Source organism: Salmo trutta, unplaced genomic scaffold (assembly GCF_901001165.1).
Source record: "Salmo trutta unplaced genomic scaffold, fSalTru1.1, whole genome shotgun sequence".
NCBI lineage: Eukaryota > Metazoa > Chordata > Actinopteri > Salmoniformes > Salmonidae > Salmo > Salmo trutta.
In genome coordinates, this window is record NW_021822911.1 from 19219803 (window position 1) to 19291891 (window position 72089).

At 41.0% G+C, this 72089-nt stretch overlaps 3 long non-coding RNA genes across 3 annotated transcripts; all 3 read right to left on the reverse strand.

Moving 5' to 3' along the window:
- Positions 1 to 967: 967 nt before the first annotated feature.
- LOC115186757 (uncharacterized) lies at positions 968 to 1541 on the reverse strand. Its single transcript, XR_003875880.1, has 2 exons — positions 1504 to 1541; positions 968 to 1053 (listed from the first exon to the last, which is right to left on the reverse strand). It is a non-coding gene; the product is annotated as an uncharacterized LOC115186757 (long non-coding RNA).
- Positions 1542 to 18881: 17340 nt separating this feature from the next.
- LOC115186755 (uncharacterized) lies at positions 18882 to 27941 on the reverse strand. Its single transcript, XR_003875878.1, has 2 exons — positions 27665 to 27941; positions 18882 to 19039 (listed from the first exon to the last, which is right to left on the reverse strand). It is a non-coding gene; the product is annotated as an uncharacterized LOC115186755 (long non-coding RNA).
- Positions 27942 to 30123: 2182 nt separating this feature from the next.
- On the reverse strand, positions 30124 to 48867 carry LOC115186753 (uncharacterized). Its single transcript, XR_003875875.1, has 3 exons — positions 48759 to 48867; positions 30393 to 30534; positions 30124 to 30172 (listed from the first exon to the last, which is right to left on the reverse strand). It is a non-coding gene; the product is annotated as an uncharacterized LOC115186753 (long non-coding RNA).
- Between the last annotated feature and the right edge of the window lie 23222 nt (positions 48868 to 72089).

Genomic DNA, 72089 nt, shown 5'->3' on the forward strand with positions numbered 1-72089 from the left:
CCCATCTCATCAACTCACCTCCGCTTCGTTTCCTGGATCACTCAAATTACACATCAAGACTACCAATAAATACTCACCTTCATTTTACTCACCTTGTCCTGGTCTGCTTCTGGGTTCTGTCTTAGAGAAACGTGACAGCAGGCATGGAATATGGGACAACATGCTAAACTTATGACTACTTTAATACACTATAAGTAATATGTCCGAATAATTACGACTTTTTCAAATGGGAGAACTACATGCATAAAGTACTTTCATATCTGATAATACTGTCCTCATCACTGAATCTCTTCCTGAAGTACTCCTCCTTCTGTGGGTCATTGAACCCTCGTACCTCTGTCACCTGGTCAACACACCCTGAAGGGATCTTATTGGCTGCTGCAGGTCGGGTAGTTATCCAGAGGAGAGCAGAGGGAAGCAGATTTCCCTTGATGAGATTTGTCAGCAGAACATCCACTGAGGTTGACTTTGTGACGTCACAACAGATCTTGTTCTTCTGGAAGTCTAGGGGCAGCCGGCACTCATCCAGACCATCAAAGATGAACACAACTTTGTACTTGTGGTAGTTGGAGATTCTTGATTGTTTGGTTTCCATTGAGAAGTGATTAAGAAGTTCAATGAAAGTGTGTTTGTCTCCTTTCATCAAATTCAGCTCCCGGAAAGGGAATGAAAATACAAATTGGACATCCTGATTTGCTTTTCCTTCAGCCCAGTCCAGAATGAACTTCTGCACAGAGACTGTTTTTCCAATGCCAGCAACTCCCTTTGTCAGCACAGTTCTGATAAGTTTGTCTTGTCCAGTTAAGGGTTTGAAGATGTCGTTACATTTGACTGCAGTCTCTGGTCTTGCTTGTTTCCTGGTTGTGGTCTCAATCTGTCTCAGCTCATGTTCATTATTGACCTGTCCTGTTCCACCCTCTGTGATGTAGAGCTCTGTGTAGATCTTATTGAGAAGTGTTGGGTTTCCTTGTTTAGCGATCCCCTCAAAAACACATTGAAACTTCTTCTTTAGACTAGATTTAAGTTCACGTTGGAAAATCACAGCAAGCTCATCTGAATCAAGAAATAACACAGAGGATATTAATATTACGTCTGTTTTAATGCCTCCAGTATTGAAGGACTGTTATAAAGTTTTAAATTATAATAATTTCTTCTCTTCACTGACTGTATAAATGTGTAAATGTTTTCATAATGCATTACAGACTGGTGTGACTGATTATATTATTATTGGTATTATTGATGGTATTATTAATGTTGTCTGTCTCTGTCTCCGTCTCCGTCTCCGTCTCCGTCTCCGTCTCCGTCTCCGTCTCCGTCTCTGTCTGTCTCTCTCTCTCTAAATTAATCAACACAACACATCCCTTCTGCTACTTGATGAGGTCACTAGGTGTTGTGTTAAGGCTGCTACAATATCATTGAGTTACACAGCTACTTTATCTGTACTTTAGCTACAGCTTTTAAATGTTATAAAACAGCATTCAACATGAGGCAGACAGGTCTTACATTTCTCCAGTGTGTCAGCAAGCTCCTTTTGGTTCATTTTCCTCAGGACGTGCATTGTGATCTTCAGAGCCCTCTCTCTGGCACTGCTCTCCTGCTTCTCATCTTCAGCATCCACCACTTCCTCATCCTGCTTCTGACTCTCAAAGCCTTCTGGGAGTTCAGGACTAAGAATCCTCTTGAACATCTTCAGTTCATTCTTCACAAATGTCATAATTTTCTCTTCAAGCAACTGAATTAAATAAAGTAAATAAGTTTAGCAAGAGAAGAAATTCCTTTTCATTAACAAATTAATTAATGATTGACAGATCGACAGATTTACTTGAGGTAAACAAAAACAAATGTACATAACAGGACCACATACACTGAATATAGAGTCCAGGTCTGTTTGATGACTCTGGGAAGACTGACCACTGAGAATTTCTGACTCTGATCTCTCCTGTTGGTTTCTGTGGATAAAACATGAGATTACATCTCCTCATCCAGGGAGTACACACACACACACACACACACACACACACACACACACACACACACACACACACACACACACACACACACACACACACACACACACACACAGGGAGGGAATGTTTTGTTTTAGGACTATGACAATTGACATAAGGATTAGTTTATGGATTATGAAAACAACCAAAAGAAATGTGAAAATGGGAGAGGAGAAATGACTAGAGACAGTGTTGTTTAACTCACTGACCATAATCCACGAGTTCTTCTTACCTTTGTTCTGTGGAAAGGTCTCCCTCTCTAAACAGTATAGGTAGACCCATAGACTTGTCACTCTTCATGGACACACAGCTGGGAACAGGGGAGGCTGGTCTCTCCTGCTTGATTGGGCTTCAACAGAACAGAGACAAACATAACATCTCTCATCTACTCTGAGCTCAGATGGGGAAACATAAGAGTTTCATTCCAAAACGCTAAATATCACTTTTCAGAAATGTTGGTAAATTATCTCATTGTTTAAAGAAATGATTAAACCACTACAAGGCTTTATAAAGACTTTTAAAGTGGGTAATTTCCACATAAAATGCACATTTGCTGTTATTTTCCCGACGTGAGAAACTGGGTCCAATTAACATGGCATCTGTAACTGAATTCATCTTTAGATATCTAGGTGTGACAACCACATATCACAGTCAAATATACAGGATACAAACATTCCATTCCGGCTAAACATTGGATATATAGATATCTAGGTGGATATATAGATATCTAGGTGGATATATAGATATCTAGGTGGATATATAGATATCTAGGTGGACATATAGATATCTAGGTGGTTATATAGATATCTAGGTGGATATATAGATATCTAGGTGATATTGCATTTTGCAAAAAAACACATTGTCATACAGATCTAAAATCTAGAACAGTTATATAGAATGTACCCATAAGCAATCATTTCTGAATAAAAAGCATTTTAGAATATACATTCTGAAACAATATTGTCAGCTCACCTCTTAGTTTTGGTGTCATGTCCCCCAGAGATGCTCATTTTAGAGGCAGGGCCCCCCTCCTCTCTCTCCCCAGAGAGACTCATTTTAGAGGCAGGGCCCCCTTCCTCTCTCTCCCCAGAGAGACTCATTTTAGAGCACTGAGCCCTAAACAGAGAAACAGAGATCCAACATGTTGCTTGTGGTTAACACAGTGACAACTAAACAGAGATCCAGCATGTTGGTTGTGGTTAACACAGTGACAACTAAACAGAGATCCAGCATGTTGGTTGTGGTCAACACAGTGACAACTAAACAGAGATCCAGCATGTTGGTTGTGGTTAACACAGTAACAACTAAACAGAGATCCAGCATGTTGGTTGTGGTTAACACAGTGACAACTAAACAGAGATCCAGCATGTTGGTTGTGGTTAACACAGTAACAACTAAACAGAGATCCAGCATGTTGGTTGTGGTTAACATAGTAACAACTAAACAGAGATCCAGCATGTTGGTTGTGGTTAACACAGTAACAACTAAACAGAGATCCAGCATGTTGGTTGTGGTTAACACAGTGACAACTAAACAGAGATCCAGCATGTTGGTTGTGGTCAACACAGTGACAACTAAACAGAGATCCAGCATGTTGGTTGTGGTTAACACAGTGACGTCCTAAACAGAGATCCAGCATGTTGGTTGTGGTTAACACAGTGACAACTAAACAGAGATCCAGCATGTTGGTTGTGGTTAACACAGTGACAACTAAACAGAGATCCAGCATGTTGGTTGTGGTTAACACAGTGACAACTAAACAGAGATCCAGCATGTTGCTTGTGGTTAACACAGTAACAACAAATTATTTTATTCATTATCTCTTAGAAATAAAACCGTTTACTAACAGACACATCCAAACAGTCAGGTTATTTAATGTAATAACTTTTTCTAGTCCAATGACAACTCAAAACCCTCCCACAAGGCCTGAACACTAACTAATAGCCCCTGATTGGCCTACATCTTATTTTGGGGCGGCAGGTAGCCGGACGCGCGCACACGCACACGCACACACACACACACACACACGGAGGGAATGTTGTGTTTGTTTAATATTGTTTTAGGACTGTGAAAATGGACAAAAGGATTAGCCTATGGATTATGAAAACAACCAAAAGAAATGTGAAAATGGGAGAGGAGAAATGACTAGAGACAGTGTTGTTTAACTCACGTACCATGACCCATGAGTTCTTCTTACCTTTGTTCAGTAGAAAAGTCTCCCTCTCTAAACAGTATAGGTAGACCCATAGACTGGTCACTCTTCATGGACACACAGCTGGGTACAGGGGAGGCTGGTCTCTCCTGCTTGATTGGGCTTCAACAGAACAGAGACAAACATAACATCTCTCATCTACTCTGAGCTCAGATGGGGAAACATAAGAGTTTCATTACAAAACACTAAATATCACTTTTCAGAAATGTTGGTAAATTATCTCATTGTTTAAAGAAATGATTAAACCACTACAAGGCTTTATAAAGACTTTTAAAGTGGGTAATTTCCACAAAAAATGCACATTTGCTGTTATTATCCCGATGTGAGAAACTGGGTCAAATTAACATGGCATCTGTAAGTGAATTCATCTTTAGATATCTAGGTGGGACAACCACATATCACAGTCAGATATACAGGATACAAATATTCCATTCCGGCTAAACATTGGATATATAGATATCTAGGTGGATATATAGATATCTAGGTGGATATATAGATATCTAGGTGGACATATAGATATCTAGGTGGTTATATAGATATCTAGGTGGATTTATAGATATCTAGGTGGATATATAGATGTCTAGGTGGATATATAGATATCTAGGTGGATATATAGATATCTAGGTGGATGTATAGATATCTAGGTGGATATATAGATGTCTAGGTGGATATATAGATATCTAGGTGGATATATAGATGTCTAGGTGGATATATAGATGTCTAGGTGGATATATAGATATCTAGGTGGATGTATAGATATCTAGGTGGATATATAGATGTCTAGGTGAATATATAGATATCTAGGTGGATATATAGATATCTAGGTGGATATATAGATATCTAGGTGGATATATAGATATCTAGGTGGATATACAGATGTCTAGGTGGATATACAGATATCTAGGTGGATATATAGATGTCTAGGTGGATATATAGATGTCTAGGTGGATATATAGATGTCTAGGTGGATATATAGATATCTAGGTGGATATATAGATATCTAGGTGGATGTATAGATGTCTAGGTGGATATATAGATATCTAGGTGGATATATAGATATCTAGGTGGATATATAGATATCTAGGTGGATATATAGATGTCTAGGTGGATATATAGATATCTAGGTGGGTATATAGATGTCTAGGTGGATATATAGATATCTAGGTGGATATATAGATATCTAGGTGGATATATAGATATCTAGGTGGATGTATAGATATCTAGGTGGATATATAGATGTCTAGGTGGATATATAGATATCTAGGTGGATATATAGATATCTAGGTGGATATATAGATATCTAGGTGGATATATAGATGTCTAGGTGGATATATATATATCTAGGTGGATATATAGATATCTAGGTGGATGTATAGATATCTAGGTGGATGTATAGATATCTAGGTGGATATATAGATGTCTAGGTGGATATATAGATGTCTAGGTGGATATATAGATATCTAGGTGGATATATAGATGTCTAGGTGGATATATAGATATCTAGGTGGATATATAGATATCTAGGTGGATATATAGATATCTAGGTGGATATATAGATATATAGGAGGATATATAGATGTCTAGGTGAATATATAGATATCTAGGTGGATGTATAGATATCTAGGTGGATATATAGATATCTAGGTGGATATATAGATATCTAGGTGGATATATAGATATCTAGGTGAATATATAGATATCTAGGTGGATATATAGATATCTAGGTGGATATATAGATATCTAGGTGGATATATAGATATATAGGAGGATATATAGATGTCTAGGTGAATATATAGATATCTAGGTGGATATATAGATATCTAGGTGGATATATAGATATCTAGGTGGATATATATATGTCTAGGTGGATATATAGATATCTAGGTGGATATATAGATGTCTAGGTGGATATATAGATATCTAGGTGGATATACAGATATCTAGGTGGATATATAGATGTCTAGGTGGATATATAGATGTCTAGGTGGATATATAGATATCTAGGTGGATATATAGATGTCTAGGTGGATATATAGATTTCTAGGTGGATATATAGATGTCTAGGTGGATATATAGATGTCTAGGTGGATATATAGATGTCTAGGTTGATATATAGATGTCTAGGTGGATATATAGTTATCTAGGTGGATATATAGATGTCCAGGTGGATATATAGATGTCTAGGTGGATATATAGATGTCTAGGTGGATATATAGATGTCTAGGTGGATATATAGATGTCTAGGTGGATATATAGATGTCTAGGTGGATATATAGATGTCTAGGTGTATATATAGATATCTAGGTGGATATATAGATGTCTAGGTGGATATATAGATATCTAGGTGGATATATAGATGTCTAGGTGGATATATAGATGTCTAGGTGGATATATAGATATCTAGGTGGATATATAGATGTCTAGGTGGATATATAGATATCTAGGTGGATATATAGATATCTAGGTGGATGTATAGATATCTAGGTGGATATATAGATATCTAGGTGGATATATAGATATCTAGGTGGATATATAGATATCTAGGTGGATATATAGATGTCTAGGTGGATATATAGATATCTAGGTGGATATATAGATATCTAGGTGGAAATATAGATGTCTAGGTGGATATATAGATATCTAGGTGGATATATAGATATCTAGGTGGATATATAGATATGTAGGTGGATATATAGATGTCTAGGTGGATATATAGATGTCTAGGTGGATATGTAGATATCTAGGTGGATGTATAGATATCTAGGTGGATGTATAGATATCTAGGTGGATATATAGATATCTAGGTGGATATATAGATGTCTAGGTGGATATATAGATATCTAGGTGGATTTATAGATATCTAGGTGGATATATAGATGTCTATGTGGATATATAGATGTCTAGGTGGATATATAGATGTCTAGGTGGATATATAGATGTCTAGGTGGATATATAGATGTCTAGGTGGATATATAGATATCTAGGTGGATATATAGATATCTAGGTGGATATATAGATATCTAGGTGGATATATAGATATCTAGGTGGATATATAGATATCTAGGTGGATATATAGATGTCTAGGTGGATATATAGATGTCTAGGTGGATGTATAGATATCTAGGTGGATGTATAGATATCTAGGTGGATGTATAGATATCTAGGTGGATATATAGATATCTAGGTGGATATATAGATGTCTAGGTGGATATATAGATGTCTAGGTGGATATATAGGTATCTAGGTGGATATATAGATATCTAGGTGGATATATAGATGTCTAGGTGGATATATAGATGTCTAGGTGGATATATAGATGTCTAGGTGGATATATAGATGTCTAGGTGGATATATAGATGTCTAGGTGGATATATAGATATCTAGGTGGATATATAGATATCTAGGTGGATATATAGATATCTAGGTGGATATATAGATATCTAGGTGGAAATATAGATATCTAGGTGGATATATAGATATCTAGGTGGATAAATAGATATCTAGGTGGATATTTAGATGTCTAGGTGAATATATAGATATCTAGGTGGATATATAGATGTCTAGGTGGATATATAGATGTCTAGGTGGATATATAGATGTCTAGGTGGATATATAGATATCTAGGTGGATATATAGATATCTAGGTGGATATATAGATGTCTAGGTGGATATATAGATATCTAGGTGGATATATAGATATCTAGGTGCATATATAGATATCTAGGTGGATGTATAGATATCTAGGTGGATATATAGATATCTAGGTCGATATATAGATATCTAGGTGGATATATAGATATCTAATTGGATGTATAGATATCTAGGTGTATATATAGATATCTAGGTGGATATATAGCGTTTTGCAAAGAAACACAGTTTCATACACATCTAAAATCTAGAACAGTTATATAGAATGTACCCATAAGCAATCATTTCTGAATAAAAAGCATTTTAGAATATACATTCTTAAACAATATTGTCAGCTCACCTCTTAGTTTTGGTGTCATGTCCCCCAGAGATGCTCATTTTAGAGGCAGGACCCCCCTCCTCTCTCTCCCCAGAGAGACTCATTTTAGAGGCAGGGCCCCCCTCCTCTCTCTCACTAGAGAGACTAATTTTAGAGGCAGGGCCCCCCTCCTCTCTCTCCCCAGAGAGACTCATTTTGGAGCACTGAGCCCTAAACAGAGATCCAGCATGTTGGTTGTGATTAACATAGTAACAACTAAACAGAGATCCAACATGTTGGTTGTGTTTAACACAGTGACAACTAAACAGAGATCCAGCATGTTGGTTGTGGTCAACACAGTGACAACTAAACAGAGATCCAGCATGTTGGTTGTGGTTAACACAGTGACAACTAATAATTGTATTCATTATCTCTTAGAAATAAAACAGTTTACTAAAAGACACATCCAAACAGTCAGGTGATTTAATGTAATTACTTTTTCTAGCCCAATGACCACTCAAAACCCTCCCACAAGGCCTGAACACTAACTAATAGCCCCTGATAGGCCTACATCTTATTTTGGGGCGGCAGGTAGTCTAGTGGTTAGAGCATTGGAGCGGCAGGTAGCCTAGTGGTTAGAGCGTTGGGGCGGCAGGTAGCCTAGTGGTTAGAGCGTTGGGGCGGCAGGTAGCCTAGTGGTTAGAGCGTTGGGGTGGCAGGTAGCCTAGTGGTTAGAGCGTTGGGGCGGCAGGTAGCCTAGTGGTTAGAGCGTTGGGGCGGCAGGTAGCCTAGTGGTTAGAGCGTTGGGGTGGCAGGTAGCCTAGTGGTTAGAGCGTTAGGTAGCCTAGTGGTTAGAGCGTTAGGTAGCCTAGTGGTTAGAGCGTTAGGTAGCCTAGTGGTTAGAGCGTTGGGCGGTAGGTAGCCTAGTGGTTAGAGCGTTGGGGCGGCAGGTAGCCTAGTGGTTAGAGCGTTAGGAAGCCTAGTGGTTAGAGCGATAGGTAGCGGTTAGAGCGTTAGGTAGCCTAGTGGTTAGAGCGTTAGGTAGCCTAGTGGTTAGAGCGTTAGGTAGCCTAGTGGTTAGAGCGTTAGGTAGCCTAGTGGTTAGAGCGTTAGGTAGCCCAGTGGTTAGAGTGTAGGGGCGGCAGGTAGCCTAGTGTTTAGAGCGTTGGGGTGGCAGGTAGCCTAGTGGTTAGAGCGTTGGGGTGGCAGGTAGCCTAGTGGTTAGAGCGTTGGGGTGGCAGGTAGCCTAGTGGTTAGAGCGTTGGGGCAGTAACCGTTAGGTTGCAGGGTTGAATCCCAGAGCTGACAAGGTAAAGATCTGTCGTTCTGCCCCTGAACAAGGCAGTTAACCCACTGTGTTCCCCGGTAGGCCATCATTGTAAATAAGAATTTGTTATCAACTGACTTGCCAAGTTAAATAAAGGTTTAAAAAAAAGAATGTGTTAACCTTCAGTATGTCACGTCCTGGCCAGTATAAGGGTTAATTGTTATTGTAGTTTGGTCAGGACGTGGCAGAGGGTATTTGTTTTATGTGGTTCAGGGTGGTGTGTTAGTTAGGAGGGTGTTTGATTTATTATTTCCGGGTTTTGAGTTATGGTCTATGTTTATGTATTTCTATGTGTAGTCTAGTGGGTGTGTTTCTATGTTGAGTTAATTGGGGTGGACTTCCAATTGAAGGCAGCTGTTTGGTGTTGCCTTTGATTAGTTGGGTGTGTTTGTCTTGTATTTGTGGGAGATTGTTTTTGCATTGCGTGTTTTTGTGAGCCTGCAAACCTGTCATTGGTCGTGCTTATTGTTTTCTTGTTTTTATCTATATTAGTTGGGTGTGTTTGTCTTGTATTTGTGGGAGATTGTTTTTGCATTGCGTGTTTTTGTGAGCCTGCAAACCTGTCATTGGTCGAGCTTATTGTTTTCTTGTTTTTCGTGTTCAACGTTCTTTAATAAATTAAGAAAATGAACACCAACTCTGCTGCATATTGGTCCACCTTTTCAGACGACGATTTCGCTATATCGTCCTCCGACGAAGAAAGCCGTGACAGAATCTCCCACCAACAATGGACCAAGCAGCAGAGAAAGGACCGCGAGAGATGGGCTCGCGAGGTGAAGGAGTTCTGGACCTGGGAGGAGATCAAGTCGGGGAAAGGACCCTGGTGGAAGGATTCCCAGGTCGAGGAGGTAAAGCCAGCCGGTGGACGGAGTCGCAGGCGGCGGTCAAGGAGGCCCAGAAGACACCCCCAAGAAACATTTTTGCGGGGGCTAATGGGGTGGTCCGGAAGGGCAGAGGAAGAGCCCAGACCACTGCTCTCGTGGGGGATGACGGCGGAGGAGGAGACGAAGATGAGACAGTTGATTGAGGACCTGCAGAGGGAAAAGCTGGAGGAGGAGCCATGGTATGCGGAGTTGCGCGCTGTGTCGCCAGTGCACCCGCACAGCCCGGTTCGTCCGGTGGACATGCCCAGCACATGCCGTGCTAGGATGGGCATCCAGCCAGGACGAGTGGCTAAACCGGCTCCACGCTTCAGGTCACCAGTAGGTGTTCACAGTCCTGTCTGGCCCGTTCCTGCTCCCCGCACCAGGTTAGTGGTGCGTGTCCCCAGTCCGGCCCGGCCCGTTCCTACTCCCCGCACCAAGCCAGTGGTGCGTGAGCCCAGTCCGACTCGTCCTGTTCCCGCTCCCCGCACTAGCCTGGAGGTGCGTGTTCCCAATCTGGTACGCCCAGTACCAGCACCACGCACCAGGCTTCAAGTGCGTAAACCCAGCCTCGCCAGTCAACAGTCACCAGAGCTGCCCGTCAGTCAACAGTCACCAGAGCTGCCCGTCAGTCAACAGTCACCAGAGCTGCCCGCCAGTCAACAGTCACCAGAGCTGCCCGCCAGTCAACAGTCACCAGAGCTGCCCGCCAGTCAACAGTCGCCAGAGCTGCCCCCCAGTCAACAGTCGCCAGAGCTGCCCGCCAGTCAACAGTCGCCAGAGCTGCCCGCCAGTCAACAGTCGCCAGAGCCGCCCGCCAGTCAACAGTCGCCAGAGCCGCCCGCCAGTCAACAGTCGTCAGAGCCGCCCGCCAGTCAACAGTCACCAGAGCTGCCCGTCAGTCAACAGTCACCAGAGCTGCCCGCCAGTCAACAGTCACCAGAGCTGCCCGTCAGTCAACAGTCACCAGAGCTGCCCGCCAGTCAACAGTCACCAGAGCTGCCCGCCAGTCAACAGTCGCCAGAGCTGCCCGCCAGTCAACAGTCGCCAGAGCTGCCCGCCAGTCAACAGTCGCCAGAGCTGCCCGCCAGTCAACAGTCGCCAGAGCTGCCCGCCAGTCAACAGTCGCCAGAGCCACCCGCCAGTGAGGAATCGCCAGAGCCGCCCGTCAGTGAAGAGTCGCCAGAGCCATCCACTAGTCAGGAGCTGCCAGAGTGGCCAGACTGCCCCGAGCTGCCGGAGTGGCCAGACTGCCCCGAGCTGCCGGAGTGGCCAGACTGCCCCGAGCTGCCGGAGTGGCCAGACTGCCCCGAACTGCCGGAGTGGCCAGACTGCCCCGAGCTGCCGGAGTGGCCAGACTGCCCCGAGCTGCCGGAGTGGCCAGACTGCCCCGAACTGCCAGAGTGGCCAGACTGCCCTGAGCCGCCAGAGTGGCCAGACTGCCCAGACTGTCCCGAGCTGCCAGACTGCCCAGACTGTCCCGAGCTGCCAGACTGCCCAGACTGTCCCGAGCTGCCAGACTGCCCAGACTGTCCCGAGCTGCCAGACTGCCCAGACTGTCCCGAGCTGCCAGACTGCCCAGACTGCCCCGAGCTGCCAGACTGGCCAGACTGCCCCGAACTGCCAGAGTGGCCCGTCTGCCTGGAACGGCCAGAACCGGAGCCACCTCCTGATATAGGTGGGTTGGGGAGGGGGGGGTGTAGCACAGTGCCGTCGTTGACGGCAGCCACCCTCCCTTCCCTCCCTTTTAGTAGAGGGGAAATTTGTTTTGTTGTTTGGGGTTGTGGTTTTTTGTTTTTTTTTGTTTTTTAAGGTGCTTCCGGGGTTAGCACCTTTAAGGGGGGGCGGGTACTGTCACGTCCTGGCCAGTATAAGGGTTAATTGTTATTGTAGTTTGGTCAGGACGTGGCAGAGTGTATTTGTTTTCTGTGGTTCAGGGTGATGTGTTAGTTAGGAGGGTGTTTGATTTATTATTTCTGGGTTTTGAGTTATGGTCTATGTTTATGTATTTCTATGTGTAGTCTAGTGAGTGTGTTTCTATGTTGAGTTAATTGGGGTGGACTTCCAATTGAAGGCAGCTGTTTGGTGTTGCCTTTGATTAGTTGGGTGTGTTTGTCTTGTATTTGTGGGAGATTGTTTTTGCATTGCGTGTTTTTGTGAGCCTGCAAACCTGTCATTGGTCGAGCTTATTGTTTTCTTGTTTTTCATGTTCAACGTTCTTTAATAAATTAAGAAAATGAACACCAACTCTGCTGCATATTGGTCCACCTTTTCAGACGACGATTTCGCTATATCGTCCTCCGACGAAGAAAGCCGTGACACAGTAGCTGTAGTATAATACTATGGTAATGAACTGAACAGGTCTATCTAATATTAATACTATGGTAATGAACTGAACAGGTCGATGAATCTAATATTAATAATATGGTAATGAACTGAACAGGTCTATGAATCTAATATTAATACTATGGTAATGAACTGAACAGGTCTATGAATCTAATATTAATACTATGGTAATGAACTGAACAGGTCTATGAATCTAATATTAATACTATGGTAATGAACTGAACAGGTCGATGAATCTAATATTAATACTATGGTAATGAACTGAACAGGTCTATGAATCTAATATTAATAATATGGTAATGAACTGAACAGGTCTATGAAGCTAATATTAATACTATGGTAATGATCTGAACAGGTCTATGAATCTAATATTAATACTATGGTAATGAACTGAACAGGTCGATGAATCTAATATTAATACTATGGTAATGAACTGAACAGGTCTATCTAATATTAATACTATGGTAATGAACTGAACAGGTCTATGAATCTAATATTAATACTATGGTAATGAACTGAACAGGTCTTTGAAGCTAATATTAATACTATGGTAATGAACTGAACAGGTCGATGAATCTAATATTAATACTATGGTAATGAACTGAACAGGTCTATCTAATATTAATACTATGGTAATGAACTGAACAGGTCTATGAATCTAATATTAATACTATGTTAATGAACTGAACAGGTCTATGCTGCTAATATTAATACTATGGTAATGAACTGAACAGGTCTATGAAGCTAATATTAATACTATGGTAATGAACTGAACAGGTCTATGAATCTAATATTAATACTATGGTAATGAACTGAACAGGTTTATGATGTGAATATTAATACTATGGTTATAAACTGAACAGGTCTATGAAGCTAATATTAATACTATGTTAATGAACTGAACAGGTCTATCTAATATTAATACTATGGTAATGAACTGAACAGGTCTATCTAATATTAATACTATGGTAATGAACTGAACAGGTCTATGAATCTAATATTAATACTATGGTAATGAACTGAACAGGTCTATGACGTGAATATTAATACTATGGTTATAAACTGAACAGGTCTAGCTAATATTAATACTATGGTAATGAACTGAACAGGTCTATGAATCTAATATTAATACTATAGTAATGAACTGAACAGGTCTATGAAGCTAATATTTATACTATGGTAATTAATTTATTTATGTATTTATTTCACCTTTATTTAACCAGGTAGGCAAGTTGAGAACAAGTTCTCATTTACAATTGCGACCTGGCCAAGATAAAGCAAAGCAGTTCAACAACATACAACAACACAGAGTTACACATGGAGTAAAACAAACATACAGTCAATAATACAGTAGAAAAATAAGTCTATATACATTGTGAGAAAATGAGGTGAGATAAGGGAGGTAAAGGCAAAAAAGGCCATGGTGGCAAAGTAAATACAATATAGCAAGTAAAACACTGGAATGGTAGATTTGTAGTAGAAGAAAGTGCAAAGTAGAAATAGAAATAATGGGGTGCAAAGGAACAAAATAAATAAAATAAATAAATACAGTAGGGGAAGAGGTAGTTGTTTGGGCTAAATTATAGATGGGCTATGTACAGGTGCAGTGATCTGTGAGCTGCTCTGACAGCTGGTGCTTAAAGCTAGTGAGGGAGATAAGTGTTTCCAGTTTCAGAGATTTTTGTAGTTCGTTCCAGTCATTGGCAGCAGAGAACTGGAAGGAGAGACGGCCAAAGGAGGAATTGGCTTTGGGGGTGACCAGAGAGATATACCTGCTGGAGCGCGTGCTACAGGTGGTTGCTGCTATGATGACCAGTGTGCGGAGATAAGGGGGGACTTTACCTAGCAGAGTCTTGTAGATGACCTGGAGCCAGTGGGTTTGGCGACGATTATGAAGCGAAGGCCAGCCAACGAGAGCGTACAGGTTGCAGTGGTGGGTAGTATATGGGGCTTTGGTGACAAAACGGATGGCACTGCGATAGGCTGCATCCAGTTTGTTGAGTAGGGTATTGGAGGCTATTTTGTAAATGACATCGCCGAAGTTGAGGATCGGTAGGATGGTCAGTTTTACGAGGGTATGTTTGGCAGCATGAGTGAAGGATGCTTTGTTGCAAAATAGGAAGCCAATTCTAGATTTAACTTTGGATTGGAGATGTTTGATGTGAGTCTGGAAGGAGAGTTTACAGTCTAACCAGACACCTAGGTATTTGTAGTTGTCCACATATTCTAAGTCAGAACCATCCAGAGTAGTGATGCTGGACAGGCGGGCAGGTGCAGGCAGCGATCAGTTGAAGAGTATGCATTTAGTTTTACTTGTATTTAGGAGCAGTTGGAGGCCACGGAAGGAGAGTTGTATGGCATTGAAGCTCGTCTGGAGGGTTGTTAACACAGTGTCCAAAGAAGGGCCAGAAGTATACAGAATGGTGTCGTCTGCGTAGAGGTGGATCAGAGACTCACCAGCAGCAAGAGCGACATCATTGATGTATACAGAGAAAAGAGTTGGCCCAAGAATTGAACCCTGTGGCACCCCCATAGAGACTGCCAGAGGTCCGGACAACAGGCACTCCGATTTGACACACTGAACTCTATCTGAGAAGTAGTTGGTGAACCAGGCGATGCAATCATTTGAGAAACCAAGGCTATTGAGTCTGCCGATGAAGATGTGGTGAAGCTTTGGCCAGGTCAATGAATACGGCAGCACAGTATTGTTTCTTATCGATGGCGGTTACGAATCGTTTAGGACCTTGAGCGTGGCTGAGGTGCACCCATGACCAGCTCTGAAACCAGATTGCATAGCGGAGAAGGTGCGGTGGGATTCAAAATGGTCGGTAATCTGTTTGTTAACTTGGCTTTCGAAGACCTTAGAAAGGCAGGGTAGGATGGCTATAGGTCTGTAGCAATTTGGGTCAAGACTGTCCCCTCCTTTGAAGAGGGGGATGACAGCAGCTGCTTTCCAATCTATGGGAATCTCAGACGACACGAAAGAGAGGTTGAACAGGCTAGTAATAGGGGTTGCAATAATTTCGGCAGATAATTTTAGAAAGAGAGGGTCCAGATTATCTAGCCCGGCTGATTTGTAGGGGTCCAGATTTTGCAGCACTTTCAGAACATCAACTGAATGGATTTGGGAGAAGGAGAAATGGGGAAGGCTTGGGTGAGTAGCTGTGGGGGGTGCAGTGCTTTTGACTGCGGTAGGGGTAGCCAGGTGGAAAGCATGGCCAGCCGTAGAAAAAGGCTTATTGAAATTCTTAATTATAGTGGGTTTATCGGTGGTGACAGAGTTTCCTATCCTCAGTGCAGTGGGCAGTTGGGAGGAGGTGTTCTTATTCTCCATGGACTTTACAATGTCCCAGAACGTTTTTGAGTTTGTGTTGCAGGAAGGAAATTTCTGTTTGAAAAAGCTAGCCTTGGCTTTTCTAACTGCCTGTGTATATTGGTTTCTAACTTCCCTGAAAAGTTGCATATCACGGGGGCTGTACGATGCTAATGCAGAACGCCACAGGATGTTTTTGTGTTGGTTAAGGGAAGTCAGATCTGGGGAGAACCAAGGGCTATATCTGTAATGAACTGAACAGGTCTATGAATCTAATATTAATACTATGGTAATGAACTGAACAGGTCTATGAATCTAATATTAATACTATGGTTATAAACTGAACAGGTCGATGAATCCAATATTAATACTATGGTAATGAACTGAACAGGTCGATGCTTGTCAACAACAGCCAGTGTTTTATTACCTGTAACCTGATCTGACTGTTACCTTCAATCTAATGCATTTTAACATCTGATCAGCCATTGAGACAGAACTGTTACCTTCAATCTAATGCATTCTAACATCTGATCAGCCATTGAGATAGAACTGTTACCTTCAATCTAATGCATTCTAACATCTGATCAGCCATTGAGATAGAACTGTTACCTTCAATCTAATGCATTCTAACATCTGATCAGCCATTGAGATAGAACTGTCACCATGGTCACACTTGATAACTTCCAATTGAATTAACTCAACATGGACATTAATAGTTGCATAATAACACAAGGCTACAACAACAATAAACTTAAGTTATAGGCTATTTATTAAATCTATTTGCCAGCTCCAGGTAGGCTACACAAGTGACACAAAATTATTTGCAATGACTCCAGTCATTTCAATATATTTATAGTATAAATGGTAGGCTACAGTAGCCTAGATAGGCATAAAGATTAATAGGCTACATTAGCCTAGATAGGCATAAAGATTAATAGGCTACATTAGCCTAGATAGGCATAAAGATTAATAGGCTACATTAGCCTAGATAGGCGTAAAGATTAATAGGCTACAGTAGCCTAGATAGGCATAAAGATTAATAGGCTACAGTAGCCTAGATAGGCATAAAGATTAATAGGCTACAGTAGCCTAGATAGGCATAAAGATTAATAGGCTACAGTAGCCTAGATAGGCATAAAGATTAATAGGCTACTTGATGTTCAACAGATGTTTCATTCTCCACATTTAATGTCAGTTTTATTGTGGAGTTTTTCTCATAACAGAAGCACTTGATGGAGTTCCAGAACTTTCATTTCACATTTCCACTCCAGAGACCCAAGAACTGAGCATGCGTAGAAACCTTAGTTGATAGGTAATCGACTAGCTGGGCTGTTCCCCGGACTCCGTGTGTAGGGACTTGTACAATGCTTGAACAAGGCTCTTGAACTTGACATTTGTGTCTGTCTGTATTCTTGGTATCTTTCACTAGATGGCAGTAAACACCTGCTGTAACTAGACTTTACAACAACAGTGACCACGTTAACATGCACACCAATATCCCGTTATTATTCGAGGTACTCTGAAGTATTGTGCTTTTAAATTGATGCATGTACACATCTTATCCAATTTACTGTTGTTTCTGCTGTCTCCTCAGGCTGTTTCACATATTATGTTTTCATCTGATTGTCAAAAAAAATCGAACTAAAAAAATAGGCTACCTGTGCAGTTTGATACTCTGTACTGGACTGTATAGCCTACTGGCTACAATTTAGACACATTTCTGCCTATAATTTTCAACATTTGGTAGGCCATTTGTTTGTCAAATATAGTTTGATACATGCAGCTTCTCTTCTGTCATAAATTGTTGCCCCAGAAGACTAAATAAAGTAGTTCTCTCCAGAATAATAATTTACATTGATAGAATGAATGCATTAGTAATCCACTAATTAACACCGGTAAAGTTGACCTTTAGTTTAGGGACCGGGGAGAAAACGCAATAACTCCAGAACAGTGGAAAGATTGGTCCTGTGCAAAATGTCCAAATGTCATCAGTCTGAAGGGTTTAGTTTAGGGACCGGGGAGAAAACTCAATAACTCCAGAACAGTGGAAAGATTGGTTCTGTGCAAAATGTCCAAATGTCATCAGTCTGAACGGTTTTAAGGAAACGAAAAGCTGAGAAAAAGATGACACACGATAAGGTTCTGATAAGGTTGAAAATACTGTCTGCTTGCATCATATTGTAAAAGATAACACCTCACACTCTCATTCACATTATCTCAAGAGATACTGAAATAAATCATATTTCTCCACTCCTGTTCCCCAGACTAAATTAACATTTGTTGTTTCATTTAAATACAAGAAATGCATAATTCTTCAGGAGTTAATATTATATTAGATTATGGGCCTACAGTCAGTGTCCATATTTCAGTTAATATTATATTAGATTATAGGCCTACAGTCAGTGTCCATATTTTAGTTAATAGTATATTAGATTATAGGCCTACAGTCAGTGTCCATATTTCAGTTAATATTATATTAGATTATAGGCCTACAGTCAGTGTCCATATTTTCGTTAATAGTATATTAGATTATAGGCCTACAGTCAGTGTCCATATTTCAGTTAATATTATATTAGATTATAGGCCTACAGTCAGTGTCCATATTTCAGTTAATATTATATTAGATTATGGGCCTACAGTCAGTGTCCAGATTTCAGTTAACGTTACTATTTAATTTAACCCATATGAATTGAAATGAGGAATATTCTGTTTATTTATGTCTACAGGGATACTCGTGAACGGGATATCAGAGAACACCGCAGTTCCGGGAGAGTAGTGGGGGAAACCATTCAGCTCAGAAAGAGGGGTGATATGAATAACGTTTCCTTTCATTATGTGTGTCGAATTCATAAATAATATTTGCTGCCATTGTAGTAAGGTTGTTAAAACGAGAGGTCTTCAGACTTACCATTTTTTGTATTATTTTCCTTGAATGAACAAGTAGAGGATTTTGAGTGCTTCTCCCCTATTTGGAAAGTTGTTCTGCCTGCTGTTCAGTCTGAGATATTCTGAGAGGACGTCTCCTTCTGCTGGACATAAAAACTGTAAAACACTATAGTGTATCTGGAACACTGGTTCATATATCACAAAGTCAATAGTGAATGTGACTATGTATATATTTATTGTGTATTTAAAGCATATTTCTGCAAGTTTATCAAGTGTCTGCTAGCTTAGCTAGCCATGTTAATGACGAGTTAACCAGCACCGTCAGTCAGTGCACTGTAATGTCACGCTAGTTGTTGCTAGCAGGGGATTTATTGACTTCTTTATTGAAATATTAAGTGAATGTTTATTTTCTTACTACCTTAAAAGTTTATATAAAAGGGGTTGTACTTGTGCTCTGTATTTATGGTTTAATGTCACTTCACATTGAGGGCATGTATCATTACTGTTGTTCCTATCTAACAGTTATCTTGTGTCCTACCTAACCATGTATCATTACTGTTGTTCCTATCTAACAGTTATCTTGTGTCCTACCTTACCATGTATCATTACTGTTGTTCCTATCTAACAGTTATCTTGTGTCCTACCAAACCATGTATCATTACTGTTGTTCCTATCTAACAGTTATCTTGTGTCCTACCTAACCATGTATCATTACTGTTGTTCCTCTCTAACAGTTATCTTGTGTCCTACCTAACCATGTATCATTACTGTTGTTCCTATCTAACAGTTATCTTGTGTCCTACCTCACCATGTATCATTACTGTTGTTCCTATCTAACAGTTATCTTGTGTTCTACCTAACCATGTATCATTACTGTTGTTCCTATCTAACAGTTATCTTGTGTCCTACCTCACCATGTATCATTACTGTTGTTCCTATCTAACAGTTATCTTGTGTCCTACCTAACCATGTATCATTACTGTTGTTCCTATCTAACAGTTATCTTGTGTCCTACCTCACCATGTATCATTACTGTTGTTCCTATCTAACAGTTATCTTGTGTTCTACCTAACCATGTATCATTACTGTTGTTCCTATCTAACAGTTATCTTGTGTCCTACCTAACCATGTATCATTACTGTTGTTCCTATCTAACAGTTATCTTGTGTCCTACCTAACCATGTATCATTACTGTTCCTATCTAACAGTTATATTGTGTCCTACCTAACCATGTATCATTACTGTTGTTCCTATCTAACAGTTATCTTGTGTCCTACCTAACCATGTATCATTACTGTTGTTCCTATCTAACAGTTATCTTGTGTCCTACCTAACCATGTATCATTACTGTTGTTCCTATCTAACAGTTATCTTGTGTCCTACCTAACCATGTATCATTACTGTTGTTCCTATCTAACAGTTATCTTGTGTCCTACCTAACCATGTATCATTACTGTTGTTCCTATCTAACAGTTATCTTGTGTCCTACCTAACCATGTATTATTACTGTTGTTCCTATCTAACAGTTATCTTGTGTCCTACCTAACCATGTATCATTACTGTTGTTCCTATCTAACAGTTATCTTGTGTCCTACCTCACCATGTATCATTACTGTTGTTCCTATCTAACAGTTATCTTGTGTCCTACCTAACCATGTATCATTACTGTTGTTCCTATCTAACAGTTATCTTGTGTCCTACCTAACCATGTATCATTACTGTTGTTCCTATCTAACAGTTATCTTGTGTCCTACCTAACCATGTATCATTACTGTTGTTCCTATCTAACAGTTATCTTGAGTCCTACCTAACCATGTATCATTACTGTTGTTCCTATCTAACAGTTATCTTGTGTCCTACCTAACCATGTATCATTACTGTTGTTCCTATCTAACAGTTATCTTGTGTCCTACCTAACCATGTATCATTACTGTTGTTCCTATCTAACAGTTATCTTGTGTCCTACTTTGTCTACCTACCATGTATCATTACTGTTGTTCCTATCTAACAGTTATCTTGTGTCCTACCTAACCATGTATCATTACTGTTGTTCCTATCTAACAGTTATCTTGTGTCCTACCTAACCATGTATCATTACTGTTGTTCCTATCTAACAGTTATCTTGTGTCCTACCTAACCATGTATCATTACTGTTGTTCCTATCTAACAGTTATCTTGTGTCCTACCTCACCATGTATCATTACTGTTGTTCCTATCTAACAGTTATCTTGTGTCCTACCTAACCATGTATCATTACTGTTGTTCCTATCTAACAGTTATCTTGTGTCCTACCTAACCATGTATCATTACTGTTGTTCCTATCTAACAGTTATCTTGTGTCCTACCTAACCATGTATCATTACTGTTGTTCCTATCTAACAGTTATCTTGTGTCCTACCTAACCATGTATCATTACTGTTGTTCCTATCTAACAGTTATCTTGTGTCCTACCTAACCATGTATCATTACTGTTGTTCCTATCTAACAGTTATCTTGTGTCCTACCTAACCATGTATCATTACTGTTGTTCCTATCTAACAGTTATCTTGTGTCCTACCTAACCATGTATCATTACTGTTGTTCCTATCTAACAGTTATCTTGTGTCCTACCTAACCATGTATCATTACTGTTGTTCCTATCTAACAGTTATCTTGTGTCCTACCTCACCATGTATCATTACTGTTGTTCCTATCTAACAGTTATCTTGTGTCCTACCTAACCATGTATCATGACTGTTGTTCCTATCTAACAGTTATCTTGTGTCCTACCTAGCCATGTATCATTACTGTTGTTCCTATCTAACAGTTATCTTGTGTCCTACCTAATCATGTATCATTACTGTTGTTCCTATCTAACAGTTATCTTGTGTCCTACCTAACCATGTATCATTACTGTTGTTCCTATCTAACAGTTATCTTGTGTCCTACCTAACCATGTATCATTACTGTTGTTCCTATCTAACAGTTATCTTGTATCCTACCTCACCATGTATCATTACTGTTGTTCCTATCTAACAGTTATCTTGTGTCCTACCTAACCATGTATCATTACTGTTGTTCCTATCTAACAGTTATCTTGTGTCCTACCTAACCATGTATCATTACTGTTGTTCCAATCTAACAGTTATCTTGTGTCCTACCTAACCATGTATCATTACTGTTGTTCCTATCTAACAGTTATCTTGTGTCCTACCTAACCATGTATCATTACTGTTGTTCCTATCTAACAGTTATCTTGTGTCCTACCTAACCAGTGAACGTGTGGCTGTGAACGTCCTGTCAATGCCTGTCCTGGTGACTCATTTTACATTTTAGTCATTGAGCAGACGCTCTTATCCAGAGCAATTTAAAGTTGGTCCTGGTGACTCCTGGGCCCTTATTCATAAAGGCAGTGTCTCAGAGCTGATCTAGGATCATGTCCACCCTCTCCATGTAATCTGATTCATTATGATCTAGGATCAGGTCCTCCTCTCCATGTAATCTGATTCATTATGATCTAGGATCAGGTCCCTCCTCTCCATGTAATCTGATTTATTATGATCTAGGATCAGGTCCCTCCTCTCCATGTAATCTGATTCATTATGATCTAGGATCAGGTTCCTCCTCTCCATGTAATCTGATTCATTATGATCTAGGATCAGGTCCCCCCTCTCCATGTAATCTGATTCATTATGATCTAGGATCAGGTCCCCCTCTCTCCATGTAATCTGATTCATTATGATATAGGATCACGTCCCTCGCTCCATGTAATCTGATTCATTATGATATAGGATCAGGTCCCCCCTCTCCATGTAATCTGATTCATTATGATCTAAGATCAAGTCCCCCCTCTCCATGTAATCTGATTCATTATGATCTAAGATCAGGTCCCCCCTCTCCATGTAATCTGATTCATTATGATCTAGGATCAGGTACCCCCTCTCCATGTAATCTGATTCATTATGATCTAGGATCAGGTCCCCCCTCTCCATGTAATCTGATTCATTATGATCTAGGATCAGGTCCTCCTCTCCATGTAATCTGATTCATTATGATCTAGGATCAGGTCCCCCCTCTCCATGTAATCTGATTCATTATTATCTAGTTGTCAGAGCTAGAGTGGTGTTTGTCAGACCATGAGACATCCTGAAAATCTGTCTTCTCACAAAATCGTATGTAGAGTCTGAACGGTTTGGCCAACAAACTATTATGATACCTCTTTTGTAAGCTGAGACTCGTACGAACACGCTGGTGTTCTCTGTTTTGCTCTAGGAATTACAACAAACTAACAGGGTGTAAAGTGATATTAGGGGACACAGAAAAACTTAAATTAAATAATATGAATGAAAAATGAATGAATGAATGAAATTTTATTTTTGTGTCAAATTGCCAACTGGCAACCCATCCCTTATGGGGTTAACTGCCACATAAACAAACATTACAATAATTCACTGTGGTAATTAAATAATAATTCCTCTTCAGTGCTCTTTGCATTGAGCATCACATGAAGAATGAAAACAACGTAAGGTAAAAATCAATACATAATAGTAAATAAGGTGATGAAAACAATAATTATATCCCTAGAGCAGAACAATAATATACACACATACATACACACTGTATATATACACATCACATACATACACACTGTATATATACACATACATACATACATACATACATACATACATACATACATACACACTGTATATATACACATACATACACACTGTATATATACACATACATACATACATACATACACACTGTATATATACACATACATACATACATACATACATACATACATACATACATACATACATACATACATACTGTATATATACACATACATACACACTGTATATATACACATACATACACACTGTATATACATACATACATACATACATACATACATACATACATACATACATACATACATACATACTGTATATATACACATACATACACACTGTATATATACATCACATACATACATACACATACATACATACATACATACATACATACATACATACATACATACATACATACATACATACATACATACATACATACATACATACACACTGTATATATACACATACATACATACACACTGTATACATATACATACATACATGCACACTGTATATATACACATACATACATACACACTGTATATATACACATACATACATACACACTGTATATATACACATACATACATACACACTGTATATATACACATACATACATACACACTGTATATATACACATACATACATACACACAGTATATATACACATACATACATACAAACTGTATATATACACATACATACATACACACTGTATATATACACATACATACATACACACTGTATATATACACATACATACATACACACTGTATATATACACATACATACATACACACTGTATATATACACATACATACATACACACTGTATATATACACATACATACATACACACTGTATATATACACATACATAACATATACACTGTATATATACACATACATACATACACACTGTATATATACACATACATACATACACACTGTATATATACACATACATACATACACACTGTATATATACACATACATACATACACACTGTATATATACACATCACATACATACACACTGTATATATACACATACATACATACACACTGTATATATACACATACATACATACACACTGTATATATACACATACATACATACACACTGTATATATACACATACATACATACACACTGTATATATACACATACATACATACACACTGTATATATACACATACATACATACACACTGTATATATACACATACATACATACACACTGTATATATACACATACATACATACACACTGTATATATACACATACATACATACACACTGTATATATACACATACATACATACACACTGTATATATACACATACATACATACACACTGTATATATACACATACATACATACACACTGTATATATACACATACATACATACACACTGTATATATACACATACATACATACTACACACTGTATATATACACATACATACATACACACTGTATATATACACATACATACATACACACTGTATATATACACATACATACATACACACTGTATATATACACATACATACATACACACTGTATATATACACATACATACATACACACTGTATATATACACATACATACATACACACTGTATATATACACATACATACATACACACTGTATATATACACAATACATACATACACACTGTATATATACACATACATACATACACCACTGTATCTATACACATACATACATACACACTGTATATATACACATACATACATACACACTGTATATATACACATACATACATACACACTGTATATATACACATACATACATACACACTGTATATATACACATACATACATACACACTGTATATATACACATACATACATACACACTGTATATATACACATACATACATACACACTGTATATATACCATACATACATACACACTGTATATACACATACATACATACATACACACTGTATATATACACATACATACATACACACTGTATATATACACATACATACATACATACATACACACTGTATGTATACACATACACACATACACACTGTATATATACACATACATACATACACACTGTATATATACACATACATACATACACACTGTATATATACACATACATACATACACACTGTATATATACACATACATACATACACACTGTATATATACACATACATACATACACACTGTATATATACACATACATACATACACACTGTATATATACACATACATACATACATACATACACACTGTATATATACACATACACACATACACACTGTATATATACACATACATACATACACACTGTATATATACACATACATACATACACACTGTATATATACACATACATACATACACACTGTATATATACACATACATACATACACACTGTATATATACACATACATACATACACACTGTATATATACACATACATACACACTGTATATATACACATACATACATACACACTGTATATATACACATACATACATACACACTGTATATATACACATACATACATACACACTGTATATATACACATACATACATACACACTGTATATATACACATACATACATACACACTGTATATATACACATACATACATACACACTGTATATATACACATACATACATACATACACACTGTATATATACACATACATACATACATACACACTGTATATATACACATACATACATACACACTGTATATATACACATACATACATACACACTGTATATATACACATACATACATACATACACACTGTATATATACACATACATACATACATACACACTGTATATATACACATACATACATACATACACACTGTATATATACACATACATACATACATACACACTGTATATATACACATACATACATACATACACACTGTATATATACACATACATACATACATACACACTGTATATATACACATACATACATACACACTGTATATATACACACATACATACATACACACTGTATATATACACATACATACATACACACTGTATATATACACATACATACATACACACTGTATATATACACATACATACATACACACTGTATATATACACATACATACATACACACTGTATATATACACATACATACATACACACTGTATATATACACATACATACATACACACTGTATATATACACATCACATACATACATACACACTGTATATATGCACATACATACATACATAACTTAAACAGATAAATAAATACAGAAAAAAAGAAACAAGGCATTTGAACCCAGTCTGGCACAATGAGAAGATTCATATGGGAGACAAGTCTAGGTACATATCTGTTGTTCTGCCCCTGAACAAGGCAGTTAACCCACTGTTCCTAGTATGTGATGAGGAGAAATTAAATGTTTTTTTGTCCATTGTGTATTTCCATTTGCAGAATATTTAGATTTACCTTTATTTAAACTAGGCAAGTCAGTTATGAACAAATTCTTATTTTCAATGAGCTGTCATTGAAAATAAGAATTTGTTCTTACTGACCTTCCTAGTTTAAATTTCTCCTCATCACATACTGCCAGGGTATATCTGGAATAAGAGCAAGCGTATATCGTGGTAGAAAAGGCAATAGAGGATCAAATTAGTTTCATTCTCTATTTCTTTGAGGTCACAATAGTTACATACAATTTACTGGAAACCAAGTTTAGCTGTGTTTTTTTCTCTCCAAAATATGAGTCACTGTAGGACTTTAATAATTGTTAACAGGCCTACAAACCCAAAAGTTTTAATTTGAGAATGTTCATTTGTTGGCCTCAAATATTAAACTGTCTTAAAATATTTGATGATTAGTTGAATCAGGTGTATAAGTGCTGGTAAGAACAAAAGGATTGAGAAACCCTGAGATAAACATAAAACCATATAATGTAAAAGCTCCTCCACCATCTTTACCAGACGTTTTACTGATAACATGTAGACCTACTGATTAGTTTCCACTTTGAAAACTGCTGTCTGTCAGCAACACAGCTCAAGTAGCAGTTCTACTAACTAGTAATATCTCATTCCAGGTATTCATTCTCTTACTCTGTCCATTAGAATAAATTAATGTTCAGAAACACTTACTTTATTTTTCAATAATCTCCATATAGTGTTTTCTGCTCTGTCGTCTCAAAATGGATCCTGAACAAAAGAACAACTTTACTTTCTGTTTCAATCAGCCGTCTCCCCAACCTGAAAATAAAGTGTTTTATTGGTATCTTCCACTAGATGGTAGTAAACACCTGCTGTAACTACACTTTACAACTATGTGTTCGGTTTCATACAGGCAGTGTCCCAGAGTTGGATTGCTGATCTAGGATCAGGTCCCCCCTCTCCATGTAATCTGATTCATTATGATCTAGGATCAGGTCCTCCTCTCCATGTAATCTGATTCATTATGATCTAGGATCAGGTCCCCCTCTCCATGTAATCTGATTCATTATGATCTAGGATCAGGTCCCTCCTCTCCATGTAATCTGATTCATTATGATCTAGGATCAGGTCCTCCTCTCCATGTAATCTGATTCATTATGATCTAGGATCAGGTCCTCCTCTCCATGTAATCTGATTCATTATGATCTAGGATCAGGTCCCCCTCTCCATGTAATCTGATTCATTATGATCTAGGATCAGGTCCCCCCTCTCCATGTAATCTGATTCATTATGATATAGGATCAGGTCCCCCCTCTCCATGTAATCTGATTCATTATGATCTAGGATCAGGTCCCCCTCTCCATGTAATCTGATTATGATCTAGGATCAGGTCCCCCCCTCTCCATGTAATCTGATTCATTATTGTCTAGGATCAGGTCCCCCCTCTCCATGTAATCTGATTCATTATGATCTAGGATCAGGTCCCCCTCTCCATGTAATCTGATTATGATCTAGGATCAGGTCCCTCCTCTCCATGTAATCTGATTCATTATGATCTAGGATCAGGTCCCCCCTCTCCATGTAATCTGATTCATGATGATCTAGGATCAGGTCCCCCCTCTCCATGTAATCTGATTCATGATGATCTAGGATCAGGTCCCCCTCTCCATGTAATCTGATTCATTATGATCTAGGATCAGGTCCCTCCTCTCCATTTAATCTGATTCATTATGATCTAGGATCAGGTCCCTCCTCTCCATGTAATCTGATTCATTATGATCTAGGATCAGGTCCTCCTCTCCATGTAATCTGATTCATTATGATCTAGGTTCAGGTCCATCCTCTCCATGTAATCTGATTCATTATGATCTAGGATCAGGTCCCCCCCTCTCCATGTAATCTGATTCATTATGATCTAGGATCAGGTCCCCTCCTCTCCATGTAATCTGATTCATTAGGATCTAAAAGGATAAATTGATCCTGGATTAGCACTCCTACTCTGAGATGTTATGGATACAGGCCCTGGACTAACTCACCTCTCTCTGTGTTGGGGACTCCTAGGTTGATGGTAGGTATGGAGCGGTCAGTGTGGTCACTGTAATACTCCAAATAAATATTACACTTCAATGGATGCCGTCTGTCACAAGAGTCCATAATTAAAATTACCTGGGTTGCAGTAATGAAAAAACAAACAATCCGGCCTTCATCGTTTGACATTGAGAACATTGGGAGAGATGAGAGCTGACGTTTTAGTAAATGTGCAGATTACGTATCTCAGTCACAGACAAGAAGCTCAATTAAGACATTATCTTCACCACTGGGACTGTGGACAACAGGACCACAGGTCAAATAATACAGCTCAACACTTCCACACTACCACAGGTCAAATAATACAGCTCAACACTTCCCCACTACCACAGGTCAAATAATACAGCTCAACACTTCCACACTACCACAGGTCAAATAATACAGCTCAACACTTCCCCACTACCACAGGTCAAATAATACAGCTCAACACTTCCACACTACCACAGGTCAAATAATACAGCTCAACACTTCCACACTACCACAGGTCAAATAATACAGCTCAACACTTCCACACTACCACAGGTCAAATAATACAGCTCAACACTTCCACACTACCACAGGTCAAATAATACAGCTCAACACTTCCACACAACCACAGGTCAAATAATACAGCTCAACACTTCCACACTACCACAGGTCAAATAATACAGCTCAACACCTCCACACTACCACAGGGAGGAGAATCAGGCTTCTGTACACAGACAACTTGCAGCATTATTAATTATGAATTGTATTAGACGTTATTAGACATTGTTGTTGAGGAGGATGGGAGACCCACAGTATAGGATCAGGTCCCTCTCTCCATGTAATCTGATTCTGTATTATACGTTATGTAATCTGATGTAATTGTATTAGACGATATTAGACATTTCTGTTGTTGAGGAGGATGGGAGACCCACAGTATAGGAGCAGAAAGCACAGAGACATCAAAATGTGTTTCAAAAATCCTCAAAGAGTAATTATTTTAACCTAAAGCATTTAATAAAGACACTTATAGTACAATATTATGGGGAATAGGAATGAGAGGGCTACTTACACCATTTTGGGAAGGGATCACAGCAGTGATTGAATGAGGGTATGAGGCACGAGTTGAGGTGTTCAGAGGCTTGACCAGTGCAGGACAGGATTTGACTGGGAAGACAATAACACAAAAACACTACACAGTGAGACAAAAGAGCTAAGAATGAGTTAGACAAAAGACAATAACACAACACACTACTCAGTTAGGCGAAAGAGTTAAGAATGAGTTAGTCCAAGCAAGGAGTCAAATCATAGATGTGTAATCATGTGATTGTGATTGTGATTGACTCTACATAAAGTAATGAGAGAAAAATTGACAGGGTTCCCTCACCGTTCTTGGAGAGGAAACATTCAATGTGCCAGTGGATGAGTGGGACACATGAGATGTGGCTTCCAGTTCATGTGAGGAGGTAGTTGACAATGGTAGTGGAGTGGTCATCGCTTGTTAAACCATGGAACAGGAGGGGACTTAGCTGGAAATACAAATAGCTCAGCTTCAAGGGAACGTATCTGCTATCGTAGGTTTGAACAACAAGTTTGTCCATAAACACGGACTTCACATCTCACCCACTTGGCAAATCAAAGTAGCCCAAGAAACTTTCCTGAATAAAGTCCTGATCATCCAAATACAGAACCTGATGATAACTGACAACAGCAAGCAGACTGGTGGCAACCATAGGTCCCGGAGTGGGACTCCTGGCCCTGGGGGGGGGGGCTATGGAGGGGCCTATGGAGGGGCATATGGGGGGGACTATGGGGGCCTATGGAGGGGCCTATGGGGGGGCCTATACAACTGTAGGCCTCATAAAACATGTCCTCACATCTATCACTATTATGTTGATTGATGCATTCCAGTTAATCGTTTTGGATTGAAAACGTATAGGCAGCCTAGCAGCCAAAGTTTGAATATAAACTAAATGTGATCCCATTCACATTTCTCCTGACACACACATGGACTATAGATACATAACGTTACAAAGGAGTTACCCTGACCAGATGGACTATAAATACATAACATTATGAGTTACCCTGACCAGATGGACTATAGATACATAACATTACCAATTAGTTACCCTGACCAGATGGACTATAAATACATAACATTATGAGTTACCCTGACCAGATGGACTATAAATACATAACATTATGAGTTACCCTGACCAGATGGACTATAAATACATAACATTACCAATTAGTTACCCTGACCAGATGGACTATAAATACATAACATTATGAGTTACCCTGACCAGTTGGACTATAAATACATAACATTATGAGTTACCCTGACCAGATGGACTATAAATACATAACATTATGAGTTACCCTGACCAGATGGACTATAGATACATAACATTATGAGTTACCCTGACCAGATGGACTATAGATACATAACATTATGAGTTACCCTGACCAGATGGACTATAAATACATAACATTATGAGTTACCCTGACCAGATGGACTATAAATACATAACATTATGAGTTACCCTGACCAGATGGACTATAAATACATAACATTATGAGTTACCCTGACCAGATGGACTATAAATACATAACATTATGAGTTACCCTGACCAGATGGACTATAAATACATAACATTATGAGTTACCCTGACCAGATGGACTATAAATACATAACATTACCAATTAGTTACCCTGACCAGATGGACTATAAATACATAACATTATGAGTTACCCTGACCAGATGGACTATAAATACATAACATTACCAATTAGTTACCCTGACCAGATGGACTATAAATACATAACATTATGAGTTACCCTGACCAGATGGACTATAAATACATAACATTACGAGTTACCCTGACCAGATGGACTATAAATACATAACATTATGAGTTACCCTGACCAGATGGACTATAGATACATAACATTATGAGTTACCCTGACCAGATGGACTATAGATACATAACATTATGAGTTACCCTGACCAGATGGACTATAAATACATAACATTATGAGTTACCCTGACCAGATGGACTATAAATACATAACATTATGAGTTACCCTGACCAGATGGACTATAAATACATAACATTATGAGTTACCCTGACCAGATGGACTATAAATACATAACATTACCAATTAGTTACCCTGACCAGATGGACTATAAATACATAACATTATGAGTTACCCTGACCAGATGGACTATAAATACATAACATTACCAATTAGTTGCCCTGACCAGATGGACTATAAATACATAACATTATGAGTTACCCTGACCAGATGGACTATAAATACATAACATTATGAGTTACCCTGACCAGATGGACTATAAATACATAACATTATGAGTTACCCTGACCAGATGGACTATAGATACATAACATTATGAGTTACCCTGACCAGATGGACTATAGATACATAACATTATGAGTTACCCTGACCAGATGGACTATAAATACATAACATTATGAGTTACCCTGACCAGATGGACTATAAATACATAACATTATGAGTTACCCTGACCAGATGGACTATAAATACATAACATTATGAGTTACCCTGACCAAATGGACTATAAATACATAACATTATGAGTTACCCTGACCAGATGGACTATAAATACATAACATTATGAGTTACCCTGACCAGATGGACTATAAATACATAACATTATGAGTTACCCTGACCAGATGGACTATAAATACATAACATTACCAACTAGTTACCCTGACCAGATGGACTACAAATACATACCATTATAAAGTAGTCACCTGACCAGATGGACAGGGCACATAGGCTGTATGCATCTGCACTTATTAGTAGCCTTCAGTTGATCAGACTGAATTTTTTTCTCGTTTTCATCCCATACAGCATTTTAAATATCTAATGTTTAGGTGTAGCCTAGGCTGCTGCAACATAACCTAGGCTGCTGCAACATAACCTAGGCTGCTGCAACATAACCTAGGCTGCTGCAACATGACCTAGGCTGCTGGAACATAACCTAGGCTGCTGCAACATGACCTAGGCTGCTGCAACATAACCTAGACTGCTGCAACATGACCTAGGCTGCTGCAACATAACCTAGACTGCTGCAACATGACCTAGGCTGCTGCAACATGACCTAGGCTGCCGCAACATAACCTAGGCTGCTGCAACATAACTTAGGCTGCTGCAACATAACCTAGGCTGCTGCAACATAACCTAGGCTGCTGCAATATAACCTAGGCTGCTGCAACATGACCTAGGCTGCTGCAACATAACCTAGCCTGCTGCAACATAACCTAGACTGCTGCAACATGACCTAGGCTGCTGCAACATGACCTAGGCTGCCGCAACATGACCTAGGCTGCCGCAACATAACTTAGGCTGCCGCAACATAACCTAGTCTGCTGCAACATAACCTAGTCTGCTGCAACATAACCTAGGCTGCTGCAACATAACCTAGTCTGCTGCAACATAACTAGGCTGCTGCAACGTAACCTAGGCTGCTGCAACATAACCTAGTCTGCTGCAACATAACTAGGCTGCTGCAACGTAACCTAGGCTGCTGCAACATGACCTAGTCTGCTGCAACATAACCTAGGCTGCTGCAACATGACCTAGGCTGCTGCAACATGACCTAGGCTGCTGCAACATAACCTAGGCTGCTGCAACATAACTAGGCTGCTGCAACATAACCTAGGCTGCTGCAACATAACCTAGGCTGCTGCAACATAACTAGGCTGCTGCAACATAACCTAGGCTGCTGCAACATAACCTAGGCTGCTGCAACATAACCGAGTCTGCTGCAACATAACCTAGGCTGCTGCAACATAACCTAGGCTGCTGCAACATAACCTAGACTGCTGCAACATGACCTAGCCTGCTGCAACATAACCTAGGCTGCTGCAACATAACCTAGACTGCTGCAACATGACCTAGGCTGCTGCAACATAACCTAGGCTGCTGCAACATGACCTAGGCTGCCGCAACATGACCTAGACTGCTGCAACATAACTAGGCTGCTGCAACATAACCTAGAATGCTGCAACGTAACCTAGGCTGCTGCAACATAACCTAGGCTGCTGCAACATGACCTAGGCTGCTGCAACATAACTAGGCTGCTGCAACATAACCTAGAATGCTGCAACATAACTAGGCTGCTGCAACGTAACCTAGGCTTCAACCTCTCTCTCTAATCTAACTTTTAGTGGATGATGCGATGGAAGCTATCAAATCATTCTGAATTGATTTCGACATCCCAGAAAAGACACTAGAAAGTTCCACATGTTCAGCAAGTAAAACATCGTGACATGTAATTGCCGCTGCAAGCTCCTTGTAGTTGTCCTTGTTAGCAGATCTTTCCCTCTCGTCGTGTCTAAAAGACAAGTATTGGCCTAAAACAAAGTGGTGTTGATAAGCTGCTTGAGAACATCCCTGTTTCTTCTCACTTTCTCGTTGTGTTGTTCAGTTTGAATACCCAGACCTTCATCATGATCAATGTGTTGTTCAGTTTGAATACCCAGACCTTCGTCATGATTGATGTGGCTTTTTCTCAGAAGTTGGAATCAGATGTGGGCATTTATATGCTCCCTGCTTTTGATTTGCCATTTAGCTGAACAATGAATGTTCTTCAGGTCACTGTACCCACCTTTCAACCAAGGCTCAGACTTTCCAAATAGCAGGCATGGCCAGTAATACAGGCAGCTTGATGAAAGGCTCCCTGTTAACCAGCTATACCAGGCATGGCCAGCAATACAGGCAGCTTGATGAAAGACTCCCTGTTAACCAGCTATACCAGGCATGGCCAGTAATACAGGCAGCTTGATGAAAGACTCCCTGTTAACCAGCTATACCAGGCATGGCCAGCAATACAGGCGGCTTGATGAAAGACTCCCTGTTAACCAGCTATACCAGGCATGGCCAGCAATACAGGCAGCTTGATGAAAGACTCCCTGTTAACCAGCTATACCAGGCATGGCCAGCAATACAGGCGGCTTGATGAAAGACTCCCTGTTAACCAGCTATACCAGGCATGGCCAGCAATACAGGCAGCTTGATGAAAGACTCCCTGTTAACCAGCTATACCAGGCATGGCCAGCAATACAGGCGGCTTGATGAAAGGCTCCCTGTTAACCAGTTATACTTTTGATACCAGGTGGTGTTGAACGCCCTCACCTTTTCATCCTTCTTCATGAAACTGATCTCAGGCAGAGGTCGACCCTCGCTTTTAATCTGCACCTTTTCCACGTACCCGAGAGAATGAAAGGTGTTATTCAACAAAAAGTCAACTAAATATGTGGTAGCGTTGGAGGCAAAAGGTGCACACTCGAGCTGGTAGCCAGCTAGCTAGCTGCTGGTAGCTAACTAGCTAGTTACTGCTACTTGCTACTGAAGTTAGCAAGGCAAATTGAAATAAATTGCACTAACTGGACACAAAAATAAAGTTGTAAAGCCAAGTAGACAAATTATAATCTACCTCCTCCTTCTCCTGTAATTTGTAGAAACTAATTTGAATGGAATAATATCCAAAATATTTACATTCTAGTCATTTAGCAGACGCTCTTATCCAGAGCAACTTACAGTAGTGAATGCATACATTTCATACCATAAATCTCTTTCCGTACTGGCTCCCCGTGGGAATCGAACCCACAACCTTGGTGTTGCAAACATCATGCTCTACCAACTGAGCCACAATCTCTATCCAATAATGTCACCAATTCACCAAGCTCCTCAGAAGCCTGATTCTACTCAAACCTAATACAACACACTAGGTTCACTCTCTGATCCTAATCCTATGATTGGATGGAGGACGTCAACATGACAGTTCTTACTGAAAAAGCTTTGATTGGTTGGAGGACGTCCTCCAGAAGTGGTCATAATTGCCATGTAAGTCTATGAAAGGGGGTGAGGCCTACGAGCCTCCTAGGTTTTGTATTGAAGTCAATGTACCCAGAGGAGGACAACGAGGTGTTAAACGAGGTGTTAAACACTGCTGACCTGTCCCAAAACCACTGGATCTAACTCTAAAACTACAAGTTAATGGTTTTAGCTTCTCTCTGAATCCACCTCTATGCCATGACATGTTTGTGACTGACACCTTGTGCTGGGAGTTAAACCAGACAACCACAGTCAGCACTTTACCAGGCACACATCTCAAAGGCAAAAAATACACTCCGTCCATTAGAAGAGAAGAGCAAATGTTGACATGAATATTTCAGGAACATTATGGACCCTCAGATGGACCCTGTCTGACTTTAAATCACCTCAGAGCTTCAGGTGAGCTTCAAAGACCTGACTCACCTCTCTTACTGTGAAACTTCTTACAAGTTTTCACAGTGACTAAAAATGACTTCCTTATTTACAGGCTTCCCCTTCCCTGTAAGGAAAGCAGTAAGACAAGAATTAGACATATACTGTATTTTAGGTCCCAGAGTTTTTCCTGGTCAGGTCATGTGGTCAAGAAAAACACTGGATCCTAATTATGGAGCATACATCCCAAGAGAGAAGCTGTTATCGTTGTTGAAGCACCATTAAGGGTGACTTTTTCTAATTCCCTGACCTGTTGAAGAGTCCTTGTGAATCTTGACTAGCTCCTCAATATGGCACGTGCAGTATTATCAGGTTATTATTTGAGAGTGAAATGTGATTTTGGCGATCTTTATTCAAGTGCTCAGGTCTCCTGCCTGTCTGTCTGTGGCTCTCAGGCTGATGCCAGAGGGAGGCGATTCACCCTGCTGATAGGCTCTCCTCTGCATCTCTGTGAGGCTCAAGGCTTTCTGCTTTATTCTGTTTCTCAAATGGCACCCTATTCCCTATGTAGTGCACTGCTTTTGACAAGGGCCAGTAGTGATTTGGCCAAAAGTAGTGCACTATATAGGGAATAGGGTGCTATTTAAGATGTACCCTATGAGTTATCTTTATCTTCTCGGCATATTAGAGCTCTGGCAAGAGCCAGGTTAGCAGGAAGATGAGCTGGAGAAAGGATAGGAGGGGAGGATTGATAGGAGGGAGACTAAAAGTAGAGAGCCAGCATAGTCAGAGATGAAAGGGGGAGAAAGGGTAGGAGGGAGGGTAGAAGAAAGACTAACAGGAGAGAGGGCACCTTGTTCTGTCATACTGTATCTCTCTTTATCTAACGTTCAGACCAGGCTGTGGAAAGGCAACACTTCCAGGGGTACAAGGCAGGTAGACAGATAGGCATCAAGAATTAGTGAATATATGAAGTGCATCTGAGTGCAAACGAATTGGCCAAAGCTCAACACAGTGGTTTGTGTTGGGTGGACAGCGGCGGTCCTCGAGGGCGGTGTTGCTGGCATCACACTTTTTACAGTTGGTTTCATCAGATGTGCTAATGTGGGGCTGGAAAAAAGTGTGACACCAACACGGCTCTTGAGGACTGCAGCTGCCCGCCGCTGAGAGACAGAATTCCAGTGTGAGGAAGTAGCCTGCTGAAGATTCTCACCCAGGAATGTAAAGGACTGGAAGAGGAGTTGAGAGTTCTCTAGATCGGCTTCAATTTTTTTAAATAAAATCTTACAAATACTGAGCTACTCTATTGTATGCTCCAAAAAATTGGAAAGTATATTATTTCATACTAATACAATTGCTCTGAGAAATATACTTTGTTTAATAAGTAATAAAAAAAATATTATTGACACCCTTGTTTTCAATGCTTTGTGCACCCTCTCCTTGCGAGGATAACGGCACTCAGCCTTTTTCTATAATGTTTTATGAGATTGTAAGAAAACGTTGGGAAGGATCTTAGACCATTCCTCTATAAAGAAACTTTACACATCCTTGATATGCTTTGGTCTGTGCTTATGGACTGCCCTCCTCAATTCAAACCACAGGTTTTCAATAGGGTTCAAGTCCCAACACTGTGATGGTCATTGTGGTCAATATATATCCATATACATGGATAAATGCTTCTCCCTCTCCGTCACGGATGCCATGGTTGCCTTTAGTTTGAAGATGTAATCCGGAGACAGCTGTATTATCCAACAGCCTTCTGTGTGTTCTCTTTTCGACCCCCTATGCTAATTTGCAATCAAACGCCAGAATCTCCATAGCTATCATACTCTACTTCCATCGGGCATTCCTCTGATTTCAAAACTGGGTCTTCCAGAAAGTGGAGAGCAACACTTTTGCAGTTCTACTACTTGATATCTTTATAAAAAGCAGCATTAGAAAGGATTACCTATACATACTGACCAGCTCATGTTATAGACAGAAGCATGCGACATGGCAGACCAATCCGAACTCATCTCTCGTCATGTCCAGCCCATCCATTATCTCAGCCAATCATGGCTAGCGGGAAGGTTCCTGGCTTTTTCCGTAGCTAAACCAACTAGGCTCGTAATTTAATTAACAATTGTATTCGTATTTAAAGATACGAGCTTGTTATTAAGGTACATGAACGTTCACATGTTCCAGAAGGCAATTCTGCCAAAAATGTACTACTAATTGGTCGAGTTCATGATGCTGTTGACCTTAACAAGACCCCAGGACAAGCTTCAAACAAGCTTCTAAGGCTGTTCATACAGACACTGAACTTCACTCCCTTAGCATACAGAGAAACAAAGAATCAACTGGACACTATAAAAAGAAAAAACTATCTTTGGCAAAAAGCACTTTAAAAAATAAGCATCCCATTTCAACTTGGTCAACTTCAGATTATGCCAATAGCAACAACAGCAACAACAACTAAAACACACAGGTAAGCAAGTGGTGAGTGTCATTACAACTGGTCACAGCCAGTCCAGCACTGTCTGTAGTTCCCAGGGGGGCCTCTGCCCATCTTGTGGACCGGTTCACACCGTAGTCAATCAGAGCTACAGTAGGCCTTTATTTTCCACACAGGCCTGCCATCACTTTGAACTGGACTGTGTGTTTACAGGCAGTTGGGCCTGCCATCATTCACTTTGAACTGGACTGTGTGTTAACAGGCAGTAGGCCCTGCCATCATTCACTTTGAACTGGACTGTGTGTTTACAGGTAGTTGGTCCTGCCATCATTCACTTTGAACTGGACTGTGTGTTTACAGCAGTAGGTCCTGCTTTACTGCCAACAGTTTCAATAGCGCGACTTTAGATCATTAGAACCCATTCTCCTAAAGCCAACTGAACGGACTTCAGCAAATATGTCAATAACACTTGGGAGTTCTCTTCCATTTGGGAACTTTACAGTCCTATTGATCAAACAACCATGAAAAGGTAGGCTCTCTCCCTCAGTTATGCAAATCAACAACAAAAAGATCTAACTAATGCTAACCAGTGAAAGATTAGCCTAAAATCTCATGAAGGAACATTAGATGAACCCTCCCAAACTTACAGTTAGTTGGCTGTCAAAAATGCACTGATAAACGTTGGGGAATTGTAGCCTACTCGCTCTTCTGTAGCTTGCCTGCCAACAATGCACGCTTGTCCCAACCAAGCACAAAAAGCTAACTGGCTAAAGTTGGCTAGCTTCATAGCTAGCTACACTACATGACCAAAAGTATGTGGACACATACTCGTCGAACATCTCATTCCAAAATCATGGGCATTAATATGGAGTTGGTCCCCCCTTTGCCTGTCTCATATTTTGCTGCTATAACAGCCTCCACTCTTCTGTGAAGGCTTTCCACTAGATGTTGGAACATTGCTGCAGGGAATTTATTCCATTCAGCCACAAGAGCATTAGTGAGCACTGATGTTGGGTGATTAGGCCAGGCTGGCAGTCGTCGTTCCATTTCATCCCAAAGGTGTTTGATGGGGTTGATGTCGAGGCTCTGTGCAGGCCAGTCAAGTTCTTCCACACCGATTTCGACAAACCATTTCTAAATGGACCTCGCTTTGTGCACGGGGGCATTGTCATGCTGAAACAGGAAAGGGCCTTCCCCAAACTGTTGCCACAAAGTTGGAAGCAAAGAATCGTCTAGAATGTCATTGTATGCTGTAGCATTAAGATTTCCATTCACTAAGGGGCCTAGCCCGAAACCATGATAAACAGCCTCAGACCACTATTCCTCCTCCACCAAACTTTACAGTTGACACTATGCATTGGAGCAGGTAGTGTTCTCTTGGCATCTGCCAAACCCAGATTGGTCCGTCTGGACTGCCAGATGGTGAAGCGTGATTCATCACTCCAGAGAACGCGTTTCCACTGCTCCAGAGTCCAACGGCAGCGAGCGTTAAACCACTCCAGCAGACGATTGGCAGTGTGCATGGTGGTCTTAGGCTTGTGTGTGGCTGCTCAGCCATGGAAACCCATTTCAGTAATCTCCTGACGAACAGTAATTGTGCTTACGTTGCTTCAAGAGGCAGTTTGGAACTCGCTAGTGAGTGTTGCAACTGAGGATTTTTACACGCTATGCACTTCAGCACTCAGCGGCCTCGTTCTGTGAGCTTGTGTGGCCTACCACTTCGCGACTGACCCGTTGTTGCTCCTAGACATTTCCACTTCACAATAACAGCACTTACAGTTGACCGGGGCAGCTCTAGCAGGGCAGAAATTTTACAAACTGACGTGTTGGTACTCTATGATGGTACCAAGTTGAAAGTCACTGAGGTCTTCATTAAGGCCATTCTACTGCCAATGTTTGTCTATGAAGATGACATTTTTTTTCTTGGGTACACAACAATGCAATCTGTCCTCATACATGATCACATTGGGAAGCAGCGGCCCGTTGCATACTACTTACTCTAAGAGACTTGACAGTGTGGTGAGAGGGTTGGTGTGTTGCCTCAGAGCTGCACCAGCTGCTACAGAGGTAGTGTTAGCCTGTGCTGACATCGTGTCAATGTTCCCTTTAACCTTTAAAGTTTCTCACACTGTTCATGCTCTCATTTCACAGACACGTACTGCTCACCTGTTCATCTCGTAATGAATAATGTGGAAATTGAGCAAGTTGAGGTGACTAAACTGCTTGAAGTAACTGTCATGTTCAAAACATGCTGATACAATAGTAGCTAAAATGGGGAGAAGTCTGTCCATAATAAAGAGCTGCTCTGCCTTAACAACACTATCAACAAGGCAGGTCCTACAGGCCCTAGTTTTGTCACACTTGGGCTACTGTTCAGTCATGTGGTCAGGTGCCACAAAGAGGGACTTGGAAAAATTGCAGTTGGCTCAGAACAGGGCAGCACGGCTGGCCCTTAAAAATACACAGAGAGATAACATTAATGGCATGCATGTCAATCTCTCATTGCTAAAAGTGGAAGAGAGATTAACTTCCTCATTACTTTTTTTAAGAGGTATTGACAAGCTGAAGGTACTGAGGTGTCTGTTTAAAATATTAGCACACAGCTCGGACAGCCATGCATACCCCACAAGACATGTCACCAGAGATCTCTTCACAGTCCCCAAATCCAGAACAGATTATGGTAGGCGCAGAGAGGTCGACGTGGGTTCATGCCAGCCACTGCAGGATGGTGCCCCACAACCCAGATGAAGATGTACCAGCCAATGAATCGTCATATGTGACCCCAGTGGCCATAGGAGGACCAGGACCGGACTCTACGCATCATTTTTCTGCTTTCGTGGTCAGTCTTTTCATTGTAGCTGTTGTCTGGGCCCTGGAAGAATTGACCACAATGCAACTGAAGTACACAACACCAGCATAGTCCCACTGCGAGACTTAAATAACAGCTGATCCAGCTCAAGCCAATGGCTCAGGACGGGAGTCCAGCAAATAATAGCTGCCCCATTGTTTAAGAAGACGGAGATGGATGCATCGGCGTGATGATTGTCCCCTTTGTACAGATGAAGAGTGTACTTCTGTATAACTGTTTCATTGTTTAATGATTCCCTGTTTTGCACCATGTGAAGGTAAAAAACTCAGTGACTCAACAGAAGCCATTTACACAGATAATGTACCAGTGTAAGAAAATCCCCCCCAATGCCTTAAGTTTTGCTTAGATTATGGCATAATTGACTTATATTATGAATTATTACTCACTTGCTTACTTGTAATATTGTATTAGGTTGAGATTAGTCTCAAAACTGTGGAATATAGCGGTAAAATTACAAACTCTATTATGCACATCATTTGTATAAGCCTTAAATCTGTACATTTCCACTGTCTGTTTCTCTCATGTAAGAAGCCAGTGTTTTTCCAGTCTTGTTTCTGAGTAACTTAGTCACGTGGCCCAAAACAAAAGGGTCGTCTGAGTGACCAGCTTTTTGGTCCACCCTGTTCTTTTCCTATCTTTCAAGGGTACAGCTGTGTGGAGATATGAAGAGAACAGAGGCTAGCTGGTGGAGATATGAAGAGAACAGAGGCTAGCTGGTGGAGATATGAAGAGAACAGAGGCTAGCTGGTGGAGATATGAAGAGAACAGAGGCTAGCTGGTGGAGATATGAAGAGAACAGAGGCTAGCTGGTGGAGATATGAAGAGAACAGAGGCTAGCTTGAGCAGCAGCGACAATTCTATGAGCAGAAAGAAGTAAGAAAACTGGCATTGTCAATTGTTTGTACGCTCTGCCTCCACCATGATCTCACACACCTGCTAAACTCCCACATAGACAAAAGAGGTTGTATTTTCCTATAAAGGCTGAGACACAACTCCTGTTTTTTGCACCTGTTGTGCGATTATTAACCAGCTCCCTTTTTGTAAATCTTATTTAAAAAAAAAGTTGTTTGAAGAAATCTACAGTCCCTCTCTTACTTTCTGGTTAGAATTTCCATGACAACTTCCTGTGAAGCAACGGAGAAAGAAAAGGAGAGATTAGTCTATATGGCTCCATCTCAAATGATACCCTATGACACCCCATAGGGCACTGCTATTTACCAGAGCCACATAGTACTATGTGTATACTATATAGGGAATGCAGACCAGAAGCAGTGGTGCTCTCTTGTGGATGACTTATGTGGCTCTGTAAGTAATTTAGGAAATAGAATTTTAACTAAATATACATTTGAGATGAAGCCATATACAATGCAGGGATTTTTCTGCCACAGAAACCATTGGCGGGGCCGCCTAAACATTTTTTTCACGACGCTTAAGTCCAAACTGTATTTGTTTTAATAATACAGTTTGTAAAAAAGACAATGGACCTACAGGTATATATGTTTTAATAATATAATCTTTGTGAAATTCCCAAAATAATGAATTTAACAGTGTTGATATTGCTTTTAAGTTTGAGCAAAATAACACAGCACTTGCCATAGCAAAATGCATGGAATTGCAGGAAATTGTCTTAAAAATTGCTATAAAAGAAACACAAAGATGGCAGCCTTTAAAAACTCAACTGTGCTGACTGCGCCAATTGCCGCCCCTTACCACGCCCCCTGTCACACCCCCTACTACGCCCCCTGTTACACCCCCTACCATGCCACCGGTCACACCCCCTACCATGCCCCCTGTTACGCCCCCTACCATGCCCCCTGTCACACCTCATACCATGCCCCCTGTCACACCCCCTACCACGCCCCCTGTCACACCCCCTACCACGCCTCTGTCACACCCCCTACCACGCCTCCGTCACACCCACTGCCTACGTCCCTTTTTGATCCAGAAAAAAACCCTGCAATGTTCAATCACAGTGAAGTTTCTGCACTTCCTGTGAGGTCACAGCCAAGTTTTTGCACTTCCTGCCAGGTCACAGAGGCAGATGAGCACTTCCTGTGAGGTTACAGTGCTTTCAGTGAGAGCACTCAGTCATTAGTGGCTCCGGTTTGAATTGTAGACAGGGAACACAGTGAGGACTGTGACGGCCCCCTACCAAGTCCAGCAAACAATAAATAAAACGTGCCTTTGTACCCCACCAGTGAATGAAGTGGGGGGATGTGACGGTGTTTGGACGAAGAGGAAATATACCATCCCCTAACACTGGAATTACACACACATCAGCAGACAACAACGTTTCTCTCCACACGCTTCCCTCTTGCTCACCTGGGATCTGTCCTGCTCTACCCACAAACCACAAGTAATCCAGCATCATGTATAAAGAAAAGATTACTAGATGAAAAAAAACATTAGATGATTAGTTGGAGGTTCTCTTCCTCCTCCTCCTCCTCCTCTTGGTTCTCAATGGAGCCTCCACAGGCAGGCAGCGCCCGCCAGTGGTTTTGCCAGGCCCTACCAAGACATGCAGCTGTGACCCCAGTTCATAAGGGAGCCAGTTGTTCTCCCAGGCCCTACCATAACACGCAGTGGTGACCCCAGTTCATAAGGGAGCCAGTGGGTCTGCCAGGCCCTACCACGACATGCAGCTGTGACCCCAGTTCATAAGAGAGCCAGTGGGTCTGCCAGGCCCTACCACGACATGCAGCTGTGACCCCAGTTCATAAGAGAGCCAGTGGGTCTGCCAGGCCCTACCACAACATGCAGCTGTGACCCCAGTTCATAAGAGAGCCAGTGGGTCTGCCAGGCCCTACCACGACATGCAGCGGTGACCCCAGTTCATAAGAGAGCCAGTGGGTCTGCCAGGCCCTACCACGACACGCAGCGGTGACCCCAGTTCATAAGAGAGCCAGTGGGTCTGCCAGGCCCTACCACAACATGCAGCGGTGACCCCAGTTCATAAGGGAGCCAGTGGGGCACTGGAAGTGCTCAGCAAAGTCTGGCGAGTTGGAGAGGGTGCTGATGAGGCTGTATTTTGGGGGGATGTGGGGTCATGAGTCCTTCGTGGGCGCTCTCCAGGGTTCGCACGGCACACCACAACTGAGAGAAGAAGAAACGGTCCACCGATAAATAAGACAGGAAGTAGCTATCCTTCACCTCTCTGTCTTCCTGACTGTATTATACTAATTCTGTTTCTACTGAGTAACTAGATCACCTCTCTGTCTTCCTGACTGTATTATACTAATTCTGTTCCTACTGAGTAACTAGATCACCTCTCTGTCTTCCTGACTGTATTATACTAATTCTGTTCCTACTGAGTGTACGAAAAATTAACAATACCTTCCTAATATTGAGTTGCCCCCCTTTTGCCCTCAGAACAGATTCAGTTCGTCGGGGCATGGATAAGGTGTTGAAAGCGTTCCATAGGGATGCTTGCCCATGTTGACTCCAATGCTTCCCATAGTTGTCAAGTTGGCTGGATGTCCTTTGGGTGGGGGACCATTCTTGATACACACGGGAAACGGTTGAGCATCAAAAACCCAGCAACGTTGCAGTTCTTGACACAAACCAGTGCGCCTGGCACCTACTACCATACCCCGTTCAAAGGAACTTAAATACACGATATATACAAAAGTATGTGAAAACCCCTTCAAATTAGTGGATTCAGCAATTTCAGACACACGTTGCTGACAGGTCTATAAAATTGAGCACACAGCCATGCAATCTCCATAGACAAACATTGGCAGCAGAATGGCAGTACTGAAGAGCTCAGTGATTTTCAACTTGGCACCGTCATAGGATGCCACCTTTCCAACAAGTCAGTTTGTCAAATGTCTGCCCTGCTAGAGTTGCCCCGGTCAACTGTAAGTGCTGTTATAGTGAAGTGGAAATGTCTAGGAGCAACAACGACTCAGCCGCGAAGTGGTAGGCCACACAAGCTCAGAGAACGGGACCACTGAGTGCTGAAGCGCGTAGCACGTAAAAAAGCCTTCTCAGTTGCAACACTCACTGCTGAGTTTCAAACGGCCTCTGGAAACAACGTCAGCAGAAGAACTGTTAGTCGGGAGCTTCATGAAATTGGTTTCCATGGTAGAGAAGCCCCACACAAGCCAAAAATCACTGCAAATCAAAGTGTCGGCTGGAGTGGTGTAAAGCTTGCCACCATTGGACTCTGAAGCAGTGAAACATGTATTCTGGAGTGATTAATCACGTTTCACAATCTGGCAGTCCGACGGACGAATCTGGGTTTGGTGGATGCCAGGAGAACGCTACCTGCCCCAATGCATAGTGCCAAATGTAAAGTTTGGTGAAGGAGGAATAAGGATCTTGGGCTGTTTTTCATGTTTCGGGCTAGGCCCCTTAGTTTCAATGAAGGGAAATCTTAAAGCTACAGTGGCATTCTAGACGATTCTGTGCTTTGTGGCAACAGTTTGGGGTAGGCCCTTTCCTGTTTCAGCATGATAATGCCCCTGTGCATAAAGCAAGGTCAATACAGAAATGGTTTGTTGAGATCGACGTGGAAGAACTTGACTGGCCTGCAAACCTCAACCCACCTCAACCCCATTGAACACATTTGGGATGAATTGGAACATTGACTACGAGCCAGGCCTAATTGCCCAACATCAGTGCCCAATCTCACTAATGTTTGTGGCTGAATGGAAGAAAGTCTCCGCAGCAATGTTCCAACATCTAGCAGCAAATGGGGGAACCAACTCCATGTCAATGCCCATGATTTTGGATTGAGATGTTCTATGAGCATGTGTCCACATACTTTTGTAGTGTATTTTGTCTTGCCCATTCACAGTCCGAATGACACACACACAATCCATGTCTCAATTGTCTCAAGACTCCAAAAAGCATTTTTTAACCTGTCTCCTCTCATTTATCTACACTGATTGAAGTGGATTTAACAAGTAAAATCAATAAGGGATCATAGCTTTAACCTGGATTCACCTGGTCAGTCTATGTCATGGAAAGAGCAGGTGTTCTGAATGTGTTGTACACTCAGTGATGCTGTTATTATAACCAAACAGTTGGATAAAACAAATATTTGTGACGTAAACTGAGTGTACAAAACATTAAGAACACCTTCCTAATATTGAGTTGCACCCCTTTTGCCCTCAGAACAGCTTCAGTTCGTCGGGGCATGGATAAGGTGTTGAAAGGGTTCCATAGGGATGCTTGCCCTTGTTGACTCCAATGCTTCCCATAGTTGTGTCAAGTTGGCTGGATGTCCTTTGGGTGGTGGACCATTCTTGATACACACAGGAAACCGTTGAGTGTGAAAAACCCAGCAGCATTGCAGTTCTTGACACAAACCGATGTGCCTGGTAGACTACCATACCACATTCAAATCACTTAAATCTTTTGTCTTGCCCATTCACCCTCTGAATGGCACACATACACAATCCATGTCTCAATTGTCTCAAGGCTTAAAAACCCTTCTTTAACCCATCTCTTCTCCTTCATCTACACTGATTGAAGTGGATTTAGAAAGTGACACCAATAAGGGATCAAAGCTTTCACCTGGTCAGTCTGTCATAATGTTTTGTACACTCAGTGTCTGACAGGATTGGATGTTTATTTTGTTAAATGATTTTAGTCATTTAGCAGACGCTCTTATTCAGAGTGACTTACAGGAGAAATTACGGTTAAGTGCCTTGCTTAAGGGCACACCGGCAGGTTTTTCACCATGTTGGCTCAGGGATTTGAACTGCTGTTAACCGCTAGGCTACCTGTAGCTCAGTTGGTAGAGCATGGTGTTTGCAACACCAGGGTTGTGGGTTCGATTCCCACGGGGGGCCAGCACAGAAAAAAAAGTAAATTATGAAAATGTATGAAATGTATGCATTCACTACTGTAAGTCGCTCTGGATAAGAGTGTCTGCTAAATGACTAAAAAATGTTTTAAAAAAAACCCTATGCATGCAATATCAATGTTGTTTGACTTGTTTGTGTATCAGCAAATTTGCTTGACCTAATCTCATTGCAACACTGCGTCCATGTTGCATGACACAGGTGTTTTCAAAGAACCTTTAGTCAAGGTCAGCTTTGAGTCCACTCAGTCTGTCTTCTCAGACTTCCTGGTCTAACTTATTAACTAAATACTCAAACCTTATTGGCCGTTGAAAGATTCAGTGGAACTCACAGGGAGGGTTGGGGCATGTCTTTCAAACTTCCAAAATATTTTATTTTATTTGACTTTTTTTATTAGAACATTCAGATGTACAACAGTAAGACTACAATTTATACCAGGACATTAAAGTGATAGACTACAATTTATACCAGGACATTAAAGTGATAGACTACAATTTATACCAGGACATTAAAGTGATAGACTACAATTTATACCAGGACATTAAAGTGATAGACTACAATTTATACCAGGACATTAAAGTGATAGACTACAATTTATACCAGGACATTAAAGTGATAGACTACAATTTATACCAGGACATTAAAGTGATAGACTACAATTTATACCAGGACATTAAAGTGATAGACTACAATTTATACCAGGACATTAAAGTGATAGACTACAATTTATACCAGGACATTAAAGTGATAGACTACAATTTATACCAGGACATTAAAGTGATAGACTACAATTTATACCAGGACATTAAAGTGATAGACTACAATTTATACCAGGACATTAAAGTGATAGACTACAATTTATACCAGGACATTAAAGTGATAGACTACAATTTATACCAGGACATTAAAGTGATAGACTACAATTTATACCAGGACATTAAAGTGATAGACTACAATTTATACCATGACATTAAAGTGATAGACTACAATTTATACCAGGACATTAAAGTGATAGACTACAATTTATACCAGGACATTAAAGTGATAGACTACAATTTATACCAGGACATTAAAGTGATAGACTACAATTTATACCAGGACATTAAAGTGATAGACTACAATTTATACCAGGACATTAAAGTGATAGACTACAATTTATACCAGGACATTAAAGTGATAGACTACAATTTATACCAGGACATTAAAGTGATAGGCTACAATTTATACCAGGACATTAAAGTGATAGACTACAATTTATACCAGGACATTAAAGTGATAGACTACAATTTATACCAGGACATTAAAGTGATAGACTACAATTTATACCAGGACATTAAAGTGATAGTTCTGCAATTTGAAATATTTAGATATTTGTTTCCTTACCATGAAAGCAGTCTATGGATAAGGAATCGGAGTGACTGCAATCCACAGTCAGAGTGACTGCAAGATCCACCTCCACACAGGAACATTTACCCTGCACCCCACCTCCCACACAGGAACAGACTGTTACCCTGTTACCCTGCCCCACCACCCAATGGACATTATAGACTGTTACCCTGCCCCCACCACCCAATGGACATTACAGACTGTTACCCTGTTACCCTGCCCCCACCACCCAATGTACATTACAGACTGTTACCCTGCCCCCACGACCCAAGGGTAATGTATAATTGCTACAGTTGTAAATGTGCATATATTATTATTATTACTATTATTGTTATTGTTGTGTCTCATTCACTTCTCTATTTATTTATTACATGTTTACCTGCTCTGTTGATCCCGGTCTATCAGATTTTCACCCTGTAATTACATCTCCATCCCAAGTTACTAATAAACTCACCTAATCTAAAACTATCACAACTGTCTGACTAAGAACATCTGTATGAAAACCAAATTAAAGATTTAAAAAACAACTGATGATGCTATATGAAAATAAATTGGTGGAGGAGATAAATCATAAACCTAAATTGAGAAACTTTTGTTTGATTTAAGAACAAATGAATGTTTGAGAGAAAGTTGATGTCCACCCTACAGCCGGAGATCACTATGTACACAGGTAAGAACAGGGATATTGACCCTCCATGTGTCAACAGGCCGGTATTAGAATAGTAGAGGAGAGACTTTGTAACTACTGTGACCTGGAAGAGGTAGAGAATGAAATTCACTCAATACTCTATTGGCCTTTAAAAGACGATATACAGGTGTTTCTATTCCAGAAAGCCCACTAGGTATACCCTGGCATTATTTGGCTGATCTAGGAGAAAAACCTGAAAGGTTTTTTTGTTTATTCAATATTCAAGTTTGCCAATTTGTTTGATAAAGCCTGGAAAAAGAGAAAAAGGCCAACCTCTAATTAAGTTACATATTTAGTTCAAGGTGTACATCAAGTCCACGTACGTACGGATTGTGCGTAGGCTTATTAATTTGAAGTCAGAAGTTTACATACACTTAGGTTGGAGTCAGTAAAACTCGTTTTTCAACCACTCCACAAATTTCTTGTTATCAATCTATAGTTTTGACAAGTCGGTTAGGACATCTACTTTGTGCATGACACAAGTAATTTTTCCAACAATTGTTAATGACAGATTATTTCACTTATAATTCACTGTATCACAATTCCAGTGGGTCAGAAGTTTGCATACACTAAGTTGACTGTGCCTTTAAACAGCGTGGAAAATTCCAGAAAATTATGTCATGGCTTTAGAAGCTTCCGATAGGCTAATTAACATAATTTGAGTCAACTGGAGGTGTACCTGTGGATGTATTTCAAGGCCTACCTTCAAAGTCAGCTATTTGCTTGACATCAAGGGAAAATCAAAAGAAATCAGCCAAGACCTCAGAATGTTTTGGTTGTTGACCTCCACAAGTCTGGTTCATCCTTGGGAGCAACTTCCAAACACCTGAAGGTGCCACGGTCATCTGTGCAAACAATAGTACGGAAGTATAAACACCTTGGGACCACGCAGCCGTCATACCGCTCAGGAAGGAGACGCGTTCTGTCTCCTAGAGATGAACGTACTTTGGTGGGAAAAGTGCAAATCAATCCCAGAACAACAGCAAAGGACCTGGTGAAGATGCTGGAGGAAACAGGTAAAAAAGTATCTATATCCACAGTAAAACGGGTCCTATATTGACATAACCTGTAAGGCCGCTCAGCAAGGAAGAAGCCACTGCTCCAAAACCACCATAAAAAAGCCAGACTGCACATGGGGACAAAGATAGTACTTTTTGGAGAAATGTCCTCTGGTCTTCGCTTCGCTCCACAGGTAATATTACACTTCATTACATTACAACTGTTTGGTTTGTTTGATCTGAGCAATTGTTCTTAGCTAGCTACATAGCCGTCTTTGGATCAAAAATAATTGTGTAGTTTAGAGTAATTATCGAGGCTAGCTATTTTTCGTCCTCCTAACGTAGTCAACACTGCTAGCTAGCTAGTCAACACTGCTAGCTAGCCAACTACTACCGACTAGCAGCACTGTAGAAACTATTACATTACAACGGAACGACTTGATTAGTGTAGTGTTAGTGTTAGTTAGCTAGCTACATAGTTGTCTTTGCTGTCTTTGTATCTAAGATAATTGTGTAGTTTAGAGTAATTATCGAGGTTAGCTAGCCAGCCGCGACGCGACGCCTTGTCCAGACTCCAGACTTAGTCAACACACCTAGTCATCATCAAACCCACTGCTAGCTAGCCAACCGTTACCGACTAGCAGCGCTGTAGATACTAATACATTACAACGGAACGATTTGACTAGTGCAGTGTTAGCTAGCTAGCTACATAGTTGTCTTTGTCATAGCTTGATAATTGTGTAGTTTAGTAATTATTGAGGTCAGCTAGCCAGCTATTTCCGTCCCCCGCGACGCCATTTTTCCAAACCTAGCCAACTATTACCGACGAGCAGCATTGTAGAAACCAAATACATTACAAAGGAACGTCTTGATTAGTGTTATGTTAGCTAGCTACATAGTTGCCTTTGTATCATGATAAAGGTGTAGTACTGAAACTATCGAGGTTACCTAGCCAGCTACACTTTCAAACAAAGTCAACAACGCAGCCACTGCTAGCTAGCCTAATTCACCAGCCAGCAGTACTGTATCATTTTAGTCTAAGGTTTTTGCAACGTAAGCTTAACTTTCTGAACATTCGAGACGTGTAGTCCACTTGTCATTCCAATCTCCTTTGCATTAGCGTTGCCTCTTCTGTAGCCTATCTACTATGCGTCTGTCTATCCCTGTTCTCTCCCCTCTGCACAGGCCATACAAACGCTTCACACCGCGTGGCCGCTGCCACTCTAACGTGGTGGTCCCAGCGCGCACGACCCACGTGGAGTTCCAGGTCTCCGGCAGCCTCTGGAACTGCCGATCTGCGGCCAACAAGGCAGAGTTCATCTCAGCCTATGCTACCCTCCAGTCCCTCGACTTCTTGGCGCTGACGGAAACATGGATTACCACAGATAACACTGCTACTCCTACTGCTCTCTCCTCATCTGCCCACGTGTTCTCGCATACCCCGAGAGCATCTGGCCAGCGAGGTGGTGGCACTGGAATCCTCATCTCTCCCAAGTGGACTTTCTCTCTTTCTCCCCTGACCCATCTGTCTATCGCCTCCTTTGAATTCCATGCTGTCACAGTTACCAGCCCTTTCAAGCTTAACATCCTTATCATTTATCGCCCTCCAGGTTCCCTTGGAGAGTTCATCAATGAGCTTGACGCCTTGATAAGTTCCTTTCCGGAGGATGGCTCACCTCTCACAGTTCTGGGTGACTTTATCCTCCCCACGTCTACCTTTGACTCATTCCTCTCTGCCTCCTTCTTTCCACTCCTCTCTTCTTTTGACCTCACCCTCTCACCTTCCCCCCTACTCACAAGGCAGGCAATATGTTTGACCTCATCTTTACTAGATGCTGTTCTTCCACTAATCTCATTGCAACTCCCCTCCAAATCTCCGACCACTACCTTGTATCCTTTTCCCTCTCGCTCTCCTCCAACACTTCTCACTCTGCCCCTACTCGGATGGTATTGCGCCGTCGCAACCTTCGTTCTCTCTCTCCCGCTACTCTCTCCTCTTCCATCCTATCATCTCTTCCCTCTGCTCAAACCTTCTCCAACCTATCTCCTGATTCTGCCTCCTCAACCCTCCTCTCCTCCCTTTCTGCATCCTTTGACTCTCTCTGTCCCCTATCCTCCAGGCCGGCTCGGCCCTCCCCTCCTGCTCCGTGGCTCGACGACTCATTGCGAGCTCACAGAACAGGGCTCCGGGCAGCCGAGCGGAAATGGAGGAAAACTCGCCTCCCTGCAGACCTGGCATCCTTTCACTCCCTCTCTACATTTTCCTCTTCTGTTTCTGCTGTTAAAGCCACTTTCTACCACTCTAAATTCCAAGCATCTGCCTCTAACCCTAGGAAGCTCTTTGCCACCTTCTCCTCCCTCCTGAATCCTCCTCCCCCCCCCCCTCTCTGCGGATGACTTCGTCAACCATTTTGAAAAGAAGGTCGAAGTCAAACGGCACCGCTGGTCCTGCTCACACTGCCCTACCCTGTGCTTTGACCTCTTTCTCCCCTCTCTCTCCAGATGAAATCTCGCGTCTTGTGATGGCCGGCCGCCCAACAACCTGCCCGCTTGACCCTATCCCCTCCTCTCTTCTCCAGACCATTTCCGGAGATCTTCTCCCTTACCTCACCTCACTCATCAACTCATCCTTGACCGCTGGCTACGTCCCTTCCGTCTTCAAGAGGGCGAGAGTTGCACCCCTTCTGAAAAAACCTACACTCGATCCCTCCGATATCAACAACTACAGACCAGTATCCCTTCTTTCTTTTCTCTCCAAAACTCTTGAACGTGCCGTCCTTGGCCAGCTCTCCTGCTATCTCTCTCAGAATGACCTTCTTGATCCAAATCAGTCAGGTTTCAAGACTGGTCACTCAACTGAGACTGCTCTTCTCTGTGTCACGGAGGCTCTCCGCACTGCTAAAGCTAACTCTCTCTCCTCTGCTCTCATCCTTCTAGACCTATCTGCTGCCTTTGATACTGTGAACCACCAGATCCTCCTCTCCACCCTCTCCGAGTTGGGCATCTCCGGCGCGGCCCACGCTTGGATTGCGTCCTACCTGACAGGTCGCTCCTACCAGGTGGCGTGGCGAGAATCTTACCACTGGTGTCCCCCAGGGCTCTGTTCTAGGCCCTCTCCTATTCTCGCTATACACCAAGTCACTTGGCTCTGTCATATCCTCACATGGTCTCTCCTATCATTGCTATGCAGACGACACACAATTAATCTTCTCCTTTCCCCCTTCTGATAACCAGGTGGCGAATCGCATCTCTGCATGTCTGGCAGACATATCAGTGTGGATGACGGATCACCACCTCAAGCTGAACCTCGGCAAGACGGAGCTGCTTTTCCTCCCAGGGAAGGACTGCCCGTTCCATGATCTCGCCATCACGGTTGACAACTCCATTGTGTCCTCCTCCCAGAGTGCTAAGAACCTTGGCGTGACCCTGGACAACACCCTGTTGTTCTCCACTAACATCAAGGCGGTGACCCGATCCTGTAGGTTCATGCTCTACAACATTCGCAGAGTACGACCCTGCCTCACACAGGAAGCGGCGCAGGTCCTAATCCAGGCACTTGTCATCTCCCGTCTGGATTACTGCATCTCGCTGTTGGCTGGGCTCCCTGCCTGTGCCATTAAACCCCTACAACTCATCCAGAAAGCCGCAGCCCGTCTGGTGTTCAACCTTCCCAAGTTCTCTCACGTCACCCCGCTCCTCCGCTCTCTCCACTGGCTTCCAGTTGAAGCTCGCATCCGCTACAAGACCATGGTGCTTGCCTACGGAGCCGTGAGGGGAACGGCACCTCCGTACCTTCAGGCTCTGATCAGTCCCTACACCCAAACGAGGGCACTGCGCTCATCTACCGCTGGCCTGCTGGCCCCCCTACCTCTGAGGAAGCACAGTTCCCGCTCAGCCCAGTCAAAACTGTTCACTGCTCTGGCACCCCTATGGTGGAACAAGCTCCCTCACGACGCCAGGACAGCGGAGTCAATCACCACCTTCCGGAGACACCTGAAACCCCACCTCTTTAAGGAATACCTAGGATAGGATAAAGTAATCCTTCTAACCCCCCCCCCCCCCTAAAATATTTAGATGCACTATTGTAAAGTGGTTGTTCCACTGGATATCATAAGGTGAATGCACCAATTTGTAAGTCGCTCTGGATAAGAGCGTCTGCTAAATGACTTAAATGTAATGTAATGTAATACCTAGTTTCCCTCCTTCAGGGAACAGTAGTTATAGTCATAACGTTAAGCTTGTCATATGATAAACTTAAATACTGGATCTTGCTGTCGGACAGTTTTTTGTATTCAGATCTCTGAAATGCTCTCTAACTACGTAACATTTATTGTCTCCTTATGTTACGCTGGGAAACAGTTTTCATGGGCACAGAAATCCTAAATCATTTCAGTTTACTAAATCCAATGGTTCTAACCGAGAGTCACCTTAACTTTATTGACAACTCCCAAATGGATACTGTCATTAATGCGGTTCTTCAATAATTACACATAATACTTAATACTGTAGCTGTTTAGTTACAGTCACATGTTCAACTATCATCAGCTGATCCAGGAAATAATTTTCTGCATGCCAGTCAAATGTAGTTCTTCATTCATTACACCGGTAAAGACAGTTATGCCGTGCTCCACGTTGGATCCAACATCCCAAACAAATTGATATTTATAATGTGTTATTGTTTACTTGATTTACAGTAGGGTCTCGTTAGTCCGTTTGGAAACGGAGATACTTAGCTCATAATGTGTAGAGAACTGTTCCTTGATGGATAGGCTATTGTACAACACACAGAGCTATTTTCCTTCATTCAGGACATTTAGAATGACAACACATTACAGAGTAGCCTAGTGGGATTATTCACAAAATTATCTGGTGATCAGGTTATGAAATGTCATGACAAAGACATTTTAGTTTCCATGTTTCACCTGAAATATGAAATGATTTATAGTCCTAGGTCTATGTTATTGTTAGGTGAGATTATAGACCATTTTGGCATACACTTAATGGACAAAACCTCATTGTCAGGCTGATGGAAAACTAGCCAATGAGCATTTTACTGGTTGAAGTCGTTTTTAAATATAAAGTAGTACATTTGACAATAACACAAACATTATATTAAATCAGGACATTCAAACGAGCCTTACAATTATAATACAAAGTAGTGTCAAATGATAATAATAATCATAATCAACCTGGAAATGGAGGCTATATTTGCTGTCCGCCTATGAGAACTCCCCTGAGTTTCCCCCACGGTGGTGAATTAGTGAATAGACACAGAGCTTAATGTGAGTTTCCTTGAGTATCACTCCTGATCTAGTGCTGTAATATTCAGAATACATTGTGAAAACTAATCTTTGCTCACCATTTGTTAAATATATATTTTTTTCACCCCTTTTTTCTCCCCAATTGGTACTTAGTCTTGTCTCATCGCTGCAACTCCCATACGGACTCTGGAGAGGCGAAGGTCGAGAGCCATGCGTCCTCCGAAACACAACCCAACCTAGCCGCGATGCTTCTTGACACAATGCCTATCCAACCCGGAAGCCAGCAGCACCAATGTGTCGGAGAAAACACTGTACACCTCCCGGCCCGCCACAGGAGACGCTAATGCGCGATGAGACAAGAATATTCCTGCCGGCCAAACCCTCCCCTAACCCGGACGACGGTGGGCCAATTGTGCGTCGCCCCATGGGCCTCCCAGTCGCGGCCGGCTGCAACAGAGCTTGGACTCGAACCCAGAATCTCTAATGGCACAGCTTAGGCCACTTGCTCACCATTTTTGCTCCAGGCAGATATACTACATCCATAACTAGCGGTTTCTGCATTAGCAGGGAGGTGTTTCTGCAATCAAATTGTGTGTGCATCGCCCTTGTCGCAATTTTAGCAAACACAGAAAGGTGCCTATATTTGAGAACAAAAGTCGCCTGGCACACTGCTTAGGAGTTCAACACCTTTTACTTATTTCTAGTTACTACTAATGTGAAAACAAGACTAAATATGACTATTGTTGCTCACTTGACTGTCTTAAGACAATTGTCAAGTAATTTTAACATACATTACAAACGTCAATTGTTGTACAGTATCATGGCTACGCTGTTTGCATCACCTTTTTCAGTGGATTTCTGCTGTTGTGAGCCTTTAACTATCTATCTGACTTGTTCACACAGGAGAGAGACGTGACTATCATGGATCCTCTGGGGAGCCTCAACATCATGATGCTAACGAGGCAGAGACAAGTCTGTCCAGATTCTATCACCTCAAGAAACACCAGCAGAGACCCACAGGGAAGAAATATATCTGCTGCTCTGACTGTGGAATAAGTTGCAAATCTTCATCAGAATTTAAAATATACCAGCGAGTACACACAGGAGAGAAATCTCACCACTGTTTTGATTGTGGGAAGAGTTACTTAAGATTAAAATCACTAAAAGTACACCTGAGAATTCACACTGGAGAGAAACCTTACAGCTGTGATCAATGTGGGAAGAGTTTTACTACATCTAGCTATCTGATTATACACCAGAGAACACATACAGGAGAGAAACCATACAGCTGTACTCAATGTGGGAAGAGTTTTACTCAGTCAAGCAACCTGTTATCACACCAGAGGACACACACAGGAGAGAAATCTTTTAGTTGTAATCAATGTGTGAAAGGTTTTATTACATCTAGTGAACTGACTGTACACCAGAGAACACACACAGGAGAGAAACCTTATTGCTGTGATCAATGTGGGAAGACTTATATTTCATCTTGCCATCTGACTAGACACCAGCGAGTACACACAGGAGAGAAGCCATTCCACTGTTCAGATTGTGGAAAAAGATTCTCATCTTCACAGAATATGAAGAAGCACCAGAAAACACACACAGGAGAGAAATCTTATAGCTGTAATCAATGTGGGAAGAGTTTTACTCGGCCAGACAGCCTAAAATTACACCAGAGAACACACACAGGAGAGAAACCTTATAGCTGTAACCAATGTGGGAATAGTTTTTCTACATCTAGAGTTCTCACTAAACACCAGAGAACTCATACAGGAGAGAAACCATACAGCTGTACTCAATGTGGGAATAGTTTTTCTACGTCTAGCTATCTCACTATACACCAGAGAACACACACAGGAGAGAAACAATATAGCTGTAGTCAATGTGGGATAAGATTTGCTTGGCTAACCAGCCTAGTATCACATCAGAGAACACACACAGGAGAGAAACCTCCTAGCTGTGATCAATGTGGGAAGAGATACTCTGATAAAAGATCTCTGATTAAACATCAGAAAATACATGGAGTTGTTTCATGATATCAATGATATAATGTCACAATGTAGAATGTTTTAACATTGTAGTAGGAGTATTTTAGTGATGTCACAATGTAGAACCCTAAACGTTTGTCCCCTGTTCTATTGATTTCAACATGATATGGATATTAGCCTCAGGGGGGAAATCCAGGCTCTGAAATGGAAGAGTTACTATTTATGTGATTTAACAAAAAGTGACTAACAAAAAAAGAGCTGTGTTACACTTACCACGTTGGTGACACACTTGAATCAAAATGCAACACTTCAAAATGTAGCGAGCTGCTTTCTACAAATTGTCCTCTAACCAGTGATGTACACATTATTCCCAGATTCCATGTGGTTTTTGAGCTGTTCGTTTTAACAGGACGTGCAACTTCATCTCCCTCCTGTCACACAAATGATTTTAGCATGATATCGATGAATAAGTGTTGTGTTCCTTTGTTTAGCGACCCCTAAATTTAAATGCATCACTCCAAAATGTAGCTGACTGTCTTCTGCAGGTTGTCCTCTAACCAGTGAGGTGAAATATATCTCCCATTTCCATGTGTTTTTGTTTAGTTGTTAGTTTCAACATCACGTACAACCTGATTTCCCCCCTAATCGATATCAGTGATTTATTGCTACTTGTCAAAACAACAGCGTTTTTGGTTCTTCTGCAGTTTATAAGGAGCTTGTTTTAAAAAATACAAGTAATATTATTATTGTGGCAGATGTTTGTGTACATAGCACATGTTATGTTTAGGTTTTCAATTTATCACAAACTGTTTCTGCATATTGGTTATTGATTTGGACACGTTAAAACTTTGTTTTGACATTGGGGCTGTCCCACCTAGCAAAATGTCATTGAAAAGACGTCGAAAATAAGACTGTGCAATCAAATATTTCATATTTACAATTCATGTAACATTTAGTAATGATATATATTTATGCAACCAACTGACAATTTTTTTGGTACAATTATATTCACATTGTTGCCGCGTTTTTATGAATATCAGGGTTAATTCTCCGATGTGCCAACCCAAATGTACTAGAGCATGACATTGTGGACTGGGCCCTGATCCAACAACATGCCTATCTAGTGAACCCTGAGAAGAGAGAGAAGCTCTGCAGTGAGGTGGAAAGTTACTACGGATATTGCAGGAGTTTCCTCTTGAAATCAGACATGTCCGTGGTAAGGACAACTTGGTTGCTAATTGTCTCAAGGATGGGCAGTCAAAAAGATTTGTGTTTTGCGTTTAGCCAGTGCATTGCCATGGATCACAATTTATTTTGACTACATGTTTTTACCTATTGGAGATGAGTTTTGTTTGGGCTCGTTCCAAGGGGATGAGAGTTCTAGAAGCTAGTGAGTTTTAGGAAGATGAGAGTTCTAGAAGCTAGTGATTTTTAGGATTCTATAGAAAGAAAAAGGAGAGAAAATAAAACGATTGTATATTATTGTTTAGAAATGTGTTTTTCTTGTTTTTAATTGTTGACAGCCAGTAGACACCATGTTTATATTGGTGAAGGTGAAGCATTGTAGATGATCATAATGTGAAATGGAAGTTGTTTTCTGTTGGTGGTGAGCAAACTTGTCCATCAAAAACATAGGATATATTTGTTGTCTTAAAGGGGAAGGTGTTACAGGCTTTGGTTTTTCCATTTATGTTTTGAGGTTGGACTTTAGCAGGTATAGCTCGTTAGCACGTCTAGCTCGTTAGCACGTCTAGCTCGTTAGCACGTCTAGCTCGTTAGCACGTCTAGCTCGTTAGCACGTCTAGCTCGTTAGCACGTACAGCTCGTTAGCACGTAGGACGCACTGATTGGTGTCACCTCGTTAGTCAGTATGTGTTACACCTGTGCTGGCTTGTCCATCTCGTTAGTGGGAAGGTGTTTCACCTGAGCTGGTCCAGGTTCTATTTAAGAGTGTCTGGCCCAGTGCTCCAGTTGTCTTGATACATGTGGAGAGTCAACACCTTTAGTTGCGCCACCTTTTTTTCTAACCAGTGAGGTGAAAGATATCCCCCATTTCAATGTTTTTTTTTTAGTTGTGTTAGTTTCCTGATTTCCCAATTAATCGATATCAGTGATTTATTGCTACTTGTCAAATCAAGTGTTTCTGGTGCTTGTACAGTTTATAAGGTGCTTGTTTAAAAAAAATACAAGTAATATGATTATTGTGGCAGATGTTTGTTTATATAGTATGGCCCATGTTATGTTTAGGTTTTCAATATATCACAAACTGTTTCTGCATATTGGTTATTGATTTGGACACGTTAAAACTGTGTTTGACATTGGGGATATCCCACCTAGCAACATGTCATTGAAAAGACGTTGAAAAGAAGACTAATATACGTCCGGTATCTTCATTGTAAATGAGGATTTGTTCCTAACTGACTAATTTACAATGACGGCCCACTGGGGATCAGTGGGTTAACTGCCTTGTTCAGGTGCAGAACAACAGATTTTGACCTTGTCAGCTCAGGGATTCGATCCAGCAACTTTTAGGTTACTGTTAAATGAAGGTTTACATTTTTTTAAATACACATGGACGCAGCCTATACACCTATAATCAATTTTATTAACAATCTGACATCACTCCAGTATTTCTTTGCAACGTTCAAATGCTAATTGTCTTTATTCCACTACTGAAGAAGCATGACTCAAATCACCTCATATTTCAAACATCCAGCCTGACAAAAGATACGTGTTTTATTATTTCATGACTCACCATTAAGTTCATTATTGCCAACACATATTAACAAAGGGGTGTACATTTGGTTTTGATATTTAATATTTACAATTCATGAAACATTTAGTAATCATAATTATTTATGCAACCAACTGACCATTTTTGGGTACAATTATATTGACATTGTTATCCTGCTTTTAGAATATCAGGGATCATTCTCAGATGTGCCAACCCAAATGTACTGGAGCATGACATTGGGGACTGGGCCCCGATCCAACAACATGCCTATCGAGATATTGCAGGAGTTTGCTCTTGAAATCAGACATGACTAATACAATTTGATTTTTGTTTGGGCTCGTTCCAAGGGGACGAGAGTTCTAGAAGCTAGTGGGATTTAGAAAGAGGAGAGTTCTAGAATCTAGTGAGTTTTAGGAAGACGAGTGTTCCAGAAGCTAGTGAGTTTTAGGAAGATGAGAGTTCTAGAAGCTAGTGGGTTTTAGGATTCTATAGAAAGAAAAAGGAGAAAAATTATATGATTTTATATTATTATTTAGAAGTATGTGTTTTTTCTTGTTTTTAATTGTTGACAGCAAGTTGTTTTCTGTTGGTGGTGAGCAAACTTGTCCAACAAAAATATAGGATATATTTGTTGTCATAAGGGGGAAGGTGCTACAGGCTTTGGTTTTTCCATTTATGTTTTGAGGTATAGCTCGTTAGCACGTATAGCTCGTTAGCACGTCTAGCTCGTTAGCACGTCTAGCTCGTTAGCCCGTCTAGCTCGTTAGCACGTCTAGCTCGTTAGCCCGTCTAGCTCGTTAGCACGTCTAGCCCGTCAGCACGTCTAGCCCGTCAGCACGTCTAGCCCGTCTAGCACGTCTAGCTCGTTAGCACGTAGGACGCACTGATTGGTGTCACCTCGTTAGTCAGTATGTGTTACACCTGTGCTGGCTTGTCCATCTCGTTAGTGGGAAGGTGTTTCACCTGAGCTGGTCCAGGTTCTATTTAAGAGTGTCTGGTCCAGTGCTCCAGTTGTCTTGATACATGTGGAGAGTCAACACCTTTAGTTGCGCCACCTTTTTGGTTTGCTTCCTGTCTTTAAGTTTGTTGTGGGTTTTTCTTTTGTTTGCTTCTTCTTGGGCAGATTTGGTGGGTGTCTTATGTCCCAGTTGTTGTTACTAGTCAACTTTCAGTGGACACCCCCATAGTGTCTTTCAGAACCCCTCCTAAAAAACAAGCTTATATTTTGGGTTGGATATTGCATCCAATTACTATTTTCATTAATGGCATTTCCCTCAGAATGTTCATTAGTCTTTCAGTTGTTAATCTTCTGTTTTTTATCCTCTTATGTTTGTTGTAGTAAATATTTCTCTTTATTCAAACTTTACTGCCCTGTTTCCAGTTGTCCACATGGCTGGAAGAACCTATTCAAGTAAGTAAATAGATTTTGAAAATGTAAAAAAAAACGATGTATTATTAGCTAACTAGCTACAGTGCAAGCTAACTCAAATGAACTGCTAAATGAGCTAGCTATCTAGCCAACTACACATACTGTATAGATAGATAGCTGGTGATATTTAATTCACTTAGCTAGCTAACTTCATATTAGCTAGCTATCTATTTATAACTGTAAAATACAAACTCCAAATGCATTTGTAGGTAGCTAGCTAACAGCCATGGAGGAGTGTGAAAGGATAGCAGCCCCAACTGTCAGTGAGAGAGGAGGCTATTCTGGATAGGGCAGGTACTTTTGTGTAGTTCCTGTCCCTAGAAGTGAGGACGGAGATAATAGTAACATAATATTCAGTGTGGTGTAATTTGGCTATAATGAAGTCTGTTTCTTGTGAGGTTTTCTGTCCTCAGATAAAGAGCTCTATGAAAGCCAGTCTACATATGAAGAGGTCCCAATGAAGAGCAGTGGTTCTCAGTCCTGGGGACTCAGAGAGGCACATTGTTGTTTTTGCCTTCACACTGCACAGCTGATTCAAATGATCAACTCATTATCAAGCTTCAAGTGGTATTTATGTATTCATTTGTGATGCCATCCTTGATATGATCCTGTTATTGTCACATGCTACACATGTACATATGTGCCCATGCATCTATCAATCCAATGTTATCATGATTTGTTATCAGGGATATTATACTTTAGTAATCCACAATGACCTGGTGATGTAACAGTCTAATAATTACATTGCCTTCCATATTCCTACAGATACCTTGTAACTGGAGATTCCTTCATAACGATTGCCTACAGTTACCGTGTAGGGCACTGCAAGGTTGGGTGACCAGGGTCTTCTGGGACTGCCTCCTGGAGGAATTCAGGTGTGTGAAGGCTACCTGTGTCCTGCGTAACTTCATGAGGATGGACACGAGGACCAGGAGGGGATCTGCAGCTCGCCGCCATGTGCCAGAGGAGTCTGCTGCTCTGCAGGATGTTTCAAGGATGGGGTCCAACAACGCAGCAAGAGAGGCAATCCGTGTGCAGGAGATCTTCACCTCCTACTTCTTCAAAGAGGGTGCTGTTCCCTGGCAACACCATAGACTACACTATGCACAACCAAAGGCTCTTTTAAGAGCCATTCACATTGCAATAAGAGTATTCTTCCATTTACTGAGCTATGTCAACTGCAGTTATTCAATTCACAGTTTCTCTCCCTTTGATTTCTACTTCTCAGGTGAGGGTGCTGTGTAGGTAAGGGTGTGTGATGTCTGTACAAAAACAAAACAGGCTATTTTAAATCATCCATATTGAAAAAAAAAATTAACAATTAGACACCCTATGACCCACACCTACACACTCATGTATCAATCTGATTGATGGATTGTGTTGTGCAGTAAACAGGCTCAGGTGTATAACTGTGGATCCTTCCACCTTCAAAGAATAGGCAAGAGGGCCAACCATGGAGAATAGTAAGACACTTCATTATTTCTATAACTACGCTATATTGTTTGTCCTTGTGGGTCCGTTCATGTTTTTCAGCATAAAGTCCTCTGCAGCCACTTAGTGTGGTGTGGACACCAGGTGAAGCCACACAGAGATTCCTGTTGAACACTGTCGCTTTAACTACCTTATTTTCTCAATAACAGTCTCTCTCCTTCACTTCATCCCTCTCTCCTCTTCTCCCTAAATCCTCAAGGTTATATCAGCTGTGTCGGTGAACTGTGGTGGCTAATTTCTGCATTACCAAATGAGAAGTTACAAACACACCAGTCCGAGTTAAACTACGTCTTTAATACTTAAGATACTTTTGCAAAAGTACTTGACCTTCAATAATGCACTCTCTCGAATGAATCATTTAATGAGGTGATTACAGAATGGCTACAGGGATCTTTTATAGCAACGATACACCCCCTTCAACGTACATTGACAAACCACAGATACTTAGTAACAGTTCACAATGGTTAAGTTTTGTATGACAGATATCCATAAAAAACAGCAGACAGTAACTGCTATGTCAACCTGGTTCATTGAATAGCCCAGTATCTGGTCTCCCTAGAACGGTCCCTCCCGGATACGGTATAGAACAGAACCATTAGCTCATGTCCTCTGGAATGCTTTTTAGGCGTTCTTATCAAAATACATCATAAATCTCCTTTGTCAAATCAAATTTATTTATACAGCCCTTCTTACATCAGCTGATATCTCAAAGTGCTGTACAGAAACCCAGCCTAAAACCCCAAACAGCAAGTAATGCAGTGTAGAAGCACGGGGGCTAGGAAAAACTCCCTAGAAAGGACAAAACCTAGGAAGAAACCTAGAGAGGAACCAGGCTATGAGGGGTGGCCAGTCCTCTTCTGGCTGTGCCGGGTGGGGATTATAACAGCACATGGCCTAGATGTTCAAATGTTCATAAATGACCAGCAGGGTCAAATAATAATAATCATAGTAGTTGTCGAGGGTGCAACAAGTCAGTAACACAAGAGTAAGTGTCAGTTGGCTTTTTCATAGCCGATCTTTGAGAGTATCTCTACCGCTCCTGCTGTCTCTAGAGAGTTGAAAGCAGCAGGTCTGGGACAGGTAGCACAACCGGGTGAATAGGTCAGGGTTCCAGCAGGTCTGGGACAGCAGGTCTGGGACAGGTAGCACGTCCGGCGAACAGGTCAGGGTTCCATAGCTGCAGGCAGTGCTATCTCATAGTGGCCCATCCTCAGTAAAACACCTCTTGTTCCCACTCCTGGACAGGCTCACTGGGGAGTGAGCCTCTAGGCCATATATTATCACAGGATAAGTACGAGATCTAAGAGAGGACATACAACGGTCCATTTACTGCCATAATCCTCCCCACAATAAAGAAAAGTTGGGAGTGACTTGCTCACAGACATTGTGGAGACAAGTCATTGGTTCCCCATTAATCACGCCATCCCTTCACATGGTTTAAGAATAGGTAAAGACACATTCCCATGACGACAAGTCTGACCTCTCCCCTCTCTGGGCCCCAAGTGTCTGAGCCCCAGCTAAGGTAGACATGCAACTGAAAAGACACCAGAGTCCAATGGACACTTTCTAATGACAAGTACCTCAAATAAGCATATTATACAAATAAAACATCTTAATTATCTATGTTACCCAACTAATTCTGATTCATCCACGACAGAACTCCTCCTGCATCTGAACTGGCTACATAGAGGGCACAGCATGATCATAGGTGAGAGGTCACTTGGTCAGCTCAACAGGAAGTATTATTAAAGAGATGCTTTACATTGAACTACAGATAGAGATGCAGTAGTCCCAGAGTTAATGATCCCAGGTCAGTTTATATTATACAGGAAGTATTATTAAAGAGATGCTTTACATTGAAATACAGATAGAGATGCAGTCATCCCAGAGTTAATGATCCCAGGTCAGTTTTGCATTTCACCTCCTGATTGATGACTAACAATGTTAGAATAAAAAATAAAAACACAAGGTTTAAACATGCTCTCTCTCTCCATCTGTCTCTCGTCTGCAGATATGTTTTGATGTGAGAGGATGCCAACCCCCAGTCCCATCATCGCCACCTCACCTGCTTTTAAGAACCTTTGTGCCGACGAGAGACACTATTATGTAATTGTGATGAACTGAGAGAATATTTATGTAGCACTGTGATTCATTAATCATGTGCTGCCTTCCCTGCTCCTATGTGCTTACCTCTTTCCCTTTCTGTCTTTTACACCTCTCTCACCACCTCCTCTTTCTTCCTCTGTTTTTATAATGCACAACAGATGTGCATTGAAGTACAGATTAAACTTGTATTTATAACACTTGGATAATGAGCTTTTCAATAAAGCGTTTCACATTCTCTACTGGTTGAAATGAAGTGTAATGTGATGAAATACTCCACCTATGTTTATGAACCTATGTTGAACCTACGTTCCTGTGTTTACCAGATCAATGCAGATGAAGGGCATTAGATGTTGAGATGAACCAGTGTTAGAGTATTTACATGATGCATAGGAAGTGTAGTGTACTGTTTTTTAACATTATATTTCTGTATATATGAATTAACTAGTTAAATCCTGTTTCTAGTCTATTAGTTACAATGTGTAACCATTGATGTCCCAGGACCAAGATTGGTAAACACTGTTGAAGTGTATAATTGTAATACATACATGCAGACACAGAGTCATTCAAAGACTGGAATTTGATACTCCTGGTATTGGATATGACTGAAAAATAATCTCAAAGACATTCATACCTAAACTGCACCTTTATTTGCCAAGGTAGAGTACATGATCAGTGAATATATTAAATGTACAGGCTACAATGTGGGGATCTCATGCATGGTAATAACTACATGTATATACGACTTGCATCCTTGGCACAACATGATATTATATTCTACTCAATCCATAGGCTTCATTAATGTCATTCAGGCTGTTTTGAAGTTGATACAACTGGCTATGATAGCTGAGGTTCATAGGTTCTGAACTAATATGTATACCAAACGTTTGGGTTCATACACAGATCGGCTAGATAGCTAGCTACACATCCATAGGCATACAGGTATTTTAATCATCCACTGCACAATAAGCAAGAACATAGCTAGCTACGTTATTTCATCTATCTGCATGGCAAATATCAGCAAGGCAAGCTAACACAATTGTACATTCAATTTGCAGTAAATTCTTCAGCTAGCTAGATTCTATACATCCACTGTTTCACAAAACGACAGCCTGGTTTGCTGGTTATTTCAGGAGTCCCTAAAACAACCAGAATTACAATTACATACTCATGTCACAACACCCATAAAGCTAGCCCAGCTAGCTGGTAAATGTTAGCTAGTCAGCTAGCTGGCTAATGTTAGCTAGTCAGCTAGCTGGCTAATGTTAGCTAGTCAGCTAGCTGGCTAATGTTAGCTAGTCAGCTAGCTGGCTAATGTTAGCTAGTCAGCTAGTTGGCTAATGTTAGCTAGTCAGCTAGTTGGCTAATGTTAGCTAGTCAGCTAGCTGGCTAATGTTAGCTAGTCAGCTAGATGGCTAATGTTAGCTAGTCAGCTAGCCGGCTAATATTAGCTAGTCAGCTAGCCGGCTAATGTTAGCTAGTCAGCTAGCCGGCTAATGTTAGCTAGTCAGCTAGCTGGCTAATGTTAGCTAGTCAGCTAGCTGGCTAAATCTCGATTTTCGTAAATGAACTTTACGATAAAAAAAGCATAAATCGTTTGTCTCTACATTAACTAACATTCCTGTCAACTGCACATGTTTTTGCATGATTCGTTATGATGTTATAATCCCTTACATTTGCTTCCATCCTAGTATTTCTCTCTGCCATCTTTGATCCAGATCAGTTCTGTGTAGGGGTACCCCTCTCTCCTAGTATTTCTGTCCTCCATCTTTGATCCAGTTCAGTTCTGTGTAGGGGTACCCCTCTCTCCTAGTATTTCTGTCCTCCATCTTTGATCCAGTTCAGTTCTGTGTAGGGGTACCCCTCTCTCCTAGTATTTCTGTCCTCCATCTTTGATCCAGTTCAGTTCTGTGTAGAGGTACCCCTCTCTCCTAGTATTTCTGTCCTCCATCTTTGATCCAGTTCAGTTCTGTGTAGGGGTACCCTTCTCTCCTAGTATTTCTGTCCTCCATCTTTGATCCAGTTCAGTTCTGTGTAGAGGTACCCCTCTCTCCTAGTATTTCTGAAGAAAGTCTAACAGTCACTAGTGCAGCAGCAGCCTCCCCCGGTCCTAGGAGTTTAAGATGCGATGGAACAGTTGACGAAAAAAAAGAAATCACAGAAAAAATATATTGACTGATATTGATTTATTTAGGGGGGGCTAATGAATATTTTAGGACCAGCGATGTCCCTTATTCCGACCCTTTAACTTTTTGTCTGACAAAATAAACATTTTACTCAACTGCGTTACCCACTCCAGTCAGCAGATGGCGGTCTGGGAATTTAAGGTAATGCTGTTAGTGTGACGTATAATGTAGTGGACGGAACTCTTCTTTCAACAGCAACAACAGTTATTCAGCCACCTCGGTAGCTCGCTAGACAAAATAGCCGAACCAATAAAACTCTTTAGACGCTTTAGTGTATATTAGCCACTGTGTTTAAAACCCACTTCTGTCGTCTAGTTAGTTCTCCGATTTAATTTCATATTTACGGTGTTGTTGTTATTAGTCAGCTAGCGGGCTGGTTAAGTTAGCATTAGCCTAGCTAACATCTCCGACCATGCGGTCACTGACCTACTCTCCTGCTAAAGAAGAGGTCTACTGGACGGAGAAAGAGGGACTGTGGCAGAACGTTTTCGTGAAAGAGGAGGCTGTTTCAATACAAAAACAAGTAGAGGGTGAGGCTGTTACAGTGAAAGAAGAAAACGACGCGTTCAGAGTGAAAGAAGAGGAGGATGCAGTTTATGGAGTGAAAGAGGAAGAGGGGGAGATGACTGTTACATCGATAAAGGAGGAAACTGGATATCTGGTCCCGGTTTCCCAAACGCATCTTAAGGCATCCAATGGTTCTAACGGTGAACTTAGCCATAAGATGGGTTTGAGAAACCGTTCCCTGATTAACACTAGTAAGTACTGTCTTAAATACAGAGGCACAAACTCTGCAGTTGTTGAACTGATGTTTGGTGTTAAAGCGGAAATCTGCAATTGCTACATCCATTTTGTGACTTATAAAATATTTATTTATAGCTTAGTTCAACTGTTGTACCCCATCAGAACCCCCCAAAAGTTTTTTTTTACTCCAATGTTTAGAAAGAATGTAAACCAACACTGTATAGCCTCAACATGTTTAAAACTATAATGTTGATATCATGGATGGTCAGTCCTTGTATCCATAGGTCTGTCTATGAATTTGAAAGTAGTTACATTTCTCCAACCCCATAATCATCTTATTACCAAAACAGTGGTGGAATTACAGCTTTGTTATTGTTTGAACTGCAGATTGCTGGGTTGTGTGGGTTTTTTAAACAGCAACAAAATGGCTGCCCAGAGGCTTGGTTTGGTAACCAGCTGAGGGATGGCGGAAGGTGAAGTGTAACCACTCTCAAATTCATAGAGAAAGCTATTGTAGCAACCGTAACTCAACACCTAGCGACCTCTTCAAGAAGTTCAGACATCTTGGTGTAACAGTTATAAGGTGTTAGCTTGACAGTTGCTGGACCCAGGTTTGCGTTCAGCTCAGGGCAACCCCCTGAATTCACTACACTATGAGTACAAGGACTGGCCATCCATGATGTCATAATGATAGTTTAACCAGGTTTCTAGGATATGTAGTATATTCTAGAATTCATTCATGATGTCATAATGACAGTTTAACCAGGTTTCTAGGCGATATAGTATATTCTAGAATTCATCCATGATGTCATAATGATAGTTTAACCAGGTTTCTAGGCTATATAGTATATTCTAGAATTCATCCATGATGTCATAATGATAGTTTAACCAGGTTTCTAGGCTATATAGTATATTCTAGAATTCATCCATGATGTCATAATGATAGTTTAACCAGGTTTCTAGGCTATATAGTATATTCTAGAATTCATCCATGATGTCATAATGATAGTTTAACCAGGTTTCTAGACTATATAGTATATTCTAGAATTCATCCATGATGTCATAATGATAGTTTAACCAGGTTTCTGGGCTATATAGTATATTTACATTTAAGTCATTTAGCAGACGCTCTTATCCAGAGCGACTTACAAATTGGTGCATTCACCTTATGATATCCAGTGTAACAACCACTTTACAATAGTGCATCTAAATCTTTTAAGGGGGGGGGGGGTTAGAAGGATTACTTTATCCTATCCCAGGTATTCCTTAGAGGTGGGGTTTCAGGTGTCTCCAGAAGGTGGTGATTGACTCCGCTGTCCTGGCGTCGTGAGGGAGCTTGTTCCACCATTGGGGTGCCAGGGCAGCGAACAGTTTTGACTGGGCTGAGCGGGAACTGTGCTTCCTCAGAGGTAGGGGGGCCAGCAGGCCAGAGGTGGATGAACGCAGTGCCCTTGTTTGGGTGTAGGGCCTGATCAGAGCCTGAAGGTACGGAGGTGCCGTTCCCCTCACAGCTCCGTAGGCAAGCACCATGGTCTTGTAGCGGATGCGAGCTTCAACTGGAAGCCAGTGGAGAGAGCGGAGGAGCGGGGTGACGTGAGAGAACTTGGGAAGGTTGAACACCAGACGGGCTGCGGCGTTCTGGATGAGTTGTAGGGGTTTAATGGCACAGGCAGGGAGCCCAGCCAACAGCGAGTTGCAGTAATCCAGACGGGAGATGACAAGTGCCTGGATTAGATTTGCCAGTGAAGATTTCCTGTGGGGGGCAAATTATTAGAGCTGTTGATAAGTCATTGTATAATATTCAGCCAATTTTTTTTTCATGCCATTACATACCTAGATTCAATTACATTCATGAATTGGTTTGAAACTTTTGTTTAAAAACCTTCTCAAAGGACAATATAACCTGACTAGAGGGAGCCAGTCATCACTATAACCTGACTAGAGGGAGCCAGTCATCAACATAACCTTAATTTATTTTTAACCTTTATTTAACTAGGCAAGTCAGTTAAGATCAAATTCTTATTTTCAATGATGGCCTAGGAACAGTGGGTTAACTGCCTTGTTCAGGGGCAGAACGACAGATTTGTACCTTGTCAGCTCAGGGATTCGATCTTGCAACCTTTTGGTTACTAGTCCAACGCTCTAACCACTAGGCTACTCTGCCGCCCCAACCTAACCAGAAGAACCCCCCCCCCCCCCCCCAACATATTTTTACCTTGTCAGCTCTAACCACTAGGCTACCTGCCGCCCTCTTGCATAACCAATGAACACGTATTTTAGTCCATCTTAGTATGAAAAACAGTATCAATTCAGTGTATCTTCCACTATGTCAAAACATTATCACTTTTCAACCAACCCAGTGCATTTGTTGAAACTGAAAAGTTTTGAAATCAACAATACGTCAAAGGATTCAACAACTAAAAACTGAAACAAACAATTGGATCAAACAGATCAATCCCACTGGACATTAGGTTTCATTCAGACCCTGCAGGGTTTAGATTCAGCCAGGACTAGATAAACTAGGACATTTAAGTAGATTTCATGAACGTGGCTTAAATTAGGCTTAGTTAGTCGGAGACTGGAGTCAGGTAAGTAAGCCTAAATGAGAACACCTGGGTTAAGCCTGATTAGGTTCAGTATGAACACCTGGGTTAATCCTGATTAGGTTCAGTATGAACACCTGGGTTAATCCTGATTAGGTTCAGTATGAACACATGCTGTTGGTCTAGTGGTGCTCATTAAAACCCGGAATAGAAAACACCAATACTGGTGTGAATCTGGAGACGAAACAACGGCAGAAGCAAAAATAATTTGTTCAAAAAAACTTTAGTGTGCGTGAAAAAACGCTCCAAAACAAATGTTGTTAAACCATCCAGTTATTGAAGGTAAAAAACACACTGCTGCTACTGAGCAGTAGAACAAGAGGGTTGGGCTGCAATTTGCAGTGAATTCAATGGAAATGTAACCACAAGAAGAGTACAACAACTAGAGGTGAGATATCTGCATTATTATCAGGATTACAAGAAGAAACAACAACTAGAGGTGAGATATCTGCATTATTATCAGGATTACAAGAAGAAACAACAACTAGAGGTGAGATATCTGCATTATTATCAGGATTACAAGAAGAAACAACAACTAGAGGTGAGATATCTGCATTATTATCAGGATTACAAGAAGAAACAACAACTAGAGGTGAGATATCTGCATTATTATCAGGATTACAAGAAGAAACAACAACTAGAGGTGAGATATCTGCATTATTATCAGGATTACAAGAAGAAACAACAACTTCAGGTGAGATATCTGCATTATTATCAGGATTACAAGAAGAAACAACAACTAGAGGTGAGATATCTGCATTATTATCAGGATTACAAGAAGAAACAACAACTTCAGGTGAGATATCTGCATTATTATCAGGATTACAAGAAGAAACAACAACTAGAGGTGAGATATCTGCATTATTATCAGGATTACAAGAAGAAACAACAACTTCAGGTGAGATATCTGCATTATTATCAGGATTACAAGAAGAAACAACAACTAGAGGTGAGATATCTGCATTATTATCAGGATTACAAGAAGAAACAACAACTAGAGGTGAGATATCTGCATTATTATCAGGATTACAAGAAGAAACAACAACTAGAGGTGAGATATCTGCATTATTATCAGGATTACAAGAAGAAACAACAACTAG